This window comes from Mustela nigripes, chromosome 15, assembly GCF_022355385.1.
Source record: "Mustela nigripes isolate SB6536 chromosome 15, MUSNIG.SB6536, whole genome shotgun sequence".
In the NCBI taxonomy this organism is placed as follows: domain Eukaryota; kingdom Metazoa; phylum Chordata; class Mammalia; order Carnivora; family Mustelidae; genus Mustela; species Mustela nigripes.
The window spans coordinates 22,664,366-22,736,213 of NC_081571.1; the positions used below are offsets into that span (position 1 = coordinate 22,664,366).

The following is a 71,848-nucleotide window of genomic DNA, read 5'->3' on the forward strand; positions in this document are numbered from 1 at the left end:
TTTGAAAGAAGCCGGCACTGTGTGGCAGAGACCTCCCTGCCTGAGCAATAATGATAGTCTTTACTGGTTCCATTAAATGCAGAGAGCATTGAATTACACTGGGCTTCCAGCCCTGTAAGCCTCCCTATCTTCTGGCTCATGGTTCTCCTGGGCCACTCTCCCACCTGTGAAGAGGAAGCCTCCACCATGGCTCACACATTGAGGGGTGGTAACCAAAACATTTTTCAGAGAGGCCACAAAGGTCTTTGATGAATTAAAAAAAAAAAAAAAAAAACTAGGAGATGAGAGAACGCTTTCTTGTCCTCACACCCAGGATTCAGCCGCAGGGTGGGCCGAAAGAAAAAATGGGCCCCAAGTGGGGAGCTGTCTCCTGACCTGAATCGGTAGATAATGTTGCTGTGAGAACAGGCATTCTGAGCCAGCGTTTGGGGAAATGGTCCAACAATAATAATGGAAACATCAAGGAGACTAACAGTTACCGTTTATTAAGCACAGTCCCGGTGCTAAAGTGCTTTACAGAAATCACCTCTAATCCTCTCAACAAGAAGTACATTAGTTTTTGTTAATACTTTCTAGACACAGAAACAAACTCAGGGGGTTAAACAAATATTTCCAAAATCGTAGTACTGGGATGAGTGCTAAGCCAAGTCATCCTGGCACAAAAGCTGAGGTTCTCAACCACTTCTATATTCTGTCAGGATAAAGAATATTAGCCTCTACTTACTGAACTAATATCAAGTACTACACATCCGGGCATGGCGGCTGGTCTGGCAAAGTAGCATTAACTCCATCCCCATTTTATAGAAGATGCAACAAAGGCTCAGAAAAGATAAATAATTTGCCAAAAGTCACACAGCCAGTAGGCTGGGGCATTTGAATTCAACTCAATTCAATTCAGATCTGGAGGATTTGAATTCCAGTCTGAAGGCTCTAAGACTCATACTCTTCCCACCAAGCCACTCTGACTTCTGGGGCCAAGAAACCTTCCTTGGTATGAAAAGAAGTGTGCTCAGTGAGGGCAGGGTTCCCCTGATCTGCCAGATGGGGCTGGAATTAAATGTCAACTTTATTTCTCTAGGAAAATTGATACAAAAAAAGAAAGAATGAAAAAATGTAGCATATGTCCTTGGAAATAGAATGCCTTGGGCTTAACGTATCCCTCGTGAATGCGGAATGTATCAGTCAAGACAGATGGCTGGCCTTGTGAAGTCAGAGAGTGCAGGGAATTTTGAAAGCCCAGCATCATTCAAGGCATGGGAAGTCAATTCTAGGGGCAAAATTTCACAGCTTGTGAAGGGAACATTTGGAGGGGTGATGGAGAAGGCAACCTGTCTTCAGAGACAACAGGTAGCTGTGTGATTTCAGGATGTTGGTATGTGTCCTACATTCCTGAAATGAGTCTACTGTATTTTAATAAAACTGTAGGGTGGTCCTTGGGTTGAAGGACCTTGCTGCTTCAGAAGCATGGCCTCTCCTCAAAGGCACACATTTCTATCTAGAAATAGCTTGTGGCATTCTGATTACACCACAGGGAAGTAGTCAGGTTTGGGGTGGGGGTAAAATAGACCCCTTAGAGTGGAAGCAGCTTTGTGAAAGGAAGACATTCTCCTGAATGTATTGCCTCTTTTTCAAAAAGCACTGAAAGAGCTCTAGTGCCTAGGACTGCCCTTTTATTATATGCTATTCAGGAAGAGAGCAAACAGTGGGCTGGAAGAAATCACTGTGACTTAGCTTCTCACAGGAAGTTAACTAATAAGGCAAATGAGTGCCATTTTGTGAAAGTTCTGGAATTTTGAGGGTGCCACAGGGGAGATAAACCTGGTCAAAGTTCCAGATCAGAGCAGAAGAAAGCTAAAGTGCTAATGGGTGATGGAAATAATTTTAAAATAGGATTGCTTGTTTTCTTGCCATTGAGTGGACAAGTTCTTTACATAATTTGGATTTTAATCCTTTATCAGATATATGGCTTGTAAATATTTCCTCCCATTCGATAAGTTGTCTTTTCACTCTAAGGACTGTTTTCTTTGCTGTGTAGAAACTTTTTAGTTTGATGTGGTCCCATTTGTTTTTGTTTTTGTTGCCTGTCCTTTTTGGTGTTATATTCATGAAATCATCCAAAACTGATGTTATCAAGCTTTCCCCATGTTTTCTTTTCAGAGTATTACAGTTTTGGGTCTCATGTTGAAGTCTCTAATCCATTTTGAGTTGACCCTTGCATACGGTATAAGACACAGATCCAATTTCATCCCGGTACATGTGGATGTACGGTTTTTCCAACACCACTTGTCAAAGAGACTATCCTTCCCCATGGTGCATTTTTGGCACTATTGTTGAAAACTAGCTGACCACATATGCGTGGGTTTATTACTGGGCTCTCTATTCTGTTGCATAGTAATAAAGTTAACCAATGAGGTGAGATATACTAAAAACTACCAAAACACTGATGAAAGAAAATTAAATGAGACAGAAACAAATGAAAGACCCATCTTGTGCTCACAGACTGGAAGGCTTAGTGTTGTTAAGATGTCCATACTACCCAAAGCTATCCACAGAGTCTAAGCAATTCATATCAAAATTACAAAGATATTTTGCAGGAATAGGAAAAACAATTCTACAATTTACACGGAACCACAAAAGACCACAAATAGCCAAATCAACCCTAAGAAAGAAGGACAAATCTGGAAGTATCCCACTCCTGATCCAAAATATATTATGAAGCTACAGTAGTCAGGATAGTATGGTGCTGTCATAAATACAGACATATAGACCAATGTAAGCCCTTTTAGTTTAATGGAGCAACCTAGAAGAAACTCACACCATTTCCACTTACCTCCTGGTCATCATAGCTCTGCTAAATGACTATATCATGTTGCCAGGAAGGCTGGAAAATGTGACCTTGATTCTGGGAAACCATCTGTTCAGCTAAAATTGAGAGAGAAGAGAGAATGGTTACTAGGGGAAAACCAGCAATCTCTGGCATATACAACTATCAGATAATACAAAACTATTTATCTGATTTAAGTGACTGATAAAACTAAACAAACTTTATCTTTGCTTCCTACTAATTGGACCTTCCACAGGTGTGTTTTCTTGTCCAGGAAATAGAGTTAACAAATGGTGATGGATATGTATAAGATGTCAGTTAGAGCCTCTGGTACACCGTACTGGTCAACAACGAAGGGTCCCTTTCTTCTGCCCTTTCTAGGAAGTACAAAACTCTGAAAATTCTATTAGGACAGCTGTATTGTACAGATAGCTGAAGGCTTAGAACCCAGATTTGTTCATGGGAATTTCATCTTCTGGCTGGACATACACACTGAGAGGCAGCAGCTGGAAAGCTTATGATAAATGATTTTGAAAGCTTCTCTCTGAGCATACAGAGCTCACTGAGATTAAAAATAAAAGCCATAAGGCAGCAGGAGGTACAGAATATCCAAAGCCTGGTAATCAACTTAGAGAAGTATGTTTCTTCCAACATACTAGGTGGAATCAGAAATCTCTAGTGTTGATTAGTTGAGGCCCAATTAGGCATTAATATCTATATAAAGGAGATATCCACCCAGAAGATTAAAAATAAAGGGAGCAAAAATAAAGGGAGACTTTCTAAATCATGAAAATGGAATTTCAGGGCCATTTGTCACTTGCCTGTTGTTTTGCCTCACAGACTTGCAGTCCCCACAAGCAAGCCTGTGCCTCCCCTGTGCAGCAAACGGACCCCCACCTCTTGCCATGGTCTTCAGTGGCTAACGCCTTAGGCTTTGTTTCAAGGAAGGACTGGGGAAATCTTAGAGTCATGGGTTTTATAACTATTGCCTCTAGACACATATCAAAACAGGGCTTTTCAGCTTTAAAGGATGCTTTTGAATATTTTCTTCTAGAAATCTACTCTTTCCTTTGACTTGCCCAAACACACACAATGCCCAGGTCACCCTCCCTTTCCTTCCCAGACAAGTGTATGTAAAAGCCCGTGTGTGTGTGTGTGTGTGTGTGTGTGTGTGTGTGTGTATGCGAGCACGCGCGCGTTAACGTTTGCAATGCCTCTGAGGTTCAGATGCAGCAAGCTCCTGGGTTGGATTTATCCTACAGATAATTGCAAGTTCTCCCTTTTTTTTTTTTTTTTTAAGATTTTGTTTATTTACTTGACAGAGCTCACAAGTAGGCAGAGAGGCAGGCAGAGAGAGAGAAAGGGAAGCAGGCTCCCTGCTGAGCAGAGAGCCCAATTCGGGGCTCGATCCCAGGACCCTGGGATCATGACCTGAGCCGAAGGCAGAGGCTTAACCCACTGAGCCACCCAGGCGCCCTCTCCTTTATTTTTTTTGAACACCTTTTTAAAATGTAAATTCAGGGCGCCTGGGTGGCTCAGTTGGTTGGATGACTGCCTTCAGCTCAGGTCATGATCCTGGAGTCCCGGGATCGAGTCCCGCATCGGGCTCCCAGCTCCATTGGGAGTCTGCTTCTCCCTCTGACCTTCTCCTCGCTCATGCTCTCTCTCACTGTCTCTCTCTCAAATAAATAAATAAAATCTTAAAAAAAATAAAAATAAAATGTAAATTCACTTGTTTGCTAATATGAAGTAAAAAAAATTTTGGAAAGAACCGCTCTGCTACTTTCTAGCTTTTTGGACATGGACAGATGATGTAGCTTCTCTGTGTCACGGCCCTGCATTTGAACCCTGCCACCAGAATGTAAGTTCCGATGACAGCAGACATATCTTCCTTTTTGGATTACTGACATATCCTTTGTAGTTCTAATTAAATGGAAATAATAATTCTGTCTCATAGGATTATTAGGAAGATTAAAAAATATATATGCAAAGCACCTGGTCCTGAGTATGTCTCTTAGAGCTTGTTTAATGATGACTGTCATTATTATTTGGGAGTATAATGCTGTGCTGATTAAAACCATGGCTTAAGTACAGATTTATATCTAATTTCTCAGAAACTATGATTGCCTATTGCCATCCGGAAGGTATTAGCAGAATCTGCCCCCATTTTCTCCCTGTGGCCACTATGCGTGAACGTATTCCCTCAACATTCCACTCGAGTTGCTCTTGCCAAGTCAAGTCGATGACCTCCATGTTGCCAAACCAGCGGCACATCCTCGGCCAGTCCTCACTTCACATGACTTATCGACGCCACCAAGGCAGTCAGTCATTCTTCCTTATTTTCTTCTCTTGGTATCCAGGATATCCACACTTCTTGAGTTTTCTCCTATATCCCTGGTTGCTCGTTCTGGGTGTTCTTTGCTTGTTCCTGTTCTTCTTTCCAACCTATTAAGTTGACTCTCGTGCCCACCTTTGGGATCCAGTTCTGTCTGTATTCTCTCCCTGTGTTGGTCAGGGCCTTGACAGGAAAATGTAGGTCATTTCAGGAGATCTTAATGATGAGACATTTTAGGAAGATGTGAACATGGTTTAGGAACGTCAACAATCAATAATCGCTCTTCCAGATTTAGAAACAGTGGGGAACCTGAGGGGCTCGAGGCAGGAGTAGTTACCAGAACCTGGGAAGGACATCTGAGAGAGTGGGTTGACTGACGGGAGTGAGGGCCTTGGATCCATGTGGAAGGATGGGTTGGGGGACAGGTGGGAGGAAAGGTGGAAGGATTGTTCCAGATCGAAGGAGACTAAGACAATATAATAATTAAATGTGTGAGAATTAATGGGATTCTGGATTTTTAAAAATCAGTTCTAAAGAACTTTTATTAAGACAATTAGTGAAGCTTGAATATAGATTGCTTAATAGTTGATATTATCGAAGCCAGATTAAATTTTAAGGGGTATTTCTTAAAAAAAAAAAAATTCTGTCTGCTAAACACAGGCCAAACTTGGCTCGTGGGTGGTCTGAATTCTTTCCGCTCCACCTGGTCTTTCATGCTGTAAAAGCCAATATGCATTCTGATAAATAATGTAATGCAGCAAACCACCAGGATCAGAGCCCTAATGTTTACGAGGTTCCAAGACTTTGCTGACCATCTAGGCTTTCCGTTCCCAGTCATCTCAATTACATTTTTAAGGGGCTCTGGCTGGTAAACACAAGAAGGCAGGCCTCTTTGTCTGTTTTACTCATTAATATATGTTAAGCACCTAGAACAGTGGCATGTAGTAAGTGCTAAATAAATATCTGTTGGCCAAATGAATTAGATATGGGAAGCCAATGGGTATTGGCATATTGTTTTTGATACTGAATAGCAGGGTGGGACCCACTTATTAATTCTACTTATTTATAAATTATCCCTTGAGTTTTCTTTGTGGGCAATCATATTGACTGTGAGAAAGGACGTTTTGGCTTTTTGCTCCCAATGCTTACAGATTTTATTTATTTTTCTTACTATGCTGGCAGGATCTCCAATACAATGTTGACTAAACTTCTGGCCACAGGTTTCCTTACCCTATTCCTTATTCCAGAGAGAATGCCTCTAGTTAAGAACAGGACTCTGTGGGAGTTTAGCAGACACTTAAAAAAAAAAAAATCAAGTTAAGGAATGTCCTTTTAATTTGTTAATGTTTTCATTATCATCATCATCATCATCATCATTACCACCATTTATGGTTGGTCTCACTCATTTTACATCTGCTATTTTGAGGGATATCCTTCCAATACCATTAAGAGATTGTTTGCTTTCCAGTGCTTCATAGTCAAAATCACAATTTCTCATTAGTTTCCAATGAGGGAGGCTCATTTCCTGATTTATTTTTTTTTGTGGAGCATAAAGCCTGTCAATATGGAGAAGCAAATCAAAGTTTTAAATTTTGGCATTGTGTCAACCCCGTCTTAATGTCACACTATATTACATATGAGTTGCCAGGAATAGACATTCCATGCTGAATAAAATGCATAAAAATGTGAAATATACATTGCATATTCCAAGTCAGCTGGCTTATGGAGCTTTATGGTGGGTGAGACCCCATGTTCTGGGATCTTTTCTCTTTCACTGCATGTGTCAGGGTGTTGCACTGCTAATTACCATAGCCTTGTACCACAGAACAGGATAACAATGACAGCAGCAAAAATTCAGGGGGAGAGAGAGAGAGAGATTTTTTTTTTTTCAAAAGTCAATAAAAATTCAATTATAATCTATTTCCTGAAAGGTTATGGGGCGGGGGGGGGGATGTGAAGAGGGGGAGGGGAGTCAGCAAGCCAGGCTCTCCCTGGGGCTAGAGCTCAGCAACTCAAAGAAAGGGTTTCAGAATTCTCTGGACTCAGCTCTCTTTCCTTCCTTGTCGTTCTACACCCCCCGACCCTTGTCTCCCCTGTTCTTTCAGTACTTGTCCTGACATCTGTTTTTTTCATCACTGTCAGTGCAAACAAGTGTGGTGCTGTCTGAAATCCATGAAAAGCAACCTCCAGGGAAGAAAATATAAATCAGAGGTGTGTGAATCATCGCCCCCAAGAGTTGGCATACTGTTGACTTGTATGAGAGACTGCGTTTTCATTTAATGCTGAAAATCAGCTTTTATGTGTATCACTGTTGGTGGGAAGGGTAGATATATATGACATAGTGGTTTCAGTGACTCAGAACCGGTCAAAGTGTGTGTGCGGGGAGAGAGAGATCGGTGGATTCATTCTGGCATAGTAGGATCGGTCCCTGAGAACAGTAAGCAAATGAAAAGGGAGCCAGCTTATCAGCATACTGACAGGCAATGAAAGCCCCGTTAAATATTTCCCAGTTCCCTATGCCGAGGGAACTAAGGAGGAAAACCACTGTCATAGGAAAAAATTATTTGCCTGGATATTCTGTTTAATGAGCAGATTTATTCATTTTCTGGGGAACACTATCATTTTGTCTCTATCACACAAAAAGAACTGGCTGGTGCAATCAATTCCAGAGAACACCCATCAATTCAGTTAAACAACCAGTGGGGAGGAAAAAACCCAGAAATCAATAACAGTTGTTTCATTGAATTGATGGGTTACTTCAAGTCTTTCAGATCCATCTGTTGGCGTGTGTGCTCAGCTGCTGCCGTGTCTGCGAAGCGTCGTATGGGAACTTGAGGCCGAGGCCCACCCTGCTGGAAGGTCTAGAAAGGGCAAGGTGACAGAGAAGCAGGCTTGCCATGGCCTATGGGTGTGTCTTTGGCCGGGATGACCTTGCTGAGCACCGTGGTAAGTGATCTTACCAGCTCACACTTGCCGTGTGCCTTCTGTGAGAGACACACATTACAAACCTTGTTGCTTCCTCTAACAAACCAGCAAGGTAGGAATTGTCATCTCTCCTGCTCTTTTCTTGCTTGAAGATTTTAGAGAAGTCATTGACTTGGTTAGCCAACAGTGAGAGGCAGAGGCAGGATTGGAATCTACTTGTGGCCACTGCCAAAGCTCTTCTCAGGGTACCCTCTGCCTCTATGCATAGCCTAGTGACCATGAACATAGGTTCTGATACCTGTTGGAGAGGAGTTCAAATCCTGGCACTTCTTGCTGTAGGATCTTGGGCAATTTTCTTACTTCTCTGAATCTCAGTTTTCCCATCTGCAAAATGGGGCTAATACCTATTCACTGAAAGAATGTAAATAAAATCCATTGTATAAGGACTAGGTCATAATAAATGTGGAAAAGGTTTCTTTTATCTTTTTTTTTTTCTTAGCCATCACTCTAAGTAATATTAGTAAAGGTAGTGATAGGAGATTGTCTTAGCTTCCGCTGCAGCTTAAGCCTTTCTCTTTCCTCATCTTTGCCAAATGCAAATCCTCGGCAATGTCTTCGTGAGAGGCATAACACAGGTGTCAGCATTTAATTGCCTAACTCTGAATTTTAGTGAACATTTATTAGCCCGTCACTCGCTGAAGCTTCTACTAAGCCAGCTTTATTCCTTCAACATTTTAAAAATGCCAGTTAGTTGATCAGTCACCTGCCAGGAGGCAGGCAAGGAGCGCCCACGGTAATACTGGCAGTAAAATCCCCAAATCTCATTTCTCTGCAGTTCAAGAACAGGCAAAAGGAACCTAAGGCACTAGAGGTCAGAATTAAGGTTACCTCTTGGCGGGCGGGTTGAGGTGCGGGGGTGGTGCCTGGGTTGGAGGGGCTTGGGGGGTGGAGGAGGAGTTGATGAGAAGAGGCAGGGGAAGCCTTTGGGAGTGCTAGAAATGCTCTGTGGCCTGATCTAGACATAGGCACACCTCACACTTCAGTTTACACTTACGATCATGCCTTTACTGTTCGTGTGCTCTTCCTCAATTAAGGAGAATTTACAACTTAACTGTGCAAAAACCCCATACGTGCTATCAGTAAGTAGAGTGTGTTGATCAAGCTGTACTCTCCCACCTCTGGCTCCGGTAGCAGCTGGACTGATTACTGCCTTACGTGGAGGGGACCAGCCTAATTAAGAGTTGGCCTCGGCAGGTAATGACACTGTGGAAAGTGGGAACACACGGAACACACGCCATGCAGGGGAGCCGAAAGCCAGGCAGACTCACCAGTGCTCTCTAACAACAACAGTCACTGCCTTTGGTCATACCTATTTTGAGCTAAGGATAGGTACATTAGTTTTCCCTCTAGTCTTTATAATCACCTTTTAAGGTAAGGTATCTTTTGTTCCATTTTACAACTGAATTTGTCATTTAAAGAGAGCTTATACCAAGTAAGTAGTGAAGCCAGATTTTAACTGCCGTCTGTCTGGCCCTTTGGTTGGGAGCTTGGGCTCTGGAGCAGAGGGCCTGGGTCTGGCGTCCCACCTCCACACCTCCCAGCCCTGCAGCCCTGGGCAAGTTCCCTGACCCAAGAGCTGTAATGTACCAGCAAGTTTCTCTGTCCCATGATGCAATTGTCCCATAAGCGGAAAGGCCAAATCCAGTGATTTCCTGAGATACAAAGTAAAATTATTAGGATGCCTAAACCATGTTCGCCTCTGTCTCCACTCCTACATGTTCAACAGCAAAAAAACAAACCAAAACAAAAAAAAAACCAAAACATAAAAAATCTGGTAGGCTCATCTGCTTACCTCTTTTTTCAGGTGAACTCCTGTATCACTCCGGCCAGCTGGTGGAGGTGAAGCCCTTGTCACTTCAGCTTTCTGATTATCCCGTGATTGTCCTCAAGGTGACCCACGAGTAAATGTTCGAGGCTTGAGGGTGATCCCTACATTCATGTGGGACACCAAGGAATCAGGAAGAGGATGCAACAAGGATTTTTCCACTTCCGGTGGTCAGGTTGTCCACCTGGCTCTCCAACCCCATTCCCACCCTGATTCCGGCAATTGCGCTCTCCCAGATTCACGTGATGATTGGGAAGGTCACCTGTCAGGGGCCTAATTAGAGACACTTTTCCAGAGGTCGAGATTTTAAAGTAAGAAATGCTAACCTCTCTGGTCTTTTTAATGGAAGAGACCAAAGTTGAAAAATGTGGGTTGCCCCCAGCTTCCACCATGTCTTCGGGAACACATACTGAGAAAGGAAGTGTGCAGCGAGAGGGAGAGGTGAGGCACGCTCAGATCAGAGCAGAGACCGAGACCTCCGCGAGCCCACTGCGCATGCTCGTCTGTAAATTACCCCTCCCGCTCCAGAGACTCCGCTGGATTTCCACCACCTGGAGCTGAAGGGTCCAAACACACACACCTGGGCGGAGCAATTAAGAGGAATGAAATTCACTTCGTGAGTTTTTCTAGGAAGCCTTTCCTGGCTCGTCTGAACTGAGTTCACGCCCCCCCCCCCTCATAGTGACACTTCCCTGGCCCCATGGACTTAGTTTGTCAACCCCAACCACAGTCTTTTTAAAGTTTAATTCGCCTGCATTAAAAATGCATTTGTCTGTAAAATCCTTATGGAGTTTCCCAAACGCAGTCCTTTGATTTTCAATCTCCGGATTTTTGTCTTAGCCATGTAGTTTTTGCATTATTTGTTTATATTTTTAATATTTAATGTAGATTTAGTTAATATTTATTTGTGTACATTACTTCCTTTTTAAACTGAGCCTCGTCCTAAGAAATAATTTAAGAATCAAAGGTTTGATGTATTAAATATGTGTTTTTTAAACATACATTAAAGTGAATATACACCTATTTAAAACAAAAGATATTTATGTACACCCCGAAATCACCACATGTACCACTTTGAAAATTCCCCCATCTAGCCTATAAGCCCATCGAAGGCAGGGGCGATGACCCACGCACCGCCAACTCCCCACCCCGGGCCTGGGGCTCCACATTTCTCTTCTACAGAACTTGGCATAATAAATGGTCCAATGTGCAGCTAGTTACTGTCTGCCTTGCCTGTAAGACCCTTGTCTGCTTCATTTACTGCTCTGTCCTCAGTGTCCCCAACTAGTTCTGGTTTCTGGCTGATGTTTAACATAGATGTATTCAATGAGTGCAAACAATGATAAATGAAAACCAGTTCCAGAAGGTTCTTCAGCTGGAGGTGTCAATACGTGCTGTTCCTGATGGGTGGTGAGACTTGGGCAAAGTTCCTTATTTTTCTCTTATTCAGTGCCTTATTTTTCTCATTTGCTCCGCGGGGTTGGTCACACTAGCAGGTCCTGAATTTACAGTCTCCGGTCTTCAGGTTTGATGGCTGATTGGGAGCAGTTTCCTGATGCTGGCGATTCACAGCCTGGCTGGTTGTGCACAGAGCAGCTACATTAATTTGCACAGCCCAGTTCAAAATGAAAATATTTGTTCAAAAAGCAGGAAACTGTATAATGCAGCAATTCCCCTTCTGGGCACATATCCAAAGGGATTGAAAGAAGGCTCTCAGAAGAGATATTTGCACACCCGTGTTCAAAGAAGTGTTATTCACAATAGCCAAGAGGTAGAAACAACCCAAGTGTTCATCAGTGGATAAATGGAGAAATACAATGTGGCATTTCCTTACAGAGGCAGGAAACCCTGACACACGCTCCAAGATGGCTTGATCGTGAGGACATTATGCTAAGTAAAAGACGCCCATCACTAAAGGACAAATCCAGTATGATTCCATGCATATGTGGTACATGAAGCAGTCAAATTCAGAGAGACAGGAAGTAGAACATGGTTGTCAGGGCCTGGGGGAGAGGGAATAAGGAACACGCTGCTTAATGGGGAGACTGTCAGTTCTGCAAGACGAAAGGGTTCTGACGATGGGTGGTGAATGCTTACTAATAACGTGGACTCACTTAACTCTGTTGAAGGGTAAAGTGGCCAATTTTGCTATGTGTATTTTGCCACAACTAAAAAAGAAAACAAGGCAGGGGAAAAGCTCTCTCCTTTCCCTTGTTCCCTTTCTCTCCACCTGTCATTTTCTGTTTGGTATTTAGTGTAGCGCTCCCTTGGCCACAGAGGTTCGTGGGATGGGTGCAGACCTCGGTAGGCAGCCAGGATCCCATCCTATAACGCAGTGTACACGAAGAGTGTGTTGGACCCTGACCCTCCCTGTGGCCATGCCCAGACCCCCACGAAGGGGCAGAACATGGCGGTGGCCATGGGCAGGGCTGGGAGTGCAGTGAAGGAGAAGGCTTGCTGGGGAGGCGGGGAGGGAGGCTGTGGCAGTCCAGGACCCAAGTCTGTAGCACATGTTCAATGATCCCACCAGTCTTCACTTACAGAACACCCACTCAAAGATGACATCAGTAAGGATTTTAAGAGTGCAACCACAGAATACCAAACCTCAATCCCTTCGGAGTGTGCACCCCCACTGGTGTGTTGCAGGCACCCCCATGAAATCAGTCCTCCTAGTGTTGCAGAAACATCATGAAACTCCCCGGTACCGGAAACCCAATATCGGCATCACATCCGCACCTGGCAAGCAAGGGAAGGATCCCCAGCAGGAATCTACCAATAGAGGGCATAACCATGGCAGAGAGACATAGCCCTCAAACTAGGAATGACCCATAGGATACATGGCGTAGGGGCAACATCTTTTGCTATTACTTCAAGTAACCAGACAAACCTTGCAGGCACACGCGGGGGGAGAGGTCACTCTAACAGAGTGGGCGCTGGGGGGTGGACCCTTGATTTAGCCTTCCTTCAGTTCTCACCCCTGGAGCAGAAGTATCTCTGGGGCTCCTCAGGGGACAAGATGCTGTCCGATCCTGTGTCATTCACAGCCAGCAAGGGGCGTGGCTCCAGTATCTAAGCCTCAGAGCCCCAGAAGCCGGTCTATGGATTTCTGAGGATGTGAGTCCTGAACATCAGTGCTTGGGTTTGCCAGAGTCACCCTGACCTGTTTTTGCTAAAGGCAGGAGAAATAAATGGAGGCTCTGTGATTTGAAGATAGAGCTATTAAAGTAAATTAGTACAGGTTTGAGGTAGCTGAGTGAGAGAAAAATGTGCTCCATTAGACTCCTAGAACTGAAGTCACATTTACTGAGAAACAAATGGGTGACATTTGTGACCAAGCTTTTCTGAAATGAAGCCTGTCTAGTATGCACACAGGAGATGTATAATCCAATTGTGTGTGTGGCATCTGGGTAAACACTGAGAACGACGACATACCATCCTCAGCACTGATATATGCAATCCCTCCCATCAGGTCTAGATATGTAAGCAATTTCTGGAGCCCTGTCTCTGTTCCCTCCACACTGTGTGGTGAGCACGACAACGTTGTCATGGAGGGCAGTGATTCTCAAACGGCTATGCTCATATCAATCACTGGAGGAATCTTAATAGAAGAAAGATTCTGACTCAGTAAGGCTAGGCTAGGCCTGAGATTCTGCAATTCTAACAAGCTCCCAGGTGGTGGTGATGCTCCTGGTCCCTAGACTCCACTTTGAGGATCAAGGGTCTAAATGATTCTGGACAATAAAGTGTTTCCCAGTTCAATAATCACATCTCCAAAGGCAGGTAACTGAAAGGCTTTGGACCCTCAGAGCTATATAGACTTCTCCTTTCAGCTTTGGGCTCAGCTGAAATATCTCCCCTCCTCCAGGAAGCCTTCCTTGATTTGCCAAGCAAAAGAGAGCACTTTCTGTTCTGTGCTCCCTCAGGGCTTGGTGCAGGACTTGGGTGTGTAGCCTATTGCATTAACTACATGTATGCATCATTCTGCCTTTCCTGCACAATGTGTCCCTGGAATACTGGGACATCTTTGCAGCCCTGTTAGCTGGCTTAGTGCCTGGCTCACAGAAGTGTTAGTTTTCTATTGCTGCTGCAACAAATGCCCACAAATTTGATGGCTTAAAACAACACAAATTTATTCCTTAGAGTTCTGTAGGTTGGAATTATAGTATGGATCCGAGTGACAATCTGTTTCCTTTTCCTAGCTTCTAGAGGCTGCCCACATTTCTTGACTTGTAGCCCCTTTCTCCATGTTCAATGCTGTGCTGAGACCTTCTCACGATCACAGCACTCTGACCTCCTCTCCTGACTCCTCTGCCACTTTTCAGGACCTCTGTTCTCACAGTATCCATCTAGATAATCCAAGATAATCTCCCCGGCTCATACTGATTAGCAATCTTTAATCCATCCATCTCTAGGTCCCAGAGATTAAGATGTGGATTTTTTTTTGGTGGGGGACAGGGGTGGGAGGGTGTCATTATCCTGTCTACAACAATGCATGGCTCTTTGGGAATGGCTCAGAGCAGCAGGGCTCCTAAAAGCTGAGGAATTGATAGCACAGACTTTCTGTGGCCTCTTTCGTGGCATTTTTGGTATTTTTCATTCAGCCAGAATTCTAACTCCTGACAACTCAGAAGACATTGGTATAATCTTTTGACTCCAGGCATACACATAAAGACAATGTCAACACAAAGAATTCAGTTCCCAAAGCAATGAGCTTTGGTACCCATTCTGGGCCAAAAACTGGGGATAGAAAGATGATTACTATCACAGGGTTCACTGTGACTACTTTCCTCCGGTCACAAGGAGCCATCTCTAGGCAATGAACGGGCTCATCTGGGTGGGTCCATTTCATTATCAGTGTGGCCAAAGTAGCTTTCTTGAGAACCAGAGTTTCCACGAGAAAGACAGTCTTAGATGTTTATAGCAATGCTGAGAGCAGATGCCAATTACACTGGATTTATGCCAAGGTTGAGCGGGTATGTTTTAGCTGGTAACTGGGACAGAGAGGCATGTTAAGGGAAGCACTTAAAAAAAAATTTTTTTTTCTAGTTTAAAAGTTTTTAGTTGTGGTAAAATACACACAACATCAAATTTACCATCTTAACCATTTTAAAACCCAGAGTTCAGGAGTATTAAGTACACTCACATTGCTGTTCAGCCAATCTCCAGAACTCTCAGGAAAGCACATTTCTTAAAGGCTACCTTTCCCAAAGAAGTTCAAACTTGACTTTCTAAGGGACCATCCTGAGCTTGTTCCCAGCACGTTATGAAAACAAAGCCCAGGGACGCCTGCTTGGCTCAGTCCATGGAACATGTGACTCTTGATGTGGGGGTTGTAAGTTCAAGCCCCGCTTTGGGTGTAGAGATTACTTAAGAATAAAATCTTCAACAAAATAAAACGAAAACCAAGCTCAATAGCTCTGTCCCTCAACTTTCCCAGTAGGTGATGCCTGTGGCTATAAATTTGAGTGAAAATTATCAAGTTCTGTGACCAAGTGCCCAAAGATGTTTGTCTGCACAATGACCAACTGCCCAAGGACTACCTTTCAAAAACAACCCCAATCCTGGGGAAATTGGGGCATCCTGCAAACAGGTTTCCAGTAAGTAAAAAGTTGAACAGTAAAAATTTATTGTGCTTTTTTGTCTCACAATCATCTTCAAAGCATGCCGGTGACAAATTTTGTTGTGTCCCATGAACGTTTTTCAGAAAGGGGAGGTTCCTTTAAACCTGGTTATGTATCTAGGAGAACCTCACCACTTCTGAATTTGAGTTTACTTGTCAAGTATTCTGTTTATACACTGCGAAGTGTATACAGTGCGGAGATGTAAAAATGCATTTCATGTACTGTCTCCTGGACAGTTCTGTTTCTTGGGCTGAATGTAGACTCCGAAGACAGAGTTGGTGTCGTTCTGTTCTTGTTATGCCTGCACTATCTCAACTCTGTCCGCAAATGTCAGAGAAGGCCTCATCACCCTCATTCTTACCTTGGTCCTCGGTCTTCTAGGTTTGTGTGTCTGGGGTCTGGGGCCAAACAACTAGAAGGAAGCAGGCTGCCCTTAGCTAAGCAAAATGATGACTGTAACCAGTCTGAACAATTCATCCTGATTGTCCAGAGTTAATGCCCCTGGCCTATCTCAAGAGGCAGAGCCAGTTGGAGACTTTTCCAAACTGCTCTTTATAGAAGGAATTGTTATCTAGCTAACTACATTTGTATCCGCAGTTCAGATCGGCTAGATTTCTTTTGCAAACACCTCCAGCCCTGTCGCATTTGCTAATTAAGGAAGATATAGACAAAGCCAGATTTTGAGGGCTTCTCCAATTTCAGTTTATGGCCACTTCCTGTAGAAAAAGATCTCTCTCTGCTTCGGAAAACATTTTTGAGCAGCCTTCGGAGACAAATGAAATACTTGGAACTGTGAGCCGCGCAGATCGAGGGCCCCATCTAGTGGTAAAATATGAAACTGCCACTGCAGTCATGCGGTGAAATGAGCAGGATGGGGGAAATTCCTGCCCCGCTCTTCCTGCGGAGCTCAAGACACACCTTGCAGAAGCCTCACTTCCAGATCCCAAAGACATCACACTTTCTCTGTTAGCAAGTTGGCCAGCAGTGGGAGTCCCAGGAAATGCTCTGTCAAGGCAAGGAAAAGAAGCTTCCTTTATGTGGCAGGAAGATGTTCCTTGCGCCTCTCCCCAGAGTAAAGGAAAACCTGATCCTGAGTCACAGAAGCAGTTGGTCTGCAGAGGAGCCTGGGCCCTAGGAAGATTCTGGAATCCCTGGGAGTCTCAGCATTGGGCAGCTCCAGCATGACAGCATCAACTAGGAGCAGTCAGGGCTGGAATGGCTAGAACCAGGGAGATAGGAGCACACTTGCCCAGTCCTGGTGCTCCAAGCCCAAGCGGAATTTGTACCCTCTGTAGGTGGAGGGCTTTTATTCTTCTCTTTCCTCAGGCAGTTTCTGCCCCAGGTAGTGGATGTCGGTCAATAAGCCAGAAGCCTCACCCTGGGGTCAAGGGAAGTCCTTTCCTTCCTTCTCCTACACAGCAGACCTAACCCCCAGGTGGCCATCTCACACCATAGTGGGGCCCCTGTGAACCAGGCAGTCTGCTGTCCCTTTGTGGGCCTCCTGGCTCCTCACAGGGCTGCCTCCCTTTTAGTTTCTAGCTTTCCTCTTAAACGTCCCCTCCCCTGTGGGGCCTTCCACTGTGAATCCAGAAGCTTTACCTCCCGCTCTCACACTGTTCTCTGCATGGCGCCCTATGGGTTTCCTTGGCCGTGCTCATCACAGCTTGCCATGATTGAGTAGGTTTCCATGCGTGTTGTCACCTCCTGGGGGGGGGGGGCAGGCGCTGTTGCCCCCCTGGCCATCAGGGGGGGGGGCTCCAGTGTTCCTATGAAGGGCTGGGAGGCAGGGTGGTGGAAAACCCCCCACAAAGACCCCTCTCAGGCAGCCCCTGGTGTTTCCTGCCTCTAGACCAGAAGTAATAACAGGGGTGCAATTTGCCATGGTTGTTAAGGAAATCACATGGGTCCAGAGTGCTCTGCAAATGCAAAGCGTTATCAAGTGCTGTTTCATTCCATTTGCTTGGTTCCATTTACCGCAAACGCATCTGCTTTCCCGGATCCCCTTATTAGGAGAGAAGAGGCGTGAGGTGGGGGAGGGCCCAGAACCCTGAACACCCTATAGGGATGGCAAATGGCAGAGCTGGGAGGCAGCCCTTGGAGATCTCCCCATGGAGGGCTTGTCAAGGCAGTCCGCGTGCATCAACGGAGTAATCTGCCGCCGCAGGCCGGGGTTCCAGCCCCGAGGTGCTGATTGAATTGCCCTGCGAGGAGGCTCAGGCACAGGCACAAAACGGCTCTCCAGGTGATTCTACTGTGCACAGAAGGCCCACGGGCCTGGAAGGAGCCACCGCTGATTCCAGATGAGTAAGCGGGACAAGGAGGCTAACAGTAGAGATGTTCCCCAGGGCGCCCGCTCCCACCCTGTCCCTCTGCCCCGGTGCCCAGGGACGGAGCCCGCCCGCGACTCCCCGGGGATTGGTCCCACCGCCGCACGCAGTCTGAGCTGCCGGTGTCTTGCATTTAGGATAAGAAAGGGCGTCCCCACCACGTCCAGCCCAAGGTCGGACAGCGGCTTGTAGACTCTGTGTAGCGCAGAAGCAGGAACCGGTTTAGCACACCCACGCGGGCCGAGCACCCGGGATGGGGCCGGTGCCCGGGACTGGAACTTACCTGGGATGGAGCCCGCGGCCGGGCCCTGGGGCTGTTGCAGGTGCCCGGCCTGGCCTGTGGCAGCAGCTGCGGCTGTTTTTGGCTTCCAGGAAGGGCCTTCGGGGCCTGTTGTGAGCCGGGGAAATGCCGGAGCTTTCATGGGGTGGGGAGAAAGGCCACGGACCCAGCCCCTGGAGGATGAGACAGCCCCCCCACCCCGAGGTAGGTGCAGGCCGGCCACACACCGAGATTAAGGATACGAGTTGTTCCAGATGGAGCAGAGGTCGCGGGTAGAGAAAGGGCGAGAAGTCCTCCAAGGCTCAAGTACCTGCCCCCCGGTTTTCTCAGACTGCGGCAGGGTTCTCCAAGGCCTTGATTCTCCAGACACTTACTGGAGGCTCAGGGGTGTCAGAGGAGAACAGGCAACTTCTGTTTCTGAAACACCCACTCTAGGTGAACACCACAACAGATGAACAGATCAGGGGGCATCTTACAGGTTTATATTTTGAAAACAAGGGCTTTTATTTTCAATTTTTATTTTTTAAAGATTTATTTTATTTTTATTTGAAGATTCTATTTATTTGACAGAGACACAGCAGGAGAGGGAACACAAGCAGGGGGAGAGGGAGAAGGAGAAGCAGGTTTTCCACGGGACAGGGATCCCGATGCGGGGCTGGATCCCAGGACCCCAAGATCATGACCTGAGCCGAAGGCAGCCGTTTAACAACTGACCCACCCAGGTGCCCAATATTTGTTTATTTTCGAGAAAGCGCTCACACAAGAGTGACGAGGGGGGGGGGGGGCGTCAGAGGGAGAGAGAGAATTCACAAGCAGACCCTACCACTGAGCACAGAGCCCCCCACACGGGGCTAGATCCCAGGATCCTGATAACATGACCTGAGAGGAAATCCAGAGTTGGCTGCTTAACCAACTGAGCCACCCAGGGGCCCGAAAACAAGTGCTTTTAACACAAACCCAAATGTGCCATGCAAATGATCCTACTGTTTACAATAATAGGACTTATAGAGGTATGGAATCATAATACACTGTAGGGTGTGGTCTGAAAATAGGTCACAAGTTTAAAGTCTAGTAGTGAGCATTCTTCAGTGTGGTGAGTGTAGCTGGGTGACAGCGCATCTCAGTCAGCCTGCTCCCCTATAATAATATAACATAGGTATTTATTGTTCAAAGGCCTGGAGCTGGAAGTCCTAGATCAAGGTGCTGACTAATTTGGTTCTGGGTGAAAGCCATCCTCCTGTCTTACAGACGGGAGCCATTTTGTTTTTGTTTTGTGTTCAGGTGGGAGAGAGAGACACCTGGTCTTTTCTTATATGGACACTATTCCTGTCATGAGGGTCCCAGCCTCATGGCCTAATTGTAAGGGCCTATTTAGCCAGAGCGATTCCATCTTGGATTAAACAGTGATTTGTTGTTTATGCAGTAAAACTTAAACTGAACCCTCCCCCCCCAACCACCAGGGGACTTACTTAAAAGCAAGCCCAGGAAACCAATCCCAGGTAACAAAGCCCAAATACAAGGGTGGGTCAGGCCAGGTGGAGGTATCCAATCAGTGGGGGTGCATATTGTCTCCCTAGCTACCAAGGAGTATGGGCCCTGCCCTTTGGGCGCCAATTCCGACCAAGGTGATAGGCTAGTTCAAATATCTACTATAGGGTAAACTGTAATTCAGTTGATTCAAGTGGTCACTTATGTGTGACCTAGCATGACTGTGCAGCTTTCTCTATGTGTTACAATCTCATTGGCCACCTGTGCCTGGCCAGGCCCAACCACATGGCCTTTGTCCTTAGAAGCTAGTCTGTAAGGCAGAGAGAGGTTGCCTTCTTTGTAAGAGGTGCGGCTCTGAACGGTCGGTTTTATTCTCAATGCTTGGCGCAAAATTAAGCTTTGCTTGACCTTCGCTTTGTATCAGTCTCGCTTCTTTGATCATGGACCCATTATTGAGGGACCTTTCACTAATCACCTCCCAAAGGCCCCATCTTTCAGTGTTATCACACTGGTGGGTAGGGCTTCAATATGAATTTTGGGGGAACATAATTCAATCCATAGCATAGCATTTCGGAATCCTGTCAATTATTTTTATTTTGAGACCCTTTGTGAAGGTGAAGCTTGAGTCAAAGGGCCCACTGCCCCTCCTCACCAGGGCCTGCCCCCAGCTGCCTTACAGTCCACAAGAATGGAGGACAGAAAGTAGGGAAGGGGAGAGGGGAGCTGGGGGGTGTCTGGGGGTCCGGACACGGGTGATTACATAGATGTTGATTCTTCTGTGCCATAGAATACTGCGTAACCAGGAGAAATGAAGTTGAAGAGAAATATTCAATAACCTGAGGAAAGGGACAGTCCAGGGAATATTGTTAAGTGAAAAAGCAGGCTTCTACACTGCACATCGGTGTGGGCTGTGGAAGGTACCAGAGCTCGGAAATGGAGCCTGATAGTGTGTATGTAGCCATCACAGGATTACTTGGGACTTTTAGTTTCTTTGTTGTGTCTTTCCAAAATTTCTAGTTTCCATAATGAATATGTGTTACTTTTGTAATCAGATGAATCATATATATGTTGTTAAATGCTAATATGAATGAAAGGAACAAAAAGAAAGGAAGGAAGGGGGAAGGGGGGAGGGAAGATGCCCACCACGCCTTTGGTGCTTGGTTGGTTGGCTGTCCCTCTGTCCAGGGGCACCAAGAAATAGGAGACAGAAAAGGACAGAGAGGCCAGCCTGGGGGACAAATGGGCCATATGATCCGCAGGACAGTCCTGTCCCTCTTCTCTTCCTCCTAGTGAGGGAAGGCACCAACACTGGTCACAGTCCTGTTCGGGTGGGGCAGGACCCTAGAGCGGGAGGCTCAGCCAGCCCGCTGCAGACCTGCTGTGTGCCGGGACCTGCTGCAGGGCTCGGTGTCCCAGAGGATGGTCAGGCTTTGATTCCATTGCCGAGTATCTAAAACCTCAGTTATTAGTTAGAAGTTTAGCGCAGGGCATAATTTAGGTTAATTATATGAACACATACACTTTATCAACAAATAATTTGCATAATGGGTTTGTTTAATTTCCACATGCACTCTCTTTAGTTTTCAGGATAACCAAGAGCTGCACACATATATGGCTGTACCACACACACACACACACAGACACACAGCTCTCCTCTCTTATGGGGCCAAGTGCCTGACTTGTGCTGCTCTTACCCCACTCTCCTCCCTGACCCTCCCCCCTCCCCTCAGGCCACCCCACCATGTCCTGAGGAGCAGGGGCAGCAAGGAAGTGACAAGGAGGTTTGCAAGGACTAGGGCCACAGGGTCTCCAGCACTGTGTTCCCAGCACCTAGCACACCGGGTGCCAGATGCCTGTTTTTCTAGTAGATGCACAACTACATGAATGCACTCTCAGCACTTGGGGCTTGTTCTTGGCCTCTGGGGGGCCTGGCCTTGGGCAGGTCCCCCTCCGGTCCCCACAGCCCTCCTGGTGTCACTGTCCGTCCCCCAAGGTGGGCGAAGGGGTCTGTCTCAGCACACCCGTGTCCCCTGGGTGGTGCTCTTCCTCAGCAGGGGACCAACTCTGGGACACCTGAGATCATTTGGGGAGCTTTTTCCAACCCCGAGGCCCAGGCCCTGAGGCCCAGTCTACAATCAGGCACAGGGCCTCCCTGGGAGGCAGCATTTAATGGTTTCACTTTTGACAGCTGTCACAGTGGACCGAAGTCCTCTCACTCCCAGGGAGAAATGACTCAGAATCTGACTCCATAACTGTTTCTTCAGACCCGTTCTGGGCCTGGCAATACAAAGTGAGTGGGCAAGGAGCAGGGGTTCTCTGCGGGTCACATTCAGCGTGGGTTTTAGGCCCAAACTGATCTGGGTTTCACCTAGCGTCTTATGTGGGGTGTGTGTGTGTTGGGGGTGGTGGTGTGGAAGGTTCTCTATGTCTTCCCATCAGTCAAGTGAAGTAAGCCACCCATTCCATGGTGGTTTTGAGGACCATAGGAGAAAATCGAAGAAAAGTGCCCAGCACAGAGGAGAGGCCCAGCAATGTGAGCTCACTGGCACAGCAGGGGGGAGGGAGGACCCACAGGCGAGGATGGGCGCAGGGAGCTGTGAGACCCCAGAGGATGGGCTGAGGGGAAGCGGGACATATGCTGGCGGATGCAGCTCCTCCGGCTCCTGGCCCTGGGACTCCTGCCCGGCTTCTATAAGGCCCGTCCTCTCCTTGCCCGGCATCGGAGGGTAGGTTGCCCCTGCTCCTGCTCCCCTCTGGTTTACCCTAGTCAGGGCCTTGCCTTCCTGACTCCTCAACAACCGGTGACCAAGCCCCTCTGCTTTAGACATACCAGCAGCTCCCACGTGGTTGTTGGATCCTGACATCTGCTTCCCTTCTGTTGGCTGCCATCTCTGCCTCCAATCTCCCTGCCCCGGGGGGCCAGCCGAGAGGGAAGAAGGACTTCCTGCGGGAGACTGGAAAAGCAGGTGGGTACTCATGGAGAAGGCCTCGAGATGGCATTGTAAGGAGCTTACCTCATCGCTACTGTCAGGATTGAGTTAGTCAATAAAGGGCCTAGGCTGATCCCTGGAACATGCTAGAATTTGTAACTGCTGGTTGATATTCCTCCAAGATGCATCTACAGTTTTCCCTGCAGTTTTCTTTTCCTTTTCCTCCCCTCTCATCTTTTACAATTCCTCACACACCTGCCACTTGACCCCTGTTGACTGCCTCATTTGTCACAGAAGTCAGGTCTGGTCTTGGTCTTTGTCTGTCAAAAAACAAAACAAAACAAAACAAAACAAAAAACAAAAACCTCTAGCAATGGCCAACCCCCATCTTGGACCAGAACCTCCTTGGCAAGCCACTCCTGTCCTTGCTGGCGTTCTGTCCCTTGAGAGGCCATTTCCCAGGCTAGAAAAATGAAGTCAACACTCTCACACGTCTCTCTTTTCAACCTTGGGAAGGGCTTCCTTTTTTTGCACAACACCTCCTATTGGCAAATACATTGCTGTTTGCAAAGAAAGCATCTCAGAACCCTGGCAACTAATGCTTTTTAAATTTGCAGTTCACTTCAAGAATGTTTTAACTTCAAGGAAATTATTTGAATGTTCTCCTCTGCACCTCTCATCACCAGATCATTCAAAGAGAGTTCGCCTGCATGCAGTTCCTCTATTTATTCTTTGTATGTTATTATTAACAAAAAGATGCTTTATCAGCCAATGAAATGGGGCCAACAAAATTAGAGCGAAATGCTTATTTCATTTAAGCATTGAGACGAATGCATTTCAGTGGCACTGGTCTTCATGTAAAAGTACTAGTTGCAAATAATCCCTTATTAAAGAACATTAAAGCAAGAAGCACCATTTCTGGTATGCGGTAGGCGCTCAGTAGTGACTGTATTTTGCTGCAACTTCTAAGATGTGAATATACACTTTCGGCTCCATCCGTGCATACACATACACACATAGGAACACGCATGAAATGTGGACACAGTCACTACTTTGGGCAGGTTCCGTCTCATTCCAGTCTCCTTTATTCCAGAGGTGTGGATTGTTTTCGCTCTGCTCGCCACGCAGACCGGAGCTGGGCTCTTTGTGCGAAGGTGCTGCCCTCTCGTGGAAGTCAGTAGACTTGCATGTTTAGCCAAATGAGAAAAATTGCAGTCCCCACCATATGTAAGAGCTCAGGAAATACTAGCTATTCCTGTGGTGGTCGAATTCATATAATGACTGACAGAGGAAGAGGAAACCATGAAGGAGACAGGGAAGGGGAAGCTACAGGAAAACCCCCAAAGAGCCTAGGACAGTGATGAGCACAAAGTAACCTCTAGTAAGTATTTGTTGCTTGATTAAAAAGATAAGCCCCGGGGGCTGTAGATGCAGACTCATAGATGGGGGTGGGGTTGGGTGCCAGCCACCCAAGTGACCTAATTCTGCACGAGCGCCGAGCTCCGAGCACTAAGAATTCTGCTGCCTTTTGAAATGTGTCAATATTCACTTCCAGTAGTTGCTTAATCCACAGAGGGGCGAGGCTTCTCTCCATCAGCTCTTTGAGCTGCGGCATTGAAATAGCCAGCCATTTTCCACTCAAAAGGAGTTAAAGGGGATAGAGATAAAATATGCATTCCTGAACAGTGCCATCTATGCCCCGGAAACCGCAATTCAACGAGGCATCAATATGCGAGGCACTCAGAATCCAAGAAGAGGGAAATAACATACTTTGCCGAAGGGGCAAGACAGAGAGCTGAGAATCTAGTCAGAAAATAATGCAATTATAGGTCAGGATGGACAGGTCTCTGGCGTGGTTGCCAGTCTTCTTGGAAACCTTGGACGATGGACTGCTTCTAGCTACACCTGTTCCTAATTTACTTGTCACAAACGGGAGTGGCACCTCTGCTCAGGAGAGAGGCTGTCACTGAATGGAGAGACAAGGCAGGCTGCTAGCAGGTTCTGTGTGTCTGAAACAATTCTTCAGACCACCCCCCCCCTTTCAGCTCAGAGTGCAGGAGGAAAAGAATTGCAAACCTTACATAGAGGGTTTTCCTACAGAGTCACAGTAACGTGTTTCTTTGAAGTGGGACCAAAAAACCCTTTTCATTTATGTCTTGGGAACAATAAAGGAAAACCCTGTCTTAAAGCCACTCTGCATGTGTTGGGAGCAGAAGTTTAATAAGGAATTAGGGCTTACCTGAGCTACAAAGAGCTGGGGCCTGAGAGCAGCTGGGAGGTCACGGAAACAGCTGGAAGGGAGGCTGAAACACCTTGGGTGGATGTTTCTCTAAAGTTCGGTGAGAAACTGCTCCCCTTGTCAAGAATCCCTGGGAAATCTCTCACCACATCTGGTGCTCACCAAGAAACCTGGAAATCGCTGTGAACCTTGTGTCTGGTCTGATCCCTGTGACCTCCTGACAATAATCACTTCTCCTCATTGGGACGCCTGGGTGGCTCAGTTGGTTAAGCAGCTGCCTTCAGCTCAGGTCATGATCCCAGCGTCCTGGGATCGAGTCCCACATCGGGCTCCTTGCTTGGCAGGGAGCCTGCTTCTCCCTCTGCCTCTGCCTGTCACTCTGTCTCCCGTGCTCACTCTCGCTCCTCTCTCTCTTACAAATAAATAAATAAAATCTTTAAAAAAAAAAAAAATCACTTCTCCTCACTTGCGCCTTCCAGAGCTCAGGCAAGTTGTTCTCCTTAGAAAACTAAGCCTCAGTGATACGAGGAAGGGATTCTGGGAAAGGAAGTTCTGCTAAGAAGTGGACGGTAGTACTGCAAAGCTGACAACTGGCAACATTCTTAGATTTCCTTCCTCATTATGTGAGACAAGTTATTAATTAATTAATTCAATGAATATTAAGTACTTTCTTCGAACCGGGCACTGGGTTAGGTGATGGAGGCAGATGAACTACGGAGAATTGATTCTTGCCCTGCAGCAGCTCACGTCGTACTGAAAGAGAAGACTGAGGGTACGAACAAAGCATGAGAATGCACAGAAGTTATTAAGATATTCACGGACAGTCCAGTTCTCTTCCAGGCACGGGCTAGGGTTGCCCACCTCCCCCCCACCAACCCTCCTCCCGCCACCAGCCCCTCCTGCTTGGAAGGTGGAGAGAGTGTATGGCTTCCTTTGGTCGATGATGCGTGAGCAGAAGTGAAGTGTGTAACTTGCATGAAAAGGCTTGGGAATGACACACCTGTCATCACACCATCTTCCACCTGCCATGGTATGCTCTGGATGGAGCTCCTGTCAACCTGAGTCCCTGAGAAGCTAAGAGGCGAGTCCCCAGCCAGCCTGCAAAGGACATGGAGTATGACCGAGGGTAAAAGCGTCACAAGCCAATAAGAGCTTGGGGGTTATTTATTACCACAGCCAAACTTGCCCACGATGCTGACACAGAACACACGGGTGAGCACCACTGGCAGTGTGAAGGGGGCTGGGGGAGAGGGAAGGACATTTGCTTCTGGCTCAGTGCACTGAGTCCTCCTTGGCCACATGTGGCTTTGATCTGGCTTACTCTCTGGAGCAGACCAAAGAGAACCGATTAGCGATTAGCGGAGGAGACAGCGCGGTGAGCAAAACAGGCTCAGCACAACCCTCCTTTCTCCCGACGTTTTCAGCAGCACAGCCCGCTCCCCTGCTCGGCTTCAGGTGATGGTGAATTGGTCCACACAGGATGGGTGAGGATGAAAGAAGAGAGAGTTCTTTAAAAAAAATCATTTAAAAATGATGACCGGGAACAAGAGCAGAACTGAAAAAAAGAAGCGATCAGAATAGAGACCCACGGGGGTCCCAAGGACGTATGCTCAATGTTGAGACCGATCAGGAAGTAAGAGGAGGCACAGATTTCTCCAGGGAGCTGATAAGCCTCGAGCTTGGTGTATCAGTAAAACCTGTTTGTCGTGGGCATGAATTATAGAACTGCAGAACTAGCACTTTATAACAAGATGGTGACTGTCAAAAATGTTTTTAAGTTTATAAATGCTTTCATTTTCTGATCATATATGTATATTCTTTATATAAATATTTAAATAGATATATAAAAAGGAGACCTATTCCTATAGTGATTTAAGACACTTGATTTTGGGTAATGTAGTCTTTTTTGCCATTAATCTTAGCTGGATGTACTTGGAAAGATAAAGTGATCAGGGTATACAATACATCTCAAGTCAAACAAATAATTTGGAGATTATCCTTAAAAATATATAAAAATATATTATATATATTTATATATAACATAAATATATAAAATATAAATATATAAGATACATGAAAATATATATTTTATATGTACATAAAATATATAAATGTAAAATAAATAAAAATATTTTAAAAATCCTTAAAATATTCACTGTCCTCCAATGAGGTCCTTCCTCCTCCCCTGGCTAGCCAGCATAGCTCCCTAAGAGACGGTGACAGATGACAACACTGTCATATCTTCTTGGCTAGTCCTTGGGTAGTTGCCTCCCCTTAATCTGAGCTGTTCTGTGATTTGATTTAGTCAGTAGAATGTGGCAGAAGAACAGAGAGTACAGCTCAGGCCTTAGGCTTGACAGTTTCCACCTTTGCACTGTTGGAAGGCCTGACTGTCCAGGTGAGAATTCTGGAGACCATGTTGGAGGGCACATGTGAAGAGGGGGAGATCCTGCTGTTCCAGGTCCCTAGCTTAGCCCAGCCTCAGCCTACCCTCCAGCTGAATCCAGGCCTGGCAGAGGGTGGGGGGCACTGACAGCCCACCAAAGCCTTGCTAAATTACAGAACTGTGAGCAAATAAAACAATTGTTGTTTTAAGCCATTGAGTTTTTGGATGGTTTGTACATAGTAATAGATAAATTAAGCACTAATTTTACTTAAATCTTGCAGATATCCTACTTAAGATTTGTACATGGAATTTTCTCACAATCCCATTTGTTACATCTTCTTCTGCTCTAAATTATTAATCAGTCATGGTTGTCATATACAGTTTTAAGTGTTGTGCACGGCACCAGGGCATCCCAGCATGGCGGGCATGCTTGCCTGGCCTTCACCTAGGGAGGGCATGTCTTCTAAATTACACAAATATGTTTTATGGACTCCCAGAGCTCTGACTGAGGGTATTCAGTTGAATCCAATCAAAGATGTTGACCTGGCCTCCACGTGTCCTTTTTTTTTTTTTTTAATTTAATTTCAATTAGCCAACATACAGTACATCATCAGTTTCAGATGTAGAGTTCCATAACTCATCAATTGTGTAAACACCCAGTGCTCATCACATCATGTGCCCTCCTTAATACCCATTGCCCAGTTACCCCAGCCCCCCACTCAACACCCCCCTCCAGCCACCCCCAGTTTGTTTCCTATAGTTGAGTCTCTTATGGTTTGTCTCCCTATCTATTACTTCCCATTCAGTTTTCCTTCCCTTCCCCTATGATCTTCTGGCTGTTTCCTATATTCCACATATAAGCGAAACATATAGTAATTGTTTTTCTCTGATTGACTTATTTTGCTTCCTATCTATGAGCATGGAATATGTTTCCATTGTCTTCCTCAATTTCTTTCATAAGTGTTCTACAGTTTTTAAAGTACAGATCCTTTACTCCTTTCATTAGGTTTCTTCCTAAGTATCTTAAGTTTTTTTGGTGCAGTTGTAAACGGGATTGAGTCCTTAATTTCTCTTTTTTCTGTCTCATTGTTAGTGTACAGAAATGCAACTGATTTTCTATGCATTGATTTTATATCCTGCCACTTTGCTGAATTTCTGTAGAGTTCTAGCATCTTGGGGTGGAGTCTTTTGGGTTTTCCACATAAAGTATCATATCATCTGTGAAGAGTGAGAGTTAGACTTTTTCTTTGTTGATTCAGATGCCTTTTATTTCTTATTGTTGTCTGATTGCTGAGGCTAGCACTTCTAGTACTATGTTAAACAACAGTGGTGAGAATGGTCATCCCTGTCGTGTTCCTGACTTTAAGAGAAAAGCTCTCAGTTTTTCCCCATTGAGAATGATAATTCACTGTGGGCTTTACATAGATGGCTTTTATGATATTGAGGTATGTTCCCTCTATCCCTACAGTGTGGAGAGTTTTAATCAAGAAGGGATGCTGTACTTTGTCTATTTTGTCAAATGCTTTTCTGCATCAGTTGAGAGGATCATATGGTTCTTATTCTTTCTTTTATTAATGTATTCTATCACATTGACTGCTTTGCAGATGTTGACTCAACCTTGCAACCCAGGAATAAATCCCACTTGGTCATAGTGAATAATCTTTTTAATGTACTGTTGGATCCTATTGGCTAGTACCTTTTGTGAGAATTTTTGAATCCATGTTCATCAGGGATATTGGTCTGTAATTCTCCTTTTTGGTGGTGTCTTTGTCCATTTGGGGGATCAAGGTAATGCTGGCCTCACAGAACGAGTTTGAAAGTTTTCCTTCTATTTCAATTTTTTGAAACAGCTTCAGAAGAATAGGTATTCGTTCTTCTTTAAATGTTTGGTAGAATTCTCCTGGGAAGCCGTCTAGCCCTGGGCTCTTGTTTGTTGGGAGATTTTTTTTTTTTATTATTGCTTCAATTTCCTTGCTGGTTATGGGTCTGTTCAGGTTTCCCATTTCTTCCCGTTTCAGTTTTGGTAGTTTATTTGTTTCTAGGAATGCATCCGTTTCTTCCAGATTGCCTAATTTGTTGGCAGATTGTTGTTCATAATAGGTTCCTAAAATTGTTTGTAATTTCCTTGGTGTTGGTTGTGATCTCTCCTCTTTCGTTCTCAATTTTATTAATTTGGGTCTTTTCTCTTTTCTTTTTGATATGTCTGGCCAGGGGTTTATTGAGCTTACTAATTCTTTCAAAGAACCAGTCTAAGCCTCTTTTAACTGCCTGATGTCACCCCCCACATTTCTTCAGCCCAGTCTCTCACTGATCTTGGCCCGTCCAAGTTAGCCTACCGCCCATCCTGCCTCCTGATTGGCAACAGTTCCCAAACTGGAGTGGTGCCTTCCAGGGGCGTCTACAAGTGCAGTCACCAACGCTCTGTGTATTCAGGTGCCAGAACATTTTTAGTCTTATGAAGCACAGAGGATCTGATGTTTGCTCCCTGGCACATTTTTAAGGGATTTCCAAGTCGGTTACAGCACGAAGGCACAGCAGAACCTTCTGTCAATCCATTTTCAGTCTCCACATGCAGAGAACCAAGCACAGGGCAGCAGGAGTTACTCTGCTTCCAGAGGGGTTGTGCTGCACTGGATAGAGATCCAAAGGCACAGGGCACTGCCTCTGAGCCACAGGAGGGTGTCTCCAGGGGAAACTCTTTTCCTCTCCATTTGTAGCATAACCAGAAAGCGCAATGTTCCAATGCGCTGTGGAAATGGACCAACGTGACATGGGATCCATGTTGTCAAGCTTTGTAATCTGACCCTTCATTAAATATTCAGCATGGATGATTCGATCTCTTCCTTTTCTCAGCTTCCCCTCTCTTCCTCCGCATTCCCTCCTTCATTCCTCCTCTCTATTTACCTGCCTGCTGGGAAGTGCTGACTCAGGGTCTCTTGCATGTTGGGGACACAGCCAATGGGATGTCTAGACACAGGACGAGTGTATAGATCATCCGCTTTGACTCGGGACTCTATGGGAAGCACAGCTGCAGTGTGGTGGGAGTGGAGAAGCAGCAACCCTGAGACCATCTGGGTTACAGCACAGTAATGGTCAGCACACCCAACTATGGGCGAGGGACGTGGTTAGGTGCTCTCTTCGCTCTGTGCTAGCAGGGACAGAAAGCCTGGCCATGTGCCCTCAAAGAGCTCAGTGGGCTATTCTGGAAAGCTAGCATCCTAGGGAAACCCAGCATTGGCCAGGGTGGCAGGCTCAACCAGTGATTTCTACGCAGACTGTTACTAGGGCTGGGCCTTAGCCTATGATATTTACACATATCAAAGGACGAGAGGTCTGGGTGCAGAATATTCGCCTGGAACAACAGTTTGGAAAGTACCCTGGAAACCACGAGATAGTCATAGCAATAACAATAGTTTTATATTAGTTATTAATGATATGATTTCATATTAACATTTTGGACTGAGCAAATATAACGTGTTAAGTGCTCCCTCTCTTTTGCCTCATTTAATCATTACAACAACTCTATGAAATAGGTAATATCTATTTTTGCAGAGGAAAACACCAAAGTTCAGGGTTTAAGCAGCTTTGCTAAGATAGTAGAGGGCAGACCTGTGAGTCACACCCACTTCACGTGAGGCCCATGCGCGCATTCTTTCCTGACACCTGCCCTGCCCACCAGGCTGTGAGCATGGCGGCAGCCCCAGCAGCAGGGACAAGGCTGGCGTAGGAGTAGAAAGAAGCGCCAACACCCTCCACGCCTCCTGCCCATAGCTACCATCACCTGGCATTGGCATTGCTTCGGAACAAGTCCTCTGGACCCCTCTGGACCCCTCAGCTTCCCTCTGGGATTCTGCCCTTGGAGTCTGAGAAATTCTGGAATGAAGCAAGGTTTGACACACTGAGTCACCTTATGCCAGTTCTCTGGGGCTCTGGTCACGCCTCAAGGCTCTTAATATCTACATGGAGAGTGCATCTGGTCTATGTGGAGTGGGGAACTCAGCTCCAGGACCAGTTGGGTCCTTCCTGTCTATAGCGGGTGTGGAGGCTGGGTGCAGGGATGCAGGTCCTTCTCCCCTTCCCCAGCTGGGTGCTTGCCCAGAATTCTCCACCTTGCACGGGAGGAGTCATAACTGGGATCCCTGATTTGGGATCTGATGGGCATTTGTAGTGTACTTTTGAAGGCCACAAGGTGATTTCACCCATTTCTTCTGGTGAGGCTATGAGAAAAATCTAAATGAGATATAAAGGCTGTTGTTATTGGAGATGAACTTTCCCAAACAGAGATGACAAGTATTTTTGTAGGGAGAATGTATTCTCTCCCCTTGACTCCCTCAGCAGGAGCTCTGGAGAAAGGGGTGGCTTCGAGACTGTCTGACACAGGAGGGGAGAGTCATCAAGCTGGGTCATACCTCCTGCCCATGTCCTGTGCCTTAGTATTCATGAAATGCTCTGCTAGTGATGTCACTAGAATTTTTCATCACTTTTCTTCATAAATCTGGCCCTCAGGAAGAATCCAGCAAGGAAACAAGAGCAGAGAGGAGAAAAATACATAGGAAGATAGTTTCATTCTCTTTGAGATCAACAGATTAGATTCTTGGGACATTCTGGATATAATATAGATCAGAATTCATTTTTTATCTAACCTTTTTCTAAATCCATGTAGAATTAGGATCATCCTAAGTCCACTGGCAGAAGCTACTGAGAAAGGTCACAGTCCCTGGATTCCTTTAGGCAGAGATTCTGTGAGTGCTCATTTATTCTGAGTGCTACAATATTGTGCCGGTGAAAAGCCAGAAGGATGGGCAGGACCTCAGAGGGTGTGATGTCACGGGCCCAGGGCACTGAGGGGGGCCATAAGGCCAGCATGCCGGCCTTTGAAGCTGGGTGGTTGGGTTTGAGGACAAATTTCTCACTCACCAACTTAGACCTTAGTAAGTCTCCTAACCACTCCAGGCTCACCTTCCTCATCTGTGAATTGAGGACCAATAATGAATGGAAAGGACTCTTCTCTCCCAAGGATGCCACGACAGTTCAGTAAATTAACGTGCCACTGACACTGAATTCTTTGAAGATCTGAAAAAACCACTAACACTTTCTCTCTTTCATATGGCAAAAACAAACAAAATGGAAACCCGGCAGAAATAAACCATGCGGGTACACACAGCCAGTGACACCCCACAACCTGTTTATGGGGTCTTGTGGATTTCCTCTAACACCTATCCCAGCTTAAGCAAATGCCTGGGCTGCAGATTTATAGGCTATAGCTTTCTCTGTGAAGTCTGGGAGAGAACCAGGCTGTGTAGAGAAATGAAGGCAATAACCATGTGTCCTATTAGCCTGAGAAAAATCCTTGAGGGGACATCCCCGAGATCTCAGGGCACTCAGAGGATGCTCTTGGAAAAATAGTTTGTGTCTGACTCTGACTAGTCTGTTTAAATAAAAAATATGTTTAGCTAAGTTAAAGAACAGGTCTGCCCCATCTCTGTGGCCACCCTACTTTCACTAAGGCTTTTGTGCAGAAAGCTGTGGTCCGGACACCTGAATCCTCCTGTCTCCACAATGGGCTGCTATCCGGTAACCGCGGCAAGGTCCCGTTACGGCAGGGTGACAGGCCTGCAGGACGCAGACAGGGCCCAGCTTATCGAAGATCTGAGAGCCTCGGGCCAACAGCTCTGGCTCTGTCCACCCTGGCCTCTCGCAGGGGACTGGATTTTACCTCAAGCAACACAGGGGTTTTGGCTTCGCGGTGTTCTGGCCCGGTAGGATTTAGCCAGGCGTTCAGGACCAGAGCCAGCTTGGCCCAGGTGGAAACATACAAATCCAGACCAAGATCAAATCAGACGGAGAAAGACCACATTCAGACATGGAAAAGGAGCAGGAGAGAAAATAGCGGTGCAGGAAATGCACGGTCACGCTTTCCACATCCAGCTGGGGCCTTCCGTGGAAGAGCATTGAAGGTGCTTGCATTCAACCGGGCTTAGAGGCCACCAGGCCTCTTGCTTGTAAGCTCCCGGTGCCCCACCTTGTGTTTCCGGGTGGTGGATGGCACCGTGGTTGGGGCATGGAAATGTGCCCCCCAGGAGAGCTGCCCAGCCTGCCCGCCTGACCCCGCTGGCCGCCGTCTCTGGGATTCCGGAGATAGGAGGCGTCCTGGCAGGCAGATGGCAGGAGGCCTGCGTGCTGGCTCGTCTCTCCCCAGCTAGATCAAGTGGCACGGCGCAGGCAGCTGGAAGGCACCCGCGGGGAGAAATCCAGCACTATGCTCAGAAAGCTGCACTCCATCTTTAACTCGGGCCCGCAGAGGAAGGCGGGGGTGGCCACGGGTCCCAGCTACGACCCGGCCAGCCCCACCGTGAGGCTGACCCGCAGCAGCTCCATGTACGTGGTCGGGGACCACGGGGAGAAATTCAGCGAGTCCTTGAAGACGTCCACAAGCATCAGCAGCATGGACAGCAGCCTGTACTGCCTGCAGCAGGAGGGGGACCGGGCGTGGCTGCTGTCGCGCCCCCAGGACTGCCTGCAGTACTTGCAGGAGCTGCTGGCCTTGCGGAAGAAGTACCTCAGCAGCCTGCACGACCTGAAGCCCAGTCGCGCCCCCGGCCTCTCGTCCCCCTCCTCCGCTGCCTCGGAAAGCGCGGAGAGGAGCCCCGGCCGGCCCACCTCCAAAGAAAGAAAGGTAAGCGCCGCTGAGACGCACAGCTGCGCCGAGAATTCTTCCGAGAGCCCCAGGTGCGCGAGGGGGACTTGGCTCGCCCCATTCCCTTCGCGCGCGCCACTTAACTCGTCTGCACCTTTGGAGCCCCAGCTCGTCCTCCCTTAGAGACTCTCCACCGCCCTCCCCTGCCTGGGGCAGGGTGGCCGTCCCCTGCTGCTTCTCTTCCTGGGGGAGGCCCTGGGGACGGGGGTTCGCGGTGTGTGCAGGGCAGCCTGGGGCGAGACCTGGGCTTGGGGTCAGCGCACGACGTTTGCACGTTTGCTTGGCGTATTCGTCATGTGCCGCCCGCCTGATGGACGGTAGGACGCTTGGGTGGCCCCTGAACATCCCAGGCAGACGTGCGCTCTTCCCGGGAACCAGATGCTTTCCGACTTCGAGGTGTTCGGCTCCACGGGAGCCGAAGGCAGGAGGAGGGGCTCCATCCGCGGGTTGGGTCCCGGCCTCCGGGGGACTCGGGCGCAGCCTCCAGACACCCCGTGACTTCACGGAGAGGGCAGGAGAGCTTTGCAGGGCCCTGGAGGCTTCAAGCCCGGGCAGTCCAAGCAGGAAATTAGCGCAAGTACCGGCAGTTATTTCGTGGTTGCTACTCACGCCGGTGTTTGTACACAGTATCCCTCTTTGAGCTTTCCACTAATGCCACAGGGGAGCTGCGACAGACTCCTGTGTCCCGGAGGGTCAAGCTGAGGCTCAGTGACCTGTTCTGGCAGGACCTCCAATTCCTTGGAGCACTCCTTCCTTCAGTCCTCAATTTTTTATTTTTATCCCCCACCCCCACCCCCAAATGCCTGAGGTTTGAGGCTGTTTGAAATTCCCACCGATCTTTCCCTGATGCCTGGACAGTGGACCTGTCTCTCCCACATCCTGTTTCCGCAGAGCGAAACATCCTGTTTCCGGCAGACCAGCACTCTCCTTTGTGACTCCTAAATGGGCTACGGAGGCCCTATTACCATTGAATGACTGATTGGCCAGCTATCAGATCTCTAGGCCTTGGCCTCCCCCCACTGGTTTCAGCTGTCTGCATTTTTATCCCAGGTGGCAGTGGTTTAAGTAACCATGTTTGTTAACCCCCAAAATACATCAATGCCCCCGTACCTACTCTTGGGTTCCAGAACAGACCCTGTGACCGGCCAGTACAGTTCCTTCAGGGTCACCTCCCATGACAGACGGGACTGCAGGGGGCTCTGGAGTCCCTCGTAGTTGGATATCGTGGGGTTCTCGGCTCTGGTTAGAGTCCCTCCAGGCACCACATTTTCCTGAAAAAGAAAAAAAAAAAAAATGCAGTTGTCTCTTTAGAAAGCCTGGCTCCGCTCCTCCTTGCACTCTTCCTAGTTCAGCAGTCTGAAGGTCCAGGGAGGGCTTAGGCACAGAACACCAGTTCTGGCCCTGTGGACACAACGTGCACATTTCCTCGGGAGATGCCTCTCACCATGATGTGACCAGAAAAAAGTGTGTGTGTGTGTGTGTTTTTAAAGATTTTATTTATTTATTTGACAGAGAGAGAGATCACAAGTAGGCAGAGAGGCAGGCAGAGAGAGAGGAGGGAGCAGGCTCCCCACCGAGCAGAGAGCCCGATGTGGGGCTTGATCCCAGGACCGTGGGATCACGACCTGAGCTGAAGGCAGAGGCTTCACCCACTGAGCCACCTAGGCTCACCCAGAAAGAAGTTTTAAAATGGCTTTGTTGTTAGTAGGACCAAGACCTGAATTTTAGTGGTTTCTTTACCAGCTGTGTACCTTGGTCAGGTTATCTTGGCCTCTCTGGGCCTTGGTTTCTGTAGCATAGAAATGGAAATAAGAACATACCCCTTGAGGCAAAAGCAAGATCCTGTCTGTGATAGGACCTGGCACATAGTAGGTCTTCCAGGGCTTACTAACTTTGCAGTGGAAGGTGTGGGAGGCTTCTTAGTCTCCGGCAGACCAGCACTCTCCTTTGTGACTCCTAAAGAAAGAGAAGGATGCCGGGTGTACCTGAGACATAATGGGTGCCCTCTCCAGGGCTAGTTGGGTGGGAGGAGCAGGGGACCCGAGAGCTCCTTTCTTCTGGAATGTCATCCCCTTCCTGCATTTGTAGAAAATGCCTGCTGATCTTCAGGTTTCAGGTAAACACCATTCCTTCTCCTGAGCCCTTATCATGTGCTGAATTGTGTTTCCCCAGAATCATATTTTTAAATCCTAACACCCTATAACTCAGAGGGTGACTTTATTTGGAGCTAGGCTGATTACAGATAAAACTAGTTGATTGTGGGTATTAAGGGTGGGGCCCTAATCTGACAACACCAATGTCCTATAAGAAGGGGAAACTGAGATGAAAACACACACACACACACACACACACACACACACACACACACACACACGGGGAACCCTAGGTGAGGTCTGGACTTGGCCGCTACAAGCCGGGGACCTCCCAGAAACTGGGTGGGGCCTGGGCCACATCCTTCCCTAATGCTTTAAAGAGAACATGGCCCTGACAAGATCTTGGCCTCAGACTTCTGGCTTCCAGACTGGAACAATAAGTTTCTGTTGCTCCAAGTGGCCCAGGAGGTGGGACTTAGTTATTGTGGCCCTAGGAAATGAGCACAGCCCTCTGCAGAATTAGCCTTTTCTTTTCTCTCCCATTAGTCTAAACACATCTCTGTTCTAGCCTTTATCACATTCTCCCGTGGCATGTTGCTTGTGTGTCTCCTTGGTGCACGGCAGCCACTTTGGTATGCGTGATCAAGCTGAAACAGCATCTTTGTCATTTTTCTGTCCCCAAAGCACAACCACTGGTCACTTATGAATGCTTTATAAAGTCTGGTCTTTTGTGTCCAGATGACGGAAGCGCTGGCCTTGGGGTAGGGAGTGAGCGGTGTTCTCTGGGCACCACAGCACCGTGGAGACCTTTTCTCCCTCCTCACGAATTGACTAGCCCTCAGTCTGTCTCTCTTTTCTGAAAAGATAATGGTTTCTAGGCTGTTCTGTTTAAAACTCTCAGTAAGAAATATATGTTATATACAATTGATGAGATATTGAACACTACCTCTGAAACTAATGATTACTATATGTTGGTTAATTGAATTTAAATTAAAAAAAAGAAAAAATATATATTTTTGATACTAACCTAGTTTATTCAATACAACCAAAACAAAAATTCATGAGATACAGTTATTCCTATTCTCTGTGTGGTACTCTGATATTTTTTTCAAAACACTCGATACTTTTTTTTTTTTTTTTAGTTGTTTCGCATGCGGGTCATGACACACTAAATTTATTCCCCAAGCCATTCCAGGGTCCAGACTCACATTTTCTCATATCCTGGTATGGCATTCCTAGTCGGGCCTGCTGAAATGTTAACAATGGCTAAGGAACGATACATCAGGTTGCCAAATGATCTGGGGTCCCAGCCCCCTGGAGATGGGCGAGCCGGGATGAGTACCACGGGATGAGTACCCGTGTGGATCATAGTGAGGACAGGCCAGAAGGGAAGCAAGCCTGGGGAGGCCCTCCCCAGCCCCTGCACCAAGGGGTTCCTGGCCAGGCCCTGTGACAGTCTGCTCCTCCCTCCAAACAGGAGGTCATTATGAAAATGAATGAAACACATGGTCTGCAACGTTTTGAAGTCCAAACAAAAAACCCACAGCAGAGAATTTTTGTGTCAGCATCAGGTATGAGCCATAGTTTGGGACTCACTGTTTAGAGGCTCCGGTGTTAGAGTTTCCAACACGGTGCAAAATTCAAGTGGCTGAAGGAGAGCATATCGGAAGTGGGTCCTGACCTGGAACATGGAGTTTCTGAACCAATAAGGCAAAGCCACCCAAGCCCCCGCCCTGGGCACCTCGGGCATTCCCGTCAGCAAAGTGGCACCCGCCAGTCTCCTCCTCGTGCCCCAGCCCTGCTCTTCGGCCATGGCCCCGGGCCCAGCCAGTGACAATCAGCAGTTAGTCCTGACTTCTGACTGTCCTCCACACGTGCCGAGTACTAGCCCCAGTCCACAGAGGGGAGAGCTGGGTTTCCAAGACAGGAAGCGATTTAGGGAAGGCTGTGCGCCTGATGAGGAGAGAGCCAGGATTTAAACTGGGTCTGCACGGTGCCAGAGCTTACACGCTTGCCCACGGAGCCACTCTGCCTTTCAATCAGAAAATGTAAAATATCTGTCAGAGGAGGGTGTGTGGCCCCTCAGGATGAGGTGAGCAGGCTACTTTATCCTGCACACCCGGGCCAGGGAGAGTCATCAGGGAGGTACATGCTTCCTGTCCCGCGTGGATTCTGTGAGAGGGGAGAAGCGCTCTCATAGGGGCTGCGTGGCCCGGGCTCCCCTGTGCAGGAGAAACCCAGACCCGAAGCATCGAGCTCTCTCCTCCCCACCATCTGTGAGTCAGATTTCCCTTCGTCTCGACACCTTCCCTGCACACGGCTACCTCTGACTCCATTTTTACTCTTGGTCCCTGCAGCACCGAAACCCTGAGTGTGTGTTGTCTACTTTTGCACTAGGAAGAAAGCTGGGCAGAAGGCTTGAGTTCAGCTGCAAGAGGAACTTCACAGTGGGGCGGACTATATCTTCAAACCATTTCCACAGAAACACTTTTTCATTCTTCCTCACTTATCCTGCGAAGTACTTGAGATGAGCCACCTGCCGGCAGAGTAAAGCAGCCGCAGAAATAGGACAACTGGGAGAGAATAAAACATCAACAGAAAATCAAGGCTGCGTAGATCATAATTCAGCAGCTACGGAGGAGTTTGGCTCTGTATCTCTTGGAAGCTACCATAAAGAGAGCTGGATTCGTATTAAAATTCTGTCTAAGAGGAAGAACTCATACCCTTTGGTTAGTGGAAGTGAGATTTTTTCCCCCTCAGCTTTACGTTGCAGAAATTCTCATATGGGCCGTGGTACAGAAATCACAAGTGAGAAGCACCTGGGTGGCTCAGTGGGTTAAGCCTCTGCCTTCAGCTCAGGTCATGATCCCAGGGTTCTGGGATTGAGCCCCGCATTGCATCGGGCTCTCTGCTCAGTGGGAAGCCTGCTTCCCCCTCTCTCTCTGCCTGCTGCTCTGCTTACTTGTGATCTGTCTCTCTCTGTCAAATAAATAAAATCTTTAAAAAAAAAAAAAAGAAAAGAAAAGAAACCACGAGTGATGGGGCTAGTGATGCCCTCAATAATTTTTAAGTAACACCTCCTCAATAGCTATGTCCGCCCTGCCTCCCTCCCTCCCTTCCTCAACACGTTATTGTTGTCAGGAACTGGGTATATGTCAGGAGCTGTTCTAAATACTGGTGAGCAAGTCAAAGTCCCTGTCCTTGTGGGTGGTCACGCTTGTGGAAAAGCAAGGCAATAAACCAGTCCACACGTTTCTGGTGGTGATTTCTTAGAGCCCCTGCTGCGACAAGCTTGCCTTGCATCTTAGTGAGGGTCCAGGCAGTGGCACCCGGGTACCTAACTTCTGGCTATCCCTTCTGGACCCAGCGGGGAATTCAGATGCTGGAGGCATGGATGGACCACACATCCGCCTGACGATCTTTGTCGAAAGCCTCTGAAGTTGTTAAAGCCTCTGTCCATGACAGAGTTCTCCATTACAGAAAAATGTATGTAAAAAGCAGAAAGCTATCCTGTCGTGTTTCTTGCTCTTTGTGCCCCTTGTCTCAGCATCTTGGAGAGTGAATTGCTCCTTCTGCCGTCTGTTTTGGGGGTCTTGTCTGGGACGTGACTGGCTTCAGCCTGTGTCTACCCCCTTCACCTAGTTCTTTAGGTAATTTCTTCCAGTTGCTGGGAGGGGTTCTGAGATACTTGACTTCTATCTTTCCATTCCTCTTAAAGACTGCTTCTCTCAGCTTGGATTTTTTTTTTCTTAAATAATAGCTTTGATTTACATACCATGAAACTTACCCTTGAAAGTGTATTACTGAGTGGTAGTTAGTATCTTCAGAGTTGTGCAACCTATCACTAATATCTAATTCTAGAGCATTTCATCACCCATTTCAGTTTGTGTGTGTGTGTGTGTGAGTGGTGAAATAAACATAATATTTACCATTTTCCACATGGCACTTCTTAGCCCCTTAAATGAGTGCTTTTTAGATGTCCCCAGCTTATGGATAATGGAGTATATCACAGTCAATGAATCCTTAAGAAATTAAGTGTTTCTCTTTGGATTTTATATAAATTTTTTTAGAGAGAAATGTGTGACACTGGACCCCTTTCAAATTGTTACTTGTCAGACAATAACCAGAGTTCTTCACACTAGTCTTCCATGATTTTTCCAAATGATTGTTTACTTCATCTGAAAGACTATGAAGCCTTAGCTAATACATTTTTAGACTACTTTACAAAATGTATTAGCAGTACACTAGAAAATGAATCCATTAAGAGGTCAGGGAGGCTCTAAAGTACTTCAATTAGGAACGAGGAGATTTTTTTTTTTATAAAAGGTCTGATTATTTCTTAAGATATGAAAGTCTTCTTAAGTAAAATGAACTTTTAAAAAATTTAGCATTTTAACCATTTTTAAGGGTGCAATTCACTGACATGAAGTGCATTCACAATGGTGTATAGCCCACTACTCTCCTTTCTAGAACTTTCTTGTCACCCCAAACAGAAAGTCTCCTTCCCAAACAGTAACTCCTGATTTTCCTGCTACCCCCACTCCTGGTAACCTCTGTCATGCTTTCCATCTCTATCATTTTGCCTACTCTGGGAACCCCAGATAAATGGAATCATATAGCATTTGTCCTTCTGTGACTGGTTTCTGTCACTCAGCATGTTTCCCAGGTCCGTCCATGTTGTTGCCTGTGTCAGAACTTACTTCCTTCTGTAGAGCTAAACAGCTTGGGTTTTGATGGTTGGTGAAGAGGAAGAGTTCGAGACAAGGCTTGCTCTGCCCAGAGAGCTTGTTAGCAGGGGTTGGCTGCAGTGCCCCCTGGAACACTGCCCAGATGGCTTGAGCCAGACATTTTCTGAAGTGAGGGCTATTGGTCAGCCACTGCAAGGAGAAGAAAGCATTATTAATTCTCTTATGGGTTACCTAATTCTGAGCAGCTTGGATTCCTGATATGTCTGTCTGGATGAACTAACTGCAAAGTGCTCCCCACCCCTGCACCCTGCCCTACCCCACCCCAGCTAAAGAAATTCACCTGCTACAATGGTTTAAAAAGAACCAATGGAGTTCTGGAGAATGTTTGCCAAAAGTGACTGATTTTTATTTCAAGTGGTTTTATTCTGGTAATAGTTTGCTTTCAGAGTCAATTTTCTATTGAGGCCACCCAATCCTGGCTCATCATATAAGACCACGTCAACAGCAAATAGAAACTTCTTTCTCCTCTAGGGCAGAAGGATCTGAATCCAATTCATCTAAAAAGATTCCAAATCTTTCATGTATAATATGCATGTTTAATTTCCTACAGGATAGAAGGCAGATTTTAGATCTGTTTTTACACCTCTGAAAATTATTGTTCGGATCTGCTGGGGAGACTTTGTGCAAACACGGTGATATTAAAATGAAGGTTTTCTGGAGTGTCAGTTACTGGGAGAGTCTCTATCACTTGGCCTATATCTGGTTTGCAGAGTTGAAAGGCGGGACTAATTCAATATGAGCTGCAACGGATATTCTCTTTTGCTTGGCAGGGTTCTCCACAAGATGACAAACAATATGATGATGATTGATAACAAAGCATATAGTTCCAGAAGCCCCTCTCAGTCAGACCACAAGATGGATAAATGCATTCTTCATCCTATCCTGCAGGCACATGCTGTTTGCTCAGCCTAGTAATAATACTTCTTCCTCCCCTTTTCCTCTCTACCACACCCGATTCACCTGGCTAACTTCTTGTCTTTTAACAGCAGAGAAAGCATTTCCCTAGGAAGCCATTTCTCACACCTACAATCTAAGAGTGGATTTCCCCCCCTCCTTGAGTCTGAACCCCCCATCTCAATACTTAGCACCCAGCACCCAGAACTCAGCACTGTAATTGTCTGTTCATTTGTACATTCTGCTACTGGCTATGAGCTCACTGAGTGAGAGGACTGCATCTGATTTATCTTTCTATCTCCAATCTCTTGCGTGGCTCCAGGCACAGAGCAGACATTCAATAAACCAATAACCTGAGAAACTCCAACTGTAACTTAAGAACGTTTATTTTATTTTTTAAAAGATTTTATTTATTTATATGCCAGAGAGAGAGAGAGAGAGAGAGAGCACAAGCAAGTGGAGCAGGAGGCAGAGGGAAAAGCAGGCTCCCCGCTGAGCAGGGAGCCCTATGTGGGGCTGGACCCCTGGACCCTGGGAGCATGACCTAAGCCAAAGTCACTTGCTTAACCCACTGAGCCACCCAGGCGCCCTTAAGAAGGTATAAGAAGAAAACTTACGAAGTTTGGTGGAAGATCTGAAAGAGTAGTAGATCAGTTGCTTTCACTGAGTGGAAAATTATCTTTTATTTTTAGTGGAGTAGAATATAGTTTGAGTATATTCATATGGAATCATATCCTAATAATTAAAATATCCAGTGTGTAATGGATCAGAGTTCACCACCATCAAAACAACATTGGGGGTAAACTTAGAAAGAAATTATGGGTGATAAAATGATATTAGATAAAATTTATAAAACACAGAGAAATATAAGAAATAAAATAAAAAGAACTTAGAATCCTACCATTTAGAGATAATTACTATAAAATGTTTAGGTATATTCTCTTTCAATCATTTATTTCCTGTATATTTACATATATGTAAATTAGGGTTGCCACCTAAACAAAGGATGCTTATTTAAATTTGAATTTAAGATTAAGTGATGTGTTTTTTAAGTATAATTATGTCCATGCAATATTTGGTATATATTAACCCTAAAAAATTATTCATTTTTTTATGTGAAATTGAAATTTAACTGCTGTCTTATACTTTTATTTGCTAAATTTGACAACCCTAATGTATGTGTATGTATGAATTTACTAAATCTGGCTTATATCATATAATTTTACAATCTCTTTTTGGTTAATATTATATTTTGTGGATTGTTTCCTGCCTCATTAACTAGTTTTTGAAAACTAAAGTTTCAATGACAAAAAATATAACAGCTCACATTCTTTAATTGTGAAGAATTACAAATAAATACATCCTATTCTATAAGTCACGTTATTAATTCCTGAAAGTATGACTAATGGGACAAAGTTTAAAGGTCATTCAATTTTAAAGATTCTTCTACATATTACTCCAGAAACATTTTATAATTTACACTTTCATCAACAGTGCGTTAAAAAGCACTTCTTACTAGTATTGCATTAATTTAGAAAGTTCACTGATGTAATAAATTGCATTATTTTATATACTTTTCTTTGATTATTACTTGAGCAAAGAAGGACCCTTTTAACTTATCAAACCAATGTGTACTTCCTGTTTAAGGGATTGCCCATTCAAGCCTTCTACAGTTTTCTTTTGGCTCCAGTAAATATTTCTTATTTCCATGAACTCATATTAAGAATATGAGCACACTGTTTGCCATAGGTGCTAAAAATATTTTGTCCAAGCTACTATGTGTATTTTAATTTTATTTGACATTTTCTGGTATATAAATACTACTGATTTTTATGTAATCAAAGATACCCATTTTTGTCTTTGATATTTCTTCCATTGCTTTTCTGCTTGGAAAGCCTTTTATGTCTCAAGGTCAGCTGAGTATTTGTCATTTTTTTTTCTTTTTTGATAGCTCCATTTTTAAAAAACCCAAGTCTTCTCTGAATCAGCAGTGTATCTTGACTGGAAGTGGGAAGTGAGAATCCAACTTGAATTTTCCCCAAGAAGCAAAGTTTCCCACCATGTAGTGATAAATTCATCCCTTCTCTCTACAGATTGTGATGTTTCACTTATTGCATGTGTTGGTTTTATACAATGCTTCAAGGATATGAATTCAAATCAATTTAATCAGGTTTCTAACTATTTGATAAGTGTGAGCAATTTTTTTTTTTTCTACTTGGTGTTTTGTTAAAGTGGAATGATCATTTAGATGATATGTAAGGAGAGGAGCTCCCAGGTGTGGGCAGAAGAAATAGTGTCCTTAAGATTAAAAAGCAGAGAGGAAAAAGACTAAGCCTATCAACCTATGAGTCTATGATATCTAAGATCAAGACAGAAGCCGTGTGGCTCCATTTCCAAAATGACTGTAGCCTTTAGTTATGATAGGGATGCCAAAGCCGAGTTATACTAGAGTTTATGACAAACGTCTTCCTTCTTTTTATCTCTTTGGATTGATTTTCTCGGCTCTCTTTTCTATTTCACCATTTTTTTTCCCAGTTCAGGCAAGTGTACCATTTAGCTTAAATTTCATTGAAATTTTGTATGTAGGTATATGTATGTATGTAATTAAATTCCAGTGATATACCCTTTTCCTAGTTGCTGTTTCTCATAGTTTCAGTCCTTGTTTCATAAAGTCCCCTTCTTTCTTCATAATCCCTCTTCAATTGCGGGTAAATGCTTTCTTAGGCGTTGTAATATAAGAAGGATAAGGTCAATATCACCTTGGACTTGGTCTTAAATATCCATCCCAAGGATGGCAGAGGGTGAAGAAGATGTATTAGAGCTTTTAGGGCTTGTCCTCAAAAGCCCCCACCTTTTTTGGGTGATATTAAATTGCTTGTGGATAAGTATGAGCTGTTTTGCAATAATGTCACACAACAGAATGATCCAAGGGAAAGTGGTCTCTCCAGTCCTGACTAGTTCCACATCTGGTCCTGGAAATTTACTGACATTCATATTTCCAGATATTATTCGTTCAACAGAGTATTACCAGTACTCCATAAAAATAAGGAGCACGGAGTTCTTAATATTTGCCAAGTTAAATCCAAAAGGATACACAGGCAACATGCAAGCTGATTGGAGAATATAAACCTAGGTAATGGCATGTATATAACATATATTCGTTCACTCAATGAATGATTACCACTCCATGCCTGACCCTGAACTAGGCACTCAGCATTCACAGGTGGAAAGGCAGTCTGCTTGCCCTGACATGGCCCATTGTCTCGAGCTGCAGCCCTCAGCATCACTGTTGGAACCACACTGGTATGCTGAGTTTCCTTGGCAGAGAAACAGGTAGAATTTCAATCAGAATGTTGGGAGTTGTGTATCTCTCACAACCTGTCTCATATCGGCAGGGGCTGGTGGTGAGCTATCACGGGAGTCTTATCCATGAGTGTTAGTTGCCAAAGCATTGCCAAAGAAGAGGTTACAGATTGCTGGTCTCATGTGGGGCTAACGAGGAGAACACAATGCATGGTAGTGGACTGTCCGCGCCAGTCAGAACACGGGCATGGACGAGATGTGCCTATGTCTGCCTGCTGCAGTGGGGGCAGGTGACATGGGAGCTGGCCCTCCAACGGAGGTGAGGGGATACCCAAGTAGGAGAGGTGAGAAGAGGGTGGACATTTAGGGGTGGTCCTCTGGGCTTTGGGTGGGTTTAGAATGTCCCTCACAACCTGACCTCTGACATGATATTGCTGTTTGAACTGGAAGGTCAATGTGTAGAATCCAGACCTCTTGCAGATCAATAGTGATAGATCCTAGAAGAAAAAGAATGGAAGGGAGAAACGCAGGCACCCAAACAGCAGGCAAAATCAGGCAGGATGGCCGATGATGTGAAATGCAGGAAAATATCATAAACTGCACTGGGGGCCTCAGACATGACAATGAGAAATGTAGTGGAGTTCAGTTGGGGAAAGTGCAAAGGGAAAAGTAATTGGAGACCCAGGCCTGGTGTGAAGGGGGTGGGATAGGGAGGCTTGGAAAATGATAACCCCAAGGCCACCGAAGGTTCCATGGGAAAGGCACAAGGGAATGGAGCCCGCAAGGCAATACGGCTGCTTTCAGCCCACGTGCCTCTTCCCCGGGGCTGCTGTGGGGCCCACAGCGAGGGAACACGAGCCCTGTGACACGGGGCCCCGGGCAGGTACAATGGGAAGGTTATTCAGAGACGTAGTTAAAAGATTCTGGGCTAGAAAACAGTCAGGATTGGGAGTGAAGCAATCCTCTTCTAGCCGGAGTTCTGAGTTCTGAGAGGGGACACTGTACTGCATCCCACCCAGGGGTGTGGGCGCCTAGCGTCCCTTCTTGTACAACTACTGCCTTGTGAAGTAGATTTTCCTGTGATATTGGTCTGGGGCCTGAACCCTGGTCTCGTGCTAGAGACCAAGGGAATGTGGCAGTGGAGGCAGAAAAGGCCAACAGAAGCTCTGGGAAAGCAAAGAAAAATACCAAACCTAGAGTCAGCCTGGGTTTAAACCGTGGCTTGAAAAGGCTCAGATGTGTAGCTTAGCCTTGGGACTCAGAAAAGTCACCGCGGCACCTTCATTTGGAGACATGTGAACGTACACTTTTATAAGGTATGACTGATTTGCCAGATGGCTTGATGCTTCCCATTCTCTCTACCAAGCAGATACATAGAGAACAGAGTACTTATAATTAGAAGCCTACCCCAAGCGAGGATATTATTGGCAAAATGCAAAATGGCATATGCATTAAGCACTAACTCGGATAGCCAAAGATTACTGAGAAGCCAAAGAGCTGATGACAGGGGGCTATGGTCTGTTCTGACAGTGGGTCCACACGATGGGGAGCCAGGCAGGGTTCCCCCGGGGCAGAGGGTGGTCTCTGTCTACTGCTGCGAAGAAGTCCTCAGGATACATGGGGTGAAGAAAGCAATGTTTACAGCCCTATCTTGTAGGTGTCATTTTGTTTTTTAAGAAAGTGGGTAAATACACATATAAATTCACATTTGCTTATATTTAAAAAAAACAACAACAACAATGGAGAGATGAACCAGAACCTTGGTTCCTACTACCCAGCGCGAATCTTAGCAGAGGTGAATGCTGAACACGAAACCCAGGAAGCAGTCACAGCTGCATAAAGACAAGCTGAGGGAAGGCCTTCCCAGGAGGGGGTTTAGGTCAAGTTTGGGGACTGGAAGGGAAAGGTAGATGTTGGGGTGCACCCCTGTGGGGGCTCATCTGCACTGCTGTTGGTACAGGGAGAAGAGCAGAGCTTATTCATTTGCACTTATTTATTCCATAAAGGGTTTAGGGGGAATGGACAAAGGCAGTTGGGGCAAGTGGGGGGAGCTCTCCTTTGGGATAAGACTCAGCCACACAGGTAAATATGGGTCAGCCACAGATAAAGTCATTAATGTCTCATTCTTATTCTCCAGACACACCAAGATCTATAGGCTCTTCTAGCAGAAGCAAGTTTTAGAATGGGAATGTGTTGGACGGGCCATCAGAGACCCCAGAAGTAAGACCTGGAGGAGTGGACCCTCCCGGGCTGGCTGAAGGGCTTCTATGTCAGGGTGGCCCTGAAGGCAATCACTTCTCAGCCTCGTAGAGAGGGCAAGGTGTGGGAGGGAGACCCGAGTCTCAAATCCTGAAGCTTGAGGCTTTGGAGGCAAACAATATATTTAAGTATTTGGGATGACCAGCAAGTGTGCAGCTGAAAAGGCTTTTGTCCACTGGTTTTGATGGACAGAAAGTGCGGTGGCTGAAGTCATCATATATGCTGATTATTTCCTTTTTAACTTGTAAATGTGATCCTCGAAGGACAACACTTGAGGAGTTTCTGGATTTACGAGATTTTCGAGAGTCCACAGTCAAGGGTTCTTGTTAACATAACTAATAGTTGCGGTCTCGCTCATTTCTGAGCCTTTGGTAGTTAAGATACCAAAGCTGACTCTTTTCTAAACTCTTTAATAAATGAAAGCAATGGATTCAGGCTGCTCTGAGCTACTGGCCAAAGTCTACATACTGGAGACACTGAGGAATGAGCAGCTTAGATCTTTTTGTAGGGTGACTCCATGAAAAAGAACCTGATGCCCACATGTGAGACTGAGACCCTTGCCTTAAACCCAACACTGATGGAGGTTTCTCAGTCAGAGACTCAGAGACACCCTTTCCACGGGCGCTGAGATATAAAGACCTACAGACCTTGCGTCCCTATTAAATAATATTCATCCTTCTTTTGGGGTTCAGTCCAGATTGTGTGGATTTCTCCATTCTTTGTTTCTCTATTTTCCACTTCACACACACACAAAAATTTCTAAAATGATAGGTGTCATAGTAGAATTAGGTTAGGAACTGAAGACCGTGGAGCCTAGAGGAGAGACCAGTACAGGAGAGGGGTGTGTCTAAGCGGAGAATGAGTTGACCCAGCCCATCTTGATGGATGAGTAGGAATCAGCCCCAATGAGACATTGAAGGCAGAGGGACCACTAAGAAAAACCACAGGGAGGGCAAGTATCATGACCTGCTTTAGAGATGGGCCCTCCTGTCATCTGCCTGCAGGAAGGATGCTTGGTGGCCTGGCCTGCTGTGCTCATACAGACTGCCAACCAGTCCTTCTGGTTTTAGTCCTGCTCCCCACTCTGAACCCTTAGTGTACCTGGTGTTGCCAAGTCTGGTGCATTTCAAGTTCCCAAGGGTCCAATTGTAACCCTTTTACTTCCCCAACCCATGATGTTCCAGAAGGCTGGTTCTTTTGCTCTTTCATATCTCCCTCCCTTCAGTCACTTTGCAACTGCCAGAAATTTCTGGAAATATATCTTTCACTGATGGCCTCTTTCTTCCTCCCTTTGTCATTAGGTTTTCTTCTCTCTGCCCTCCTGGTTTCATTTTAATGGGCTCTTTGAAGAGGGAAGATTAAGTACATGTGGATAGTATTCCACTTATAACACAAAAGATTCAAGTATATGTTGGGCTTTTTCAAAATTTTCTCTAAGAAAGTGCCTTACAAATATAAAAGGAAAAAAAAACACCTTTCCATTTAAAAATGTTTTTAGTAGTATGAAATGCATACATTTCACCAAGATCTTGTATGTACCTACAGATGTCATCATTTCATTTCCCAACATTCCAGCCTGTAATTTAATATTCACTTTTAATACCATCTCCCTCTAAAAATGCTCACATATGGCACAAAGACAGACACATAGATCAATGGAACAGAATAGGGACTCCAGAAATAAACTCATGGTTATAAAGTCAATTAATCTAAGACAAAGGAGGCAAGAATATACAATGGAGAAAAGACAGTCTCTTGGATAAATGGTTTTGGGAAAAAGGGACAGCTACATGCAAAAGAATAAAATCAGACCACTTTCTAACAACATACACAAAAATGAACTCAAAATGGATTTAAGACCTAAATGTGAGACCCAAAACCACCAAAATCCTAGAAGAAAGCACAGGCAGTAATTTCTCTGACATTGGCTATAGCAGCACTTTTCTAGATATACCTCCTGAAGCAGAGGAAATAAAAGTAAAAATAAACTATTGGTACTACATCAAAATAAACAGCTTTTACACAGCAAATGAAACCATCCACAAAATGAAGAGGCAGCCTAGTGAATGGGAGAATGGGAAAAGATATTTGCCAATGAAGAGCTAATATCCAAAATGTATAAAGAACTTATACAACTCAATACAAAAAATAAAAACTCATTTAGAAAATGGACAGATGACCTAAGAGACATTTTTCCAAAGAAGATATATAGATGACTAACAGACACGGGAAAAGATGCTTAATTCACTCATCATTAGGGAAGTGCAAATCAAAACTGCAATTAGATATCACCTTATCCTTATCAGAATGGCTAAAATAAAAAAGACAAGAAACAACAAGTGTTGACCATGATGTAAAGAAAAAGAAACTCTTGGGCACTGTTGGTAAAAATACAAATTAGTGCAGCCACTGTGAAAAATGGTATCAAGGTTCCTCAAAAAATTAAAAATAGAAGTACTATATGTCCCAATATTTCCACTATTGGGAATTTTCCCAAAGAACACAAAACACTAATTTGGAAAGATATAGGTTTATTGTAGCATTATTTACAATAACCAAATTATGGAAGCAATCCAAGTGTCCATCAACAGACAAATGGATAAAGAAGATGTGGTCACACAAACACACATACACACACATTGGAATATTACACAGCCATAAAAAGACAATATTGAATCATTAAGAAACAACATGAGTGGACTTGGAGGGTATTATGCTAAGTGGAATAAGTCAGACTGGGAAAGACAAATACCACATGATTCCACTCATAAGTGCAATCTAAAAAAGAAACAAAAGCAAATGAATAAACAGAAAGCAGAAGCAGACCTATAAATACAGAGAACAAACTAATGGATGCCAGAGGGGAGGGATAGGGAGTTGGACAAAATGGGTGAAGGAGAGTGAGAGATATAGGCTTTCAGTTATGGAATGAATTAAGTTATGAGAACAAAAGGCACAGCATAAGGAATACCATCAATGATACTATAATAGCGATATAATGAGATAGCTGGAAGTTACATCTGTGGTAAACATAGCCTACTGTATACACTTGTCAAATCACTACACTGCACACCCGAAATTCATGTAATATGGTGTGTTCACTCTACTCGAATAAAGCACAAATAAAATAACTCTACAGAGATCAAACAGCCCAAGTTAACACACATTGTCCCTTCTTATCCTTCCTGAGTTCTCTTCTTTCCTAAATTCCTCCGATGGTCTTTCACGGGCTCCCACGATGATTCTGTGCCTTTCACTGAGAGTTCTCCATGGAGGTGCACCAGGGGACCTGAACTTCCCCAGGTGGGCGTTTGTGAAGACAGGGGTGAGGAATGAGATCATGAAGAAGAACAGATCAGGACAGAGCCTGGAAGCTGGTTAGGCACACTGTAGACTTTTTTTTTAAAACTCTGTATTTTATCATTCCTTATATTTTTCAAATAATCATACGAATTTTTCTTCAATTTATTCCATGACTTGAGCCCAAGTTTGGCCACTTTGGGTCCTGACAGCTCTTTCAGAGCATTTCCAACCTATCTTGTCCTTTCTTTCCTGCTGGGAGCCCCTCATTGCCTCCAGGAAGGAGCTGCACGGTCCCCTAACCAGGTGTTTACCTGCAGGGAAAATGGCCAAGGGAAGACTAAATATTTTGCCTAAAGATCCATAACTGTCTCTGAGTGAGGACGGGGTAGATCTTATTCTTTACTTGTCTCTCCTTGAGGCAATTAGAAACCCACTGACACACCGCAGTTGCGGATGGGGGCATCCACCCTCCTCCCCCAGGGAGCTCATTTAAATTTACTGTTTAAACTCTGCAAATTCATAACCACACATACATTCTGCTTCAGTGACGCTGCATTCTTTTTGGCGGTGGTGGCTTGCTTGTGTGTGGGTGCTCAGAGGCTGGCTCAGGCAACTCTCTCTCCTGCCCCCTTGCCTCTAGCAGAAAGCAGCCGCAAAGAAGTACTCCCAGTTCAGCGCCGATGTGGCCGAGGCCATGGCCTTCTTTGATTCCATCATTGCCGAGCTAGATACAGAGAAGCGGCCCCGGGCTGCTGAGGCAGAGCCCCCGAATGAGGACGTGGACTTTGATGGTGAGTGCTCGCCCGGGGCGGGGCAGGAGGTGGGTGGGGGACAGTCTCTGGAGTGGGCTGGCGGAGGAGCTATGGGGGAACCCCAACCCTGAGTAAAGGGAAACCCACACTGCACACCAGAGCCCTGCCCAGGGCTTGCTCTTCTCCTGGGGCGGGGGAGGGGGCTTTGCTTTAGCTATATCTGCAGCCACCTCCCAGCCTACCCGACACTGTCATGTATTTGGACCCAAACTCCTTCCTGTGGTCCACTGGCCAAAGCTGAGACAAAGCACTAAAGAAAGGGGTTAGAGGAGGAGCTGGTGTGACATGGGTATGAAGACAGAGTTTCAGTCTTGCAAGGGGAAAAAGTCCTGGAGAGCCGTCCCCGGCCAGTGGGAATATATTTGGCGCTACTGGACTGGTCACTGAAAGATGGCTCGGATGGTAAATTTTAGATTCTCTGTATTTTACCACCTTTTTTTTTTTTTTTTTTTTTTAAGAAGAAAAAGGAGCAGAGAATCTGTATTTAAAAATCTAGCTTCTCGCTCTGCCTGAGCTCCTTTGGCACTCTCTGCGGGACCTGACTGCCCCTTCATCCGCTTTGACCCCCCGTCTGCCCACAGCGCCCTCTGAGGCCCTCATGCTCAGTGCTCTGAGGACAATGCACAGGGCAGGAAAGGAGCAGGGGGCCTGCTGGGCCCGCCTGGGTCCCTGGAGAGGGACCAAGCTAAGGGCTGCGACTGACGCGTTTGTCCTTGCCAGCCTGCATCACTGGCTCTCTCCTGCTAGAAAGCAACCAATCCCACCACTTCATGAGCTCATCCCACCTTTAAATTCCATTACTTGACTGTCAGTTTCTTCAGTCTTTGACTCGCCCTCCTGGGTGTCATTGATGACGATTGTACTCAGGGTTTACTGGCCGTTGTTGTTGAGGGACCAACTTTTGGTACCAATACTACATAATTCTTGAGTGTTTTACTTAATGCTCAAAGGATCAAAGAAAAGATCCTTGTGGTTTGTAGTTGGTCTGGCCTCCAAGCACCGTCTCTGTGACATTTAGGGTCTCATGGAATTTCGCAGGTGATCCCTCCCACTCCCCGATCTCACTGTTCCTTGCAGGGGCCTCTGCTCGCCCTCCTCCTTCACTGCAGCCCCTCAGTCCCAGACAGAGGCCAGCCCTCTGCTCGACAGCGGGGCCTGGGAAAGCCAGGACATGGGCAAAAGGAAAGCAAAAACCCACCGAGATTGCGGACAACAGGATCTCTTTGCTATTTTGTCCTCGGCTCTTTTCACTTCACTATTTGCAGTCTATCGTGGGTGGCTCTCCAAGTCAGTACACATAGATCTGTGTCCTTATTTTTAATGAACACATCACTATTTCGCCGTCGCCCTAACCATAATTGCAGGGTCAGGACTTTCCCATCCTCTCTAAGAACCCACTGTGGGATCTGTGCATTTGTCGTGGGCTCTCAGCCCGAGGCACTCTCTCCTGCTCCTCTCTGAGGGAGAGTCCTCCTTTCCCGGGGCACTGGCTTCTCTCTTCCAGTTGCCACCAGCTCCCGGGTGCACAGCCTGCACTCCAACTGGATCCTGCGGGCGCCACGCCGGCACTCCGAGGACATCGCCGCGCACGCTGTGCATGCAACAGATGGCCAGTTTCGAAGGACCACGGAGTGCAGGACCATTGGCACTCAGAGGAGGCTCGAGAGGCACCCCATTTACTTGCCCAAGGCTGTGGAAGGGGCATTCAACACCTTGAAATTTAAGCCCAAAGCCTGCAAAAAAGAGTAAGTGCTCGGACCAAATCGTTCAGCCAAGATGTTTTCGTGTCCTCCAGACTCCTGGGGGTGGTCTTTAATGTGACTTGAGTCCCCAACCTATATACCAAAAATTATTCTTATCTACTTTGGGGAGAGGGAGATCATTGTTAAAGATGTTTTTTCCTAGACTATGCTCATACTCCAGCCTGGTTCACTGCTGTCACCACTCCTCATGGTCCCTTCGGCTGTGGATCTGCCTGCTCTTCCTTCTGGCCTTCTTGGCCCACATGCTTTGTGCCACCCTTTTTCATTGTCTCGCCACCCCTGCTGTGCCACTGACAACCTTGTGCTACAGATTTTGAATGAGCGTTTGGGGTTGAGTTGGGCATAGCACCAAGAGGGAACCAGCACCAAACTAATCAGATGTCCCTACCTTGGAAAGGCATTGGCCTGACTTAGATGGAGAACTTCTTGTCGGCTGGGCCCCTCCTGGTCACCTTTCGGCCTTTCTCCCTCCAGATCCAACTCTCCCAAGAGTTTCCACTTGGAGAGTTCCAACTCTCCAAGTTACCACTGTTAACTCCATTGGAATAGTGACTCAGAGCGTCCCTTCTCTGTGCAACTAGCCAAACCACGCTTAAACCGTCTGCCTCATTCCTCCCTTCCAGCCTGGGGAGCCCCCGACAGATCCTCTTCAACATCTCAGGAGAAGACATGGAATGGGATACGGAGCTCTTCGCGCCGGAGCCCCTGGCCTCTCTGGGGGAGGACTACCATGAGACGGAGAACCCCAAAGGGCAGTGGCTGCTTCGAGAAAAACTCTGGGAGCGAACAGTGCCCTGACTCCCTCTGAGCCATTCAGCCTGACTCAGGCTGGGTCGCTGAGAAGGGGGTCACTTTCAGCACAGCACTGAAGGTTTGGGAGGGTTAAAAATGGAGATTGGAACCAAGTCAAGTGCATGAGCCCAGCAGCACTGCCCGCTGCTGCCCAGTTAGTGCCAAACACACCTGTGGCCTCCCAGAGCACCTGCCTGGGGAGACTGTGGAGCCCGGCTCGCCTGGCACGGCAGGTTAGTAGGTAGGTACAGCCTGGCTGGTCTACCAGCAGGAGGAATGGGAGGCCTGGAGTGGGAGTGTCCCAGCTCACTAGCCTGGCCCCCCCTTTCAGTTCTCTGTGCATCTGTCTAAGCGGCTGCTAATGTTGTGCTCAGTATAGGAAATGAGGCCACCCAGGGGTCTCTGGGCCAAAGTCCTCAGGAAGGCAGCTCTGGTCTCTGCGGGGCTCAGAACCATTTTGGTTACAAACAGAGGTGGCCCTCCTTTGTGCAGATCGCAGTTCAGGAAGCACCTCCTTCTGTGCTAACACTCTCACAGTGTTCTAGAAACCTCTGCTGGATTACCCTGGAGATGGGGCCAGTGCCCTGGCACTGGGAAGGAGTGTGTCAGGGCCCTGCCTCGGGACCCCACTATCTCTCCCAGCCCCCAAACCCAGCTCCATTTCCCACAGGTGGTGGGCTGGGGATGGCAGGAGATGAGTGGTGCTTTTCTTCGAATCTTTGTTCAGGAAGTCCTCACAGACACCCCTGCAACCAGTTTATGGCAGGCTGTGCCTCTCCCCTCCCCCAATTAAAAGGAAAATCAGCATCCTTATGTTCTTTTGAACTAGAAAGGATCTGTGAGTTTAGTAACCTATCTGAATCCGAATTACCCGTTAAACCTATTCTTTGCATTTCTCACATACTTTTTGTATTTCTGCCTGCTGGAGTTTGAGAACTGCTGGTTCGGAGAATATGTTGCATTTTGTTCGTTCTTACTATTTCTTCTGGTGTTTTCTTATAAAGAAGTCACCCGGTGGGTGCACACTCATGAATGCAGGAGTGCTCATGGGGATAAGGGAAGGAGACAGATGAGGACAAATCAATAATCCAAAGTAAGCCCAGAATGCTCTAGGCTAAGGTTAGTCTGAGAGCAGAAGAGAGCTTTCCTTCTGCCAGGCTCACGCAATGATTTTCTCATTGTTGAGTTTTTTTAATAAAGAACCTTTTATCTGTGTGAACCCAGCTGTCTAAATCTAAGTATTTGTAACTCCTACGAGAAGAAAATAAAACAACAACAACACGCTAATAATGACGAGGCATTCTTAGAAATTTTATGTCAACACATTTTAGATGAAAATATACTGGAAATGTTTTAATACGTGTCTTTATTATTATTTTCTTTTTGAGTGCCAATGTCAATGTTTGGGAGGTTTCTTTAATTTTGTTGCTTATCCTAAACCCACTCTAGGCAGAAGCCTGACTGAAAAATAAATGTTTGGGAGATTTGTTTTATAAACTGCATTAAAGCACACCAAGTTAACATTGCCACAGACCTTTCTTTACCCCAAATGTGGCCTTGTTTTGAAACCCCACAAATGAAAAGTCACCGCTAAGGATCATTTCAGGATGAAAGTCTCTTGACCCTGCCTCTTATCAAACTACAGTTTATCATGGATTCGACCCTGACATTATGTGGTGAAGACTCTGTGTACATTTTGCTTTTACAGATAAGAAAAAAATAAACAGGACAGAGAGGATGTTTGGAGTCTTAATTTTTTTTTAAGCGTATATTGCTTATGGGGCATGAAGCTGTACTTTTCTCTTTTGCTTCACATTTTGTATATTTTTGCCTTTAATGAGACTATACACAGACTGCCTGAAAAATTCCATGATTCAGAAACAGAAGGCTGGCGTGTCTGGGATGATTTTAGGTATTTGAAACTGGTGATAAACCCCAGGGTCTGGGCTTTGTCTAGGGAATCCTGAGATGGGGTCTTGAGATAAATAAAATTTAAGACAATAAAAGTCAATTCAGCAAAATCAGCTCATTTGATTGATTCTCTTCTCCCAGTGATAACTGACCAATTATTCAATCAGCTGCTCCTCGAGGCACTGTGGTTCCCCAGATTGTCTTGGCTTTGATTTTTGGAAATAGACTCTCTTTAGACAGAATGTCCAAAAAGAGAATGTGAGTTCCTGGCATCGGGCTTGTTCTTTAGAACTTGCTTTCCAGCTCTCACCACAAAATGTCTTCTTCACAGAAGAAGATACATGGGGAGTTTAGGTGGAGTGGTATATCCCCAGCCCTTTGCCCCTTGTTGGTAGCTCTGCCACTGAGAACGTGGGGCTTCCAGGACAGAACTTTCTGGAGCCCACTCTCAGACACAGAGCCCAGAGCGGTTCTCATAGGAGACAACATTCCCCTCATCACTGATGGCCTTTTCATAGTGAACTAGTTTCTTCCTGCTACTGTAACAACTACCACAACTTTAGGGGCTTAAAATAACACGGATTTATACTCTAACAGGCTAGGGGTCTGAACTAAAATCCATCTGACTAGAATAAATCAAGGTCTGGGCAGGGCTGATTCCTTTGGAAGGCTTTGAAGGGAGTATCCATCCCCTGGCCTTTTCCAGCGTCCAGAGGCTGGCTGCCTGCCTGGCTTGTGGGCCCCGCCTCACGTCACCCGTCTTCTGCTTCTATCCTCCTGTCTCCAGCTACTCGCTCTGATCTCCTGCCTGCCCCTTCTGAGGACCTTTCTGATGACGGCGGTCCCACCTGGATGACGCAGGATCATCTCCCCATCTCAGAAACCTTAACTGAGTCAAATCTGTAAAGTCCCTTTTGCCACATACGGTAACATTCACAGGTTCTGGGGATGCAGAACCTCCTGTGGGGAGACCATACTTCAGCTCCCCATACACGGTATCACAAAGTGTTCTTGTCCTTCTCAGTCACCCAGCCCAATTTCCTTGTAAGCTTGATTCTAACTGCCCAATATCCATGGTGAACTCTGACTTACCTGTCATTTTCCAGTTTCTTTAATCCATGTGCTACCCTCTAGTTTTGTGAAAATGAAATTCTGTCTTGTCTGACAGCCTCTTATTTTGGAAAGACTTTCTGATGACACAAAATCACCAACTGGAAACACACAATACATCAATCCTGTAAGGGAGAGGAATGGATAGCCAGTCTATATAAAGATCGCTGATGGTCAAGAGTGATGCTTCCCTTCAATCAACCTACCAAGTTCTTAGTAAGCAACTGCTATATACCAAGCAAAATAATATAAGACACACTTTCTGCCATTTGGTAATAGGCCACCTAATGGGGGAAGATAGCACAAACATGGAACAGACAGTGCTGGACATTTACTGCTTCATCGAGCATCTCAGTCTACCCACGAGAGGAACTCCGCACTTGCAGAGAATGCACTTAGCTCAAGGTATCACAGAGAGCTTCACGGTGGAGGTTCTCTTGAAAGACAGCTTTAGACTCTGACAGAGGACTGTTAAAGGCTGTCATTTCATGCACATGGATAGTTACCAGAAAAGTCAGAAAGGATAGTAGCCAGCAAGGGGATGCCCTTGACTGAAGGGCAGGATTTCTACTGAGCAGCCATGGAAAGCTGGATTGACAGAAATCAAGGAGACTTGATCAGACAAGTCCAAGAGTCAAGCTTTACTACATCTTGAGCTAAAGAGTGGAGAGAAGAAGCCCTAGAAGATGCAATATAGCATCTTCTATATTGTGTGTTGTGGCGGTGGGCAGTGGTGAGTCCGGAAGTGGGCCCTAAAATGCGGTGGGATTAAACCGTTAAGCTCCCCACAGCCTCAGGAAGAGAGACCCTCAGGCCCCTGGTCTGAGTTCTGTGGTGGATCTTGCCTATGGTCCCCTGTGAGTCACACGTATTCTCAGGTGATATCGGCTCCCACCTCCTTCCAATCAAATATGGCTGCCTTGGATCCCCCAGTTCCTCATCAACAGCACGGGTCAGGGCAGTTCTCCTTGAAAGGGGCAGGAGGAGTGTGATGGTGGTAAGGGGAGGGGTTGGGCAGGCACATATTGTAAATAAATTGATGTAGCCATTTTTGTTGACCTCCCAGGCCACAGAGCATGTCAAAGCCTTCGGGTTATTCTCTTGGGGGAAATGCCCATGTTTGTTTATCCATTTGTTTGTTGTTTGAAAAAGAATATTCCGCATTTACTATGTCCCAGCTTGTGTCTGGAGTTATAATATAAACAGAATCTCTCACAGAACTTTCAGTCTGCGGTAGATACATACCTTCCTCCAAGGGTTACACCAGCACACATGAATCACAATTGAAGTAAGTTCAGGAAGGAAGGCCTTTGGTGTCACAGGGAACTTGTAAGGGGGGCATCTGAGCTGGCTGGGGCAGGGTGGCTGGGGAAGAGCTTTCTAGATCCCACACAGCTTCATTTGTCATACTCAGATACTCAACTGTCACCTCCTCAGAGAGGTCTTCTTGACCACACTATCTCACCCATCACTGATCTTAACCTCTATTATGTATTAGCTGGCTGCTCTGTGTCTCCTGTGATCTAACACATGCCTGTGTATACACACACACACACACACAGACATACACACTTGCACACACACACTCTCATACACATTCACTTGTGCACGCTTGCCCCCATTAGACTGGGAGCTCTGTGAGGGCAGTAGCTTAGTTTAGCCCCCGTATGTGCTCAGAAATCTTCCAGGCCCTGAGAATATCTTCCAGGCCCTGGGAATAGAACCAACTCTCTGCCTTCAGAGCTTATACAAACTTGGTGGGAAGGGGTGTGCGGGCAACGTATGCTATCATATTATACGTGCATATATATTCAAATGTAATAATGTGTCAGGGAATGACCAATTCTGTGAAGTAAAATAGAGAATGGGAAGGGCAGGAGGTGGGATTTTTTGTCAGAGAAAGCCCAGCAGAGGTGGTGATCCTTGAACAGAGCTCTGAACAAGCGAGGGATTGAATGAGATCAGGGGAAGGACTGGTCAGGCCAAGGAAGGAGCCTACATGAAGTCCCCAGGCAGGAAGGCATTGGGGGACCTTGAGGATGCAGGATGGAAGGTACTAGGTTGTCTTTGGAGGGTTCTGAACAGAAGGGTAGCACAGTCAGATTTAATTTTTGAAAGATGTCTGTGGCTTTTGGGTGGGGGTTTTACTGAAGGGCTCAAAGGGACAACTTGGGACACCAGCTGGGTTACTCTCTGTGGGCCAGACAGGAGGTGTCGCTGGCAGCCTGGATGGGAGGACTGGGCTGCGACAAGATGGGTGGGTTGGGAGAGACTCTGAAGCAGGACTTACAGGTGTTTAGGCTCGCCAGGAACTAGATACAGAGACACGGGGCTCTAGCTCCAGGTGCTAGTGACCACAGGTATGCTTTATGAAGTGGATTAACAGAGAGGCTGGTCAGCAGGGGTTTTTCTGGAGAGGAATGGGGGAGAGAAATCAAGAGTTCTATTTTGTAGCTGTTAACTCAGAGCTTTCTGTGGACTTCCAGGTGGGAGATTAGACACCTCTGTGTAGAGCTCAGGGGCGTGCCTGGATCTATAAGTACAAAACCCAGAGCTGCCACCCCAGAGACAGAATCTGAAGTCATGAGAGATGGAGTCACTAAGATATCAAGTAGAGATCTAAAGGGCTGTGAGGCAAGGGGCAGTATGCCAACGTTTAGAGGCTCGGGAGAGAAGGAGCATGTGTGGTGCAAGGAAAAACATTGAATTAGGTGAAGACAGTGCTCTGAGTTTGAGGGAAGAGAGCACAGAGAGTGGCGGGAGGTGGTGTGGGGACAGCAGACCATGCACCAAAGCCGGGTAAGAAAAACAGTCTTGATTTTGATTCAAAATGGTGTTGTCTACATCCAGAGAGCTCACTGACCCTACTCACAAAATTCAGCTCCAAATTCCTTCTGGCTGTTTCTAGAACTCAAGAGCACCCAAAAAGCGGTGGAGTGTACCAGACCAGGGCAGCAAGGATCTGGCAGGCAGGTGCAGTGGCTAGGTGTGCCTTGCCCGGGGAGGGGGTGGTCAGACCCTCACACGCCTCCTCCGCCGAGCAACCACCTGCTTTCACCTGGAGGCCCTCTACAGCCCCCCCCCCCACCCCTGGGGTGTATATGTGGCCTGGTGGCTCAGGCTCTCTGGGCCTTGCTTTTCTCAAATGACAATAGGGCACGAGAATACTTGTTCTTAACTTGCAGTGCTACAGGGAGGGAAAAATGATGGCCACCCAGTAAAGTGCCTTGTAGACGGTAATTGTTAACTGTGGCCATATTAAAGGATGATGACATGCCATCACTTAGGAGAGTCAAAAATTCTGCCAGTAAAAGAGAAATCCTGAAATGTGTTAGACATTAGAGGTGGTACAGCTTCCTGAGATAACTGTTTGCAAGAAGACGTACAGAACCAACATGAAGTTAGGAATGTGTTCTGGAGTGAGAGGTCTGGCTGGAGTCCTTTCACTCAGTGGCCAGTTGGCCTTGGATGTGATACTCAACTGCTCTCACTCTCAGTTTCCTGACTGTCAAATGGCGTGGCACAAGTAACTACCTTGTGGGGGTGTAGGAGCCCCTAAGACTCCGTGGAGTGTCTGGCACAGAGCAAGCATACAGAAAATATTGCCACCAACACTATTACGGGCCCATGGAAAATAGCAGTATATCAGTTATGATCAGGTGATTACAATGTGACAATCCTTAATTGTCATGCTTCCTCTACAGATTGATCATGGCCCCCAGATTGATCATCTGATTCATTTTGCAACTGTCCCCAAAATTAAATGGAAGTATGGATTAGGGTAGATTGGAAGCTGAATTTGGTCTTCAGTGAGCCTTAACAGGAGTGTCAGAGCTATTGTTTGATCTGACCCCTCATCTCCACTCTTGCCTGGCTTCTGAATGTAATTTGGAAAGGCAGATGTGTCTTCACTTCACTGTCCCTGGACTCCCATCCTTGAGAGTCGTAGCCCCGAATAACACTGAGGGGAACTGCCACCCAGGGAAGATGAATGACATTTTCATGATTAATCCAGACCTGGGGAACCAGTCCCAGAGGGAAGACTCACACCTGAATTCGGTGTGCGGAGCTGTGTTCTACCACATGTCTGGATTTGTGGGCATTCAAAGCCACATTCCATGGCCTCCGTGCAGTGGAGCAAGTACACGGCGGGCTGTTGGTATGTGGTCATTTGGCCACATGGTGGCACTTCACGCCTAATAATTCTGTTGGTCCTCTTTCTATATTTCCGAAGGCTTGAAATTTCAACAGAAAGAGAAACACACCCCCTTAGAATGACTTAGATACCATTGCCAGGAAGCACAGGGCTCCTAGGGAGGGAGGAAATGAACTAGGTTCAATGAGGAAAAGCTTCAGCTCTTGTTGTTTTCCTCAGTTCTAATGGGAAGGCTCTGGTCTGTGATAGAAAGACCCAGAGTTCCACATTCAGAACCCATTTTCCAGGGTTTTTTCATAACACTGCAGCAACTCCAGGTCCAAAGTAGGATATCATCCATCAGCATGACAGATGAAAGAAAGTGGGTCTCCATGGGCCAGAGTTTGACTTCCTTGGAAAAAGATTTTTCTGAAGATACCACCTGATTTCAAGACAGGCCTCAGTTTCTTATAAAAGAAAAAGGGGGGCAGTTATTATCCACCATATTTATTCTTTTCTTGGAGGCTACAGAGACTTGGGACTGACTCTGAATACCACCTCCTAAGCTAACTGGCTTTGGAGACCCAAGGAAGCTACTTAATTTCTCTGTACCTCAATGTTGTCATCTTTAAAGGGACTTAATGACAATAGGACCTACTTTATATAGGATTGTGATAAGGATGAAATAATATTCACTGGGCCAAATGAAACTGCTGGTATTCAAGTCTCTGGCTCATAAGAACAGCAATTTCATGTAGTTCATCCTACAGTGCTTTGTGCCAGGCATGTAGTGAGGCTTGGTAGAAGTGAGCTATTAGTATCACAACTAACATGATAAGAGTCCAACAAGCACTTATTATGGACATTTAGATAATAAACCAAGACAAATGGGAATGGAAACATAGCATACAAGTACTTGTGGGATGCAGCAAAAGCAGTAGTAAGAGGGAAGTTCATAGCAATAAACACCTACATTAAGAAGAAAGATCTCAAGTAAGCAACATAACTCTATGCCTTGCGGAACTAGAAGAAGAAAAAATTGAACCTAAAGTTAGCAGAAAAAGAGAAATAATATAAATTAGGGCAGAAATAAATGAAGTAGAGAATGGGAAAAAAATAGAAGAGATTAACCAAATTATAAGTTGGTTTTTTGTAAAGATAAAAAAAAATTAACAAAGTCTTAGCTAGACTAACCAGGGAGAAAAAAAGAAAGGGCTCAAATTAGCAATATTATAAATGAAAAAGGAGACATTACAACCCATACCACAGAAAGCCAAAGGATCATAAGAGGCTATATGAAAAACTATATGCTAACAAACCGGACAACCTAGAAGAAATGGAAAAATTCTTAGAAATATAAAACTTATTAAGACTGAAGAAATAAAGAACTAGAATAGAAAGAAAGAAAGAAATATAAAATCTTAATAGACCTATTACTAGTAAGGAAATTAAATCAGTAATAAAAATTCTCCTAATGGAGGAAGCCCAGTACCAGATGGCTTCACTCGTTAATTCTACCAAATATTTACAGAAGAATTAACAGCAATCGTTTTCAAACTCTTCTAAAATATTGAAGAGGAAGGAACACAAACTCATTTTAAGAGACCAGCATCATCCTGATACAAAACCAGAAAAAGACACTATAAAAAAAGAAAACTGCCAGCCAATATGCCTGATAAATATAGATGCAAAAAATCCTCGATAAAATAATGATGAACTGAATTCAGCAGCACATTAAAAGGATCATTCACCACAATCAAGTGGGATTGATTCCTGGGTTGTAAGGATGGTTCAACATAAGAAATCAATCAATGTGAGATGCCACATTAACAGAATGAAAGAAAAGAACTATATAATAGACATAAGAAAAGCACTTGACAAAATTCAACACCGTTCACGATAATTGTTTTTAACAAATGAGGTACAGAGGGAAAAAATTCAACATAATAAAGGCCATATAGGAAAGCACACAGCTAAAGTCATGCTCAGTGGTAAAAAGCTGAACTTCTCCTTTAAGATCAGGAACAAAACAAGGATGCCCACTCCCACCACTCTTCTCCAACATAGTATTAGGAGTCATAGCTAGAGCCATCAGGCAAGGAAAAGAAATAACAGGTAAAAATAAGTAAATAATAATAATAATAATAATAATAGTAAGTGTTGGAAAGGCACAAAAAAGGAGAAAGAAATAAAAGGTATTAGAATGGGAAAGGAAGAAGTAAAATTGTGTTTATTGCAGATGATATTTTATATATAGAAAATTCTTAAGACTCAACCAAAGAACTATTAGATTGAATCAATGAATTCAGTAAAGTTGTAGGATATAAAACTAACATTAAAAAATCAGTAACATTTCTATACACCAACAATGAATTTTCTGAAAAGAAATATATTGATTTCATTTACCAAAAAATAATTCCATAGCATAAAAAAAAATAAAATCCATTGGAATAAATTTGAGGAAATGAAAGATTTCTTCTCTGAAAACTATAAGACACTGATGAAAGAAACCCAATAAAACACAAATAAATGGAAAGATTTTCTGTGCTCAGAAGCTGGAAGAATTAATGTTGTTAAAATGTCAATACTACCAAAAGCCATGTATGGATTCAATGAAATCCTTATTGAGACTCCTATGGCATTTTTAAAAAATGTTTTTATTTATTTATTTGTCAGGGTGTGGTAGGAGAGTATAAGCAGGGGGAGCAACAGAGGGAAACAGAAAACCAGGATCCCCTTTGAGCGAGGAGCCCAATGTGGGAGTCGATCCCAGGACCGGATCATGACTTGAGCTGAAGGTAGATGCTTAACTGACTTGAGCCACCCAGATATCCTTCCAATGGCATTTTTTACAGAAAGAGAAAACATTCCTAAAATCTATATGGAACCACCAAAGATGTCAAACAGCCAAAGAAATCCTGTGAAGAACAAAACAGGAGGCAACACATTTCCTATTTCAAGCTATACTATAAAGCTATAGTCATCAAAATAGCATGGTATTGGCATCAAAACAGACACAACAATGAAACAGAATTGAGAGCCCAGAAATAAACCCAAGCATATAGAGTCAATTAATATTTGACAAGAGAGCTGAGAGTACTTAATGGAGAAAAGACAGTCTCTTCAATAAATGGTGCTGGGATAATTGGATATTCACATGGAAAGGAATGAAATTGGATCCACATGTTATACCACCCACAAAAATATACTCAAATGGATTGAAGACTTAAATATAAGACCCCAAAACATGAAACTCCTAGAAGAAAACATAGGAATAAAGTTCCTTGACATGGGTGTTGGTAATGACCTTTTTTTTTTTTTAAGATACGACACTTAAAGCACAAAACAACAAAATAAAAAATGAACACATAGAACTACATCAAACTAAAAAACTTCTACATAGCAAAAGAGGCCATCAATCAAATGAAAAAACAATCTTAGAATGGGAAAAAATATTTGCAAATCATACATCTGATGAAGGGTTAATATCCAAAATATATAAGGAATTCATATAACTCAATAACACAAAACCCCCAGAAACAACCCAATTAAAACACCAGCAAAGTATCTGAATAGACCTTTTGCCAAAGAAAATATACAAAAGGCCAACAGGTACATGAAAAGATGCTGAGCGTCACTAAGCAATAGGGAAATGCAAATCCAAACCGTAAGGAAATATCATCTCACATGTGTTAGAATGGCCATCATCAAAAAGACAAGAAGTAATAAATGCTGGCGTGGATATGGAGAGTGGGAACGCTTGTGCTCTGTTGGTGAGATTGTAAATTGGTACAGCTGCTGTGGAAAACAGTATGGAGTATAGAGGAGCCTCAGAAAAGTAAAAATAGATCCTCCGAATCATCCAGCAATTCCACTTCTGGGAATATATCCAACAGATAAGAAAACACCAACCTGAAAACATGGCTGCATCCGCATGTTCACAGCAGCATTATTTACAATAGCCAAGCCATGGAAACAACCTAAGTGTCCACCAGTGGATGAAGGGATAAAGACGTTGTGGTACACACACACACACACACACACACACACACAGTGGAGTAGTATTCAGACATTAAAAACAAGGAAACCCTATCATCTGCAAAAGCATGGATGGGCCCAGTAGGCATTATGCTATATGAAATAAGTCAGACAAAGGAAGGAAACTACTGTATGAACTCACATATATGTAAAATCTTCAAACTTATGTGATAACCAGAGGGGGAGGGGGAGGGAGATGAAATTGGAGGAAGGTGGCCAAAAGGTACAAATTCTGGTTATGAGATAAATAAGCACGAGGGACGTAACGTACACCATGATGACTAGCCGACCTTGCCGCATGGTGTATAGGGAAGCGCTTAAAGAAGTCTATTCTGTGAGTTCTCCTCACAGGATGAAAATTGTTTTCCCATTTTTCTTTCCCTTTCTTGTATCTTCCTGAGAAATGGATGTTCGCGGAGCCCATTGTGGTAATCATTTCAGAGCCTATGCAAATCATACTATCACACTGTATACCTTAAACCAAGATGCAGTTATTTCTCAATAAAACTGGAAGGAAAATAGGAACCAGCCTGTCTTCTGCAAAGTTTTTTTTGAAGATTCATACTGCTAAGTGACCCTGTTGTTTCAGCATGCCGAAGTTCCAAATATGAAAACATGCCTGAAAGAAATCTGGTTCTATTTCGCAGCTATTGCCTCAGCCAAGCAAGCTTACCTCAAGCCGATGTGCTCTCATCAGTTTATCTCTTCTGTGTCCCAGTCCCTCTTAGCAAGCCAGGTGAATACTAGCTAATTTCAGTTTCCTCCTTTTGGGTGCGCCAAGAGTAAGGCAGCTACAGCTCCAGTAATGCAAAGACCAACAAACAAAAACCAGATGATGGTTATATTTTATCAGAGAAAATCTTTTGCCCGCACACTCCTTCCTTGCCCTCTTGCTCTCATTTCTTTCCTCAAACTATACAGACTGACTCTAGCAAACTCCCTACGATTTCTCACCTCCCCATCCCCCTTCCTTGTCATGTACAAAATGAAAGGTTTAGGTTTCTCATTACACCTGAGACCTAGGCTGCAGACCACAGGAGGTGAGAGTTAGCCTTATAGGATCTCATTACATATCATAGAATATGTGTAAATGAGTGTGTGTTTACAGACATAATGTCCAATTTGGGGAATGAGTTTCTTCAATGCACCCAACACGGGTTAAAAGTGAGGCCAGATACAGAAGAGAACATGCAGTATGATTTAATTTACACGAAGTTCTGAAGTTTAAGAGCCAGCAAAACGAATCTATCGAGATGATCATGACAGTCATTGGGGGTGGGAGGTGCTGACTGAGAAGGCGCGAGGGAGCTTTCTGTGATGATGGAGACGGTTTATCCTTTTACTGGGGTGTGGGCTGGTGAGCCACCCAGGTGGAGGCATTTGTCCAAGGTCACCCAGCTGCACCCTGAAGAACAAAAGAGGTACCAGTGAAAAGTGACCTTCAGACCAACAGTTACAGTCAGGGCAGGGGACCCCTTTTGTCCCGGAAGAGAGAAGGGAATTTCCATATATGGGAAGTTCCTCACTAGGCTGCCTATGCCATTGAAAAACACATAAAATGTCAGCCAATTTCCAGACAGTTTCAAAATCCAGGGACGTTTTCCTCCGTGCAGACATGGCCCATATCTTTTCAGATATTTACAGGGTATTTACAGAGAGTAGTCCTTTGGGTGGCGGTTGTAATTAGGAAAACTGGCAGTGGAAATTAACCCATACCATAAAAGACAGATAATTGCTCCACTGCCATATACAATATTATTATCAAATGGTATTCACCGACGGATCCAGTTGGTCCGTACAAGCTCCATCGCGTTGTTCTAGGAAAGATCCCCCCCTTCCTTGCTACCCGGAGGATGAAGCGGCCACAGCCCACGAATCCTAGGCCATATGGCACTTAACATCAGAATCAGAACCAGCTTGTGCTTGTGTGAGATACTGAAATTTATTAGAAAATCAGAAAGCCTAATTTCCACCAAGTTCCTGAGACCTGCCATCTGCTGCATGAGAAAGAAAATGGAGGGTTGTTTTTTTTTGTTTTGTTTTGTTTTTTTTTTTTTTTTTTTACCATTTACTTATTGTGAAATGCAAGCGTGCTGGCGTGTTTGAAAAAGCAGGGTTGAGGGCTGGGGGGTGCAAAAGAGAGAGAGCGGGAGCAGGCGCACTTGGCAGGGGAGAGAAGACTGTCAGCTGAATGGTGGTGGGGGCCTGGGAAGCGTAATTATGGAAATCACCTAGTCCAGAGTCTTTTCTTCTCCTCCTGAACACATGTTCCTTCCGCCCAGGAATAACACAGAGAGAGAGGCTAGCTTTTGAGAATAAGCAGTCTCTGTTTCAGAAAGGAAGAAGAAGGGTCTTAAAGAAGTACCAGTCTGTCTGAGTGTTAGGTCTTTCCGTGGAGCGGGTGGCGTGAGGAAGGCAGGAGGGCGTGGGACAGACAAGGGAGCCTACTGGGTGGGGAGGCAAGGGGAGCTTTCTAAGGGGGATGCAGAAAGGGTGGGGGAAGGGCAGGCCAGGACAGGGAGCTGAGGGGGGTGAGGGAGGGGGTGGGGAAGAAGAGACTCCTGAGAGGGGAGAAATCTTTCAACATCGTCTGGAATTTGACTGTCTGTGTTCCGTGTTGGGCGTACAAAGCTAAAGATGCACTGCCCTTTAAGGAGGGCTTCATTTCAGGGACATGCCCCTGTCCCTGGCATCGTAGGCTCACCAGCTGCTGCCATGGCCAGGTGCTACATCCATGGGGTTGTCCACACCTCTGCAGAGCCCTGCAACCTCAAGGGGTTCCCCAACCCCTTGAGCTTCATTATATTCCCTTTTACTCTTGTTTTTACACCAAAGCCGGCATGGCTGTTAGAGATGCTGTAGGTGCTATTCATTGGATGTGGTTGGGGACTGGGTTTCTTTCCTCTGATCACAATACAGAGAAAATAGACCGCTAGGAGAGAGGTTACCAGAGCCTGAATGGGGTGAGGATGGGGAGGAAGGTAAAGGCTTTAAGGCACCAGGGAGTCTCACATTATAACATCACAAGTCAAGTTCCGGTCAAGACCTGCCATCTTTGGACCACATCCAAGGAGATTTAATTAAAGAAGAACTAAAAAGACCTCAAAAGGCCATTTCATCTGCCAGGCAGTCTTCCAACAGGATCCCAGAGGCATCCTGAAAGTCAAGTTCAGGGTTCTAAGAGTGCTCTGGGGGCAGAGGGCCCTGTGACTGGCCATGTGGGAGCAGAGCCCACATCTCAGCCTCTGTACTCCCCAGGTGCTCCCCACGGTGACATCACACAGGAAAGTGACTGGCTGTGATCTGTCAAATGAAAGGACAAATGTCTTTGCAAAAGCCTCCTGGGCTTCAGGAATCCTGGCCTCCCTCTTCAGCCAAGCTGGGAAAGAATGCGTCACAGAGCATGAGATGCCAACCTCTCTGCGGGGGAATTGAGTGGGAGAGGGAGCAAAGTGAGTTTCTGAATTTGCAGCAAGATTGGGTGGGAAGCCAAAGTCAGCCCCAGAGTCCAGCAGGATCAGGATGTGCTGGCCCTCGGAGCCTTCTGCCACAGGAGTGGAGAAGCCAGGGAGCACTCAGGGTGGGGGCTCTGCTGGCTTGAGGTCCTGGAAGTTCCAAGCTGCCCGCACGGTGTTGTTGTTGTATTGGCACCTCTGGGAGAAGGTCAAGTTTCAGGCTGAACCCCCCCAAGGAATTAGCACTAGGGAGTTGCATCCCAAGGGGAACCTGGCAGTGGGTCCCACGCATGAGCTGGTGGGGGCAGATTTACTTTTTCCTCCCTCGGTGACTAAGGACTCAACAGTTAGCTTCTTGCTGCAGGGTCAGTGCTCAGCTCCTGATTTCCCTGTGGACACCCAGGGCTACAAGACAGGCTGTGGGAGATGCCGGGTGTTCTTCTGAATGACTGGGGGCTGACGGGTTAGTCGGGAGCTTGGTGTTCCTCCAGGACTGTTTCCACCTGAAGGCAGTCACTGCAGCAACATGGTAAGGGCCTCCCGGTGTCCTCTATCCTCCCTTTCCCTTGGCGTCCAAGGGTCCCCCTTGCTCCTCTTGCTCGAGATGCGCATTCTCGAAGAAAAATGGCTAACCTTTCCAGGAGCATTTGCTTCATACCTAAGACCTCATTTAATCCTCACCTCAAACCAGCGAGGAAGGGACCGTGCTCACCCCCATTTTCCAGATGAAACAGTTGAGGATGAATGAGATTTGGTGACGGTGCGGGGTCAAACAGCTGGTAAAATGTGGGGTCGGCTAGCAACCGGTGCAGCCGGCAGCGTTCCTCTATCACCCTAAGAAGAGTACTACAAGAGTGATCAATTCTATTTCAGCTTAGCTCTTAAACAGTGGGTTCAGAGAGGGTAGACCATTTACCCAAAGCCACGAAGCTCTAAGGCACAGAGGGAAAGCCATCTGGCTCCAGAGCAAGCACAAGCTGTTTCCTCTAAGCCACACCCCCTCTCTGGGCTCACTGAGGCCAGATTAGACTAGGGGGGGCCCAATCCCCCAGCCAGCAGATGGCAGGCCCCAGGAGCAGGATTAGATAGGGATGGTGCAAAGTGATCTTTGCCGGAGAAATACTTAGCTAGACTTAACATTTTTCTGACTTTTTCTAAAAAGGAAACAATTGCTTCTTTTGAACACTGATGCTTCTTAAAGGTACCACAGCTACTATCCAAGGAGCCCTCAAAAGATTTAGGTGCCACCAGCCAATGATGTAACTGGTTTAAGGGTCCTGGTTCCTGAGTGTTAGAGAATTTGGGAGCTATTTGTCGGTCTTGCCAGTTCCAGTCAGGCCGTCAAATGTACAAGGAGTGGGTCTCGGTGAGACTCCCCGTGAGCTGGTGCACGAGAGGCATGTGCCAAAGACCTCTCACAGACGCAGGACTAGCCTGTTCCCTGCCTCTCTGCTCTCTCCAGGGGTGGAAGAAGTCCCCCGATTTGAACATTCAGGAGGAAGCATATTTATTATGGCCAGCAGAAGGTGAGGGGGCTGTTCTCTGACCTAGATGTTCAGAGCCCCCAAATGGTAACCGATACCACTGACTTCAGAGACCACCAAATGCTGAAGACCCAGTGTGGGTCCTAGAGTACACAACCTGCTGACCCTAAAGTCCTTAAACTTTGAGCTATGTGATCCCATGTGGTTATGACTCACTGGCTGATTCCCCTGGGCCTCGCTTTCTTGCCACTACGAGGCTTGGGCGGCAGGCATCATAGTTTCGTTGGCCTCGGCATTCTCCTGCCAACATAGCTAGGATAAACAGTTGCTATCTTTGCTAACGCTGAATTGATTTGAAATGCCTGGAGGTATTCAAACGTTTTTATGCTTTCAGACTCCAGGCTGCAATTCAGTACTCATTTGTTCAGTAAGTATTACTAAATACCTACTATGTACCAGACGCCATCTTGCCGCTTTATTTGAAATACAGATAAATTGCACCTACTTCCTGACCCCACGGAACTTACAAAGGTGTGTTGATAGATGGCTGTGTAGATAGATAAATAGGAAATACGTGTGTGCACACGTGATATGGTAACATAACAATCCTGGGGTGATAAGGACACAGAGGGGTCCGGTGGTGAGTCTGGGACCCAGGGAATGCCAGCCAGTATGTGGCAGAGGAAGTGGGATGGGTTCTAGAAACAAGGTGACAATGGAGCCAAGACTTGCCACAGAGTGACCGAGCAATGGGGGAGGAAACATTGTCAGGGAAGGGCCATCTATATTTGAGGAGAGGTGGAAGGTGTTTTGGGTAAGCCTAAGGCAGCAGTGGCAGGAATCATGGAAGCATAAATTTTGGTCGTTCGCGAGAGGGCTTTAAACGCCAGGCTACGGTGTGGTCTTGTCAATGAGTCACACGTTGGGGGCACATGTGGAGCCAGGATGAGATGGAGTGAAGGGAGAAGACTACATTTTGGTGTGGACCTGGAAACACAGCCAAGCACAGTGTACATTCTGTTCCTAGAAATAGCTCTTAGAACTCAGAGCCCTCTTCCTCTTGCTGGCATTAACTTCTTTCCCTTTAAGAAATCCCCATACATAAACATCCACACTGATAAGATAAATCTTGAGCCTGATATTTGTGAGACACAAGGATTCTTTACTTGATGAAGATTTTTTTTTTTTTTAACCGAGTTCCCTTGGTGCTTTCAAATTTAATCCAATCATCACAGCCCCTAGGTAAGGTGTCCTCATGCTGTGGAGATGGGTGGCCTGCATGGGTTGTACTCCCCTTCACCAAGCAGAGGCATTGATAAGCCCTTTTTTATTAAAAAAAAATTTTTTTTATCCGAAGGAGGAAAGAAGGAAGATCACAGATTAATGAGCAAATCAGGTAGAAAACTCTGCTGACCCCATTGCTCCTTCTTTCTTGTTAGTTTTTTCTCCCTTTATTTTCCTTTACTTTTGATGTCTTCCTCCAAAATCACACCATTCCTAACTCATTTTTTTAAAAATTTTTTAAAAAAGATTTTATTTATTTATTTGACTGACAGAGATCACAAGTAAGTAGAGAGAGGTGGGGAGGCAGGCTCCCTGCTGGGCAGAGAGCCCCATGTAGGGCTCGATCCTAGGACCCTGGGATCATGACCAGAGCCGAAGGCAGAGGCTTTAACCCACTGAGCCACCCAGGTGCCCCAACTCATTTTTATAAAGAAAAGAAACTCATTCTTTCGCTGCCTTTTTGACATGGCGCGAGGTGAATGCCCTTCCTGGTCCCTGTCCCTAACCCCCCACCACATACTCTTTGT

At 45.8% G+C, this 71,848-nt stretch overlaps 1 protein-coding gene across 2 annotated transcripts; it reads left to right on the forward strand.

The window, feature by feature from the left end:
• The first annotated feature begins 33,035 nt into the window (after positions 1–33,035).
• C15H13orf42 (chromosome 15 C13orf42 homolog) lies at positions 33,036–55,802 on the forward strand. Of its 2 annotated transcripts, none has more exons than XM_059377496.1 (4): positions 33,036–33,916; positions 51,178–51,328; positions 52,854–53,094; positions 53,736–55,802. In XM_059377496.1, exons 1-4 carry the CDS (start codon positions 33,500–33,502, stop codon positions 53,908–53,910), a joined length of 984 nt encoding a protein of 327 aa, XP_059233479.1. In that variant the 5' UTR covers positions 33,036–33,499; the 3' UTR covers positions 53,911–55,802. The 2 variants fall into 2 exon arrangements, with proteins under 2 accessions (XP_059233479.1, XP_059233480.1); XM_059377497.1 differs by having other exon boundaries at positions 33,037–33,916; positions 51,181–51,328.
• The last annotated feature ends 16,046 nt before the right edge of the window (positions 55,803–71,848 follow it).

Bases quoted from the DNA above. Each gene is read 5' to 3' on its own strand.
- C15H13orf42 (XM_059377496.1), top strand. From the start codon at position 33,500: ATGCTCAGAAAGCTGCACTCCATCTTTAACTCGGGCCCGCAGAGGAAG. The intron at 33,917-51,177 runs GTAAGCGCCGCT...CCTTGCCTCTAG, and splicing joins CCACCTCCAAAGAAAGAAAG to CAGAAAGCAGCCGCAAAGAA. The intron at 51,329-52,853 runs GTGAGTGCTCGC...TCTCTCTTCCAG, and splicing joins TGAGGACGTGGACTTTGATG to TTGCCACCAGCTCCCGGGTG.